Here is a 64,191-nt window from a genome sequence, read left to right as displayed (position 1 = left end):
CACAGAATTCATCCTCCTAGGATTCGGCAATTCCTTGGAGCTGCAGGTGCTTCTCTTCGTACCATTTCTAGTGATCTACCTGGTGACCATGGCTGGGAACATCCTCATCGCTGTGTTAGTGGTGGTTGATCGGCACCTTCACACCCCCATGTACTTCTTCCTGGGGAACCTGTCCTGCTTGGAGACCTGCTACAGCTCCACCCTCCTGCCCCGGCTGCTGGCCAGTCTCCTGACCGGGAACAGGACCATCTCTGTTCTAGACTGCATTGCGCAATATTATTTCTTCGGGTGCCTTACCGCGTCAGAATGCTACCTCCTAGCAGTGATGTCCTACGACCGGTATTTAGCGATCTGCAAGCCCCTTCACTACGCCGCTCTTATGAGTGGCAGACTCTGCCTCCTGCTAGCAGCGGTGTCCTGGATGGGTGGCTTTATGGCCACAACCGTAGTAACCTGTTTAATATCCCTGTTGCATTTCTGTGGCCCCAATAAAATCAACCATTTCCTGTGTGATTTCACCCCCATGATCAAACTCTCTTGCAGTGACACCCGCCTGGTCACACTGGTAACCTTTATCCTCTCTTCCATGTTCACCCTGCCCCCATTTCTCTTAACCTTGGCATCCTACATCTGCATCATCTCCACCATCCTGAGGATCTCGTCTACCAGTGAGCGGCAAAAGGCCTTTTCCACCTGCTCTTCCCACCTCATCATGGTGACCATCTACTATGGGACCCTGATCGTCGTCTACGTGCTCCCAGACACCGACTCCTTGAGAGACCTCAACAAAGTGTTCTCCCTCTTCTACACGGTCCTGACACCCCTGGCCAACCCGCTCATCTACAGCCTGAGGAACAAAGACGTGAAGGAGGCTGTGGGAAGAGTTATCGATAAATGGAAGAGGCTCACAGAAATCTGGAGTGATTGACTGAGGCATGAACCTGTCCGCCCTGACTAGCCAATCAGTTGACTTCTACCTGGCCCCTAGCTCACGGCAATGGGAGTTTTCTCGGGGACATGCTAAGTTTTAGGAGGGCTGCATTCCTAGTTGAGTAGAGTTGCTACTTACTCCTGCCCTTTCGGGAATTAGTAACGCTGGCAGAGTTGGGAAAACTCTCAAACCCTGGTGGCTCGTAGTGGGTTGGTAAAATATATTGTGTCTCACCTTGGCGTCAGGCCATCTTGTGACAGTTCATTTCTGTGTTGATTGTATCAGCCTTCATACACGTCTTAGTTCTGTGTGCTATTCTGGAAGGATGAGAAGGTTTGTAGGGCCGTAAATGGATTCCTGGATGTGGAAATAAAATAATTGGACACACGTGATTTCTGGTGAGACAGCGCTTTATCGTAAGAAGAGTTCAATGGCAGGTGGAAAAAGCCTACTATATAGTTGAGCGAGATTGTGCATCTGTCTGTATGTCTATCCACGCTTATGCGAGTCTGTTTGTCCAAGAGCTCCTTCCAAACAGTGAGAGCTAGGACCACCCAGTTAGGACCACCTAACTGAAAGCAAGGTCTGGCTTTGGTTGTGCCAGGAAAATGGGCCATGCCAGGAAGGGAACCGTGTTCCATCGCATGGAAAGGGAGGGGGCGGCGAGGAGGGACACTCGCACCACAGAATGGCCACAGTGGCCGTGCGCACCAGTAAGAAAGTGACCGGCTGAGGGAGGGGCTGTGAATGTTGCCAGCCGCCGGTCATGGATAAGGTTCCCGTACAGGTGCTGGGCATGGGGGCTGCCCCTTCCGTGCTGGTCCCACAGTCCCAGAGCGCAGAGCCGTCCTTACAAATTATGGGGTCCTACTCAACCGAGGGTCATTACCAGCTTCTGCTGGGGTCTGGGGATTCCTTCCTTCCCCTCCCCCCGCTTACCAGGACTCAGAGGGTTCTTGGGGGCAGGAGTGGAGCTGCAGAGGCTCCCAACAAACAAGTCTACACGGAGCCATGTAGTCTAGACGTACCCTAGCTGTTGACAAAACTTCTGTCAACGAAAGCCTGTCGTCCAGCCGTACATGGCCCTGACAATGGACTCAGCTCAGACAGTGGGGGAGTTTCCACTTCCCCCCAGCCTACACAAAGATCCTTCTTGGACTCCATCAATACAAACGAGTTCTGTATCACCCCTCCGGCGTGGTTAGTTAACACCCTTTTAACAGAAGAACGGCCAGGCTGGGTCAGACCAAGGTCCACCTAGCCCACTGTCCTGTCTTCCCACAATGGCCAGTGCCAGATACCCCCGAGGGAGAGAACAGAGCAGGGAATCCTCACGTGATCCCTCCCCTGTCGCCCATTCCCAGCCTCTGACAAACAGAAGCTAAGGACACCATCCCTACACATCCTGGCTAATAGCCAATGATGGACTTAACCTCCATGAATCTATCTGTTAAAGTCCTGGCCTTCACCACATCCTATGGCAAGGAGTTCCACAGGTTGACTGAAGAAAAACTTCCTGTTGTTTGTTTTAACTGCTGCCTATTCATTTCATTTGGTGGCCCCTAGTTCTTATGTTATGGGAACAAGTAAATAATTTTTCCTTGTTCACTTTCTCCACTCCAGTCATGATTTTATAGACCTTGATCCTATCCCCCCTTAGTCTCCTCTTTTCAAAGCCTGAAAAGTCCAAGTCTTTTTAAATTCTCTTCATAGAGGACCCATTCCAGACCCCTCAGCATTTGTGTTGCCATTTTCTGAACCTTTTCCAATGCCAAGAGATCTTTTTTGAGATGAGATGGCCACATCTATATGCAGTATTCAAGCTGTGGATGTCCCATGGTTTTATATAGCGGCAATAAGATATTTTCTGTCTTATTCTCTACTCCTTTGTTAATGATTCCTAACATCCTGTTTGTTTTGTGACTGCTGCTGCACACAGAGGGACTGTTTTCAGAGAACTAGCCACGACTCCAAGATCTCTCTTTTGAGAGGTAACACCTCATTTAACCTCTGCCATTTTGCACGTCGACTTTCTTTTACTATAACCTGAATTGCCAATCCAAGAATCGTATGCAACCGCAAAATGAAACATTTCCTTTTAGAAAGTGTCCAGAGGGAACGTTTGGAAAATTTGAAACTTTTTTTCTTTAGAAAAATGTATTGACCTGGGGGATTGGTCCTTACTGCCTCTTTCCCAGCGAGGTTTGGTTGGGATGACCCGGATCCTCATTAACGTGAGTGGCATTTGGAACGGGCTCCACCGTGTGCTCTGAAGGAAAGCAGAAACCAGGCAGATTTCCAAAGCCAGTGACGAGCTACCCAATCTTCATTCAAACTAACAGGACCTAGAAGTGCAAGTGCGTTAGGTGTCTTTGAAATGCTGCACCGATGAGTCACGTTTGCTCCACGGTGGCAGCGTGGGGTCATGCGGAAGATAGACAGTGCCCACGAATCCCAGAATCTAGCAACTACAAGAGCGTATTCTCCTTGGGGGGACTTCAAAGTTATGGAAGGGGTTGTTTATACTGAACTGACAGAAGGCAGATGTTGGTAACCCCTGGGGTGTTCATTAAGGAGGAAACACAAGCAGCAGATCGGGCATATTTGGCACTGAGACGTGCCGAGGATTTCTCTCGGTGTCGTTCTCCTGGATGGGAAAGCTGCAGGAGGTCTGAGGTATGAACTGTTTCCCTGAATTAGTTTGCTATGTATTGTCCCATTGTAAAATTCATCCCCCCGCTCAAGGAAGTGTTAAGGTTATTCTGTCTCTGATCCATTGTGAAATTCATTCCCCCACTCTAGGAAAAGTTAGGGTTACTCTGTTTCTGTCCTATTGCAAAATTCATCCCCCCCGCTCCCATTCTGGGAAGTGTTAAGGTTACTCCATTTCTGAATATTCCGAAATGTTGAAAGATGCCCAAGGCACATCATTATTGAAAGTCTCTGTCTGGTCCATCTCTTTTTGGACATCCATCCATCCATCCATCCATCCATCCATCCATCCCCATAGACATCCATCCGTCCATCCATCCATCCCCATAGACATCCATCCATCCATCCATCCATCCCCATAGACATCCATCCCCATAGACATCCATCTGTCCATCCATCCATCCCCATAGACATCCATCCGTCCATCTGGTCCATGCATCTGTCCGTCTACTTGTCCGTCCGGGAGTCTGCTTCTCTGGTCTCTCCATCCATCCACTTTCTGGTCTAGCTAATCAATCTGGCTACGTAGCTCTTATTGACACTCAGAATGTCCTAGGAACAGTCCACAACCAGAGAGCTAAACTGGGATTTTCCAAGGTGTTTGAGGGACCTAACTTACTCCCTTTGGCGGCTTTGAACATTCCAGCCTCCCGCTCCAACGTTGTCTCACTTTGGGTAACTTTCCTCCAGCGTCTCGCTCTCTCGTCTGGTTTTCTGTATCAGTTTTTGGCTCTCGGGTGCTGTGCCCACAGTGTGTGACTCTTGATGTATGTCTACGCTCCAGCCGCACAGACACGACTGCAGGTTTTCCCACCAGTGGACTTTCCACAGTTCTCCAAGGAGAGGTAGCCGGGTTCATAGAAGAGCTACCTGTGGCTTTCAGGGGGCAAAATTTTTCACAACCTTGAGTGACACAGATAGGTCCTTGGGGACTAGCACTGGTCAGACCATGGGATAAAAAAATGCCCTTTAAAAAAAAAGTAAAATGAATTGTAAGATGGAAAAAACCCACCTCCGGATTTTGAACTATGATAATGTCCCAGCTAGAGACTCTGTGGTTTTTACATTAAACTCAAACATTTTTTTAAACATTGCCCCCTCTTAATGGCCTGTTTGGTCATTTTTTGCCTTCTTCTAGACCCCCCTCTGCTAACCCGCTCTATTGAATTCTTGTCCTACCAGTCTCCTGTGGGTCTAGACCCCTCCTTCGAGGTGTCTGCTTTGAGATCCTTCTGGTCTCCTGCCCTACTCTCATTTCCCCTCCAAAACCCCTCGTCTAAAGAATTCTCCTTCTAGTCTAAGATTAATTCTTCCCCCTCAAAGCCATCATCTGACTTCTGCCCACACCTTTCTAGCCTCAGGTGCATAGACACTTCCCAGGTCTCACAGATACACTTTGTGGTTCCTTAAAATGATGGGAGACTTCTTCCTCCTTCCATAGTTCGTTAAGGGCTTCTGGAAAGGGCTCTGCAAATTGGGCAGCTATTTTCCCTTCTCCATTAGGCACAGTGCCTAGGGCCCACAATACTTTTAGGGGCCCACGAAAATGTTTTAATTTCTTTTAAAATCAGAAGAAAAAAAATGAACTTTTAGGGTCAAAGAAAATGTTTTAATTTTTTTCTCACATCAGAAAGAAATGAAACTTTTAGGGCCCACAAAAATCTATTAAATTTTGCCTAAAACAGAAAAAAAAAATGTTGAAGTATTTAAAGTTATATCAAAAATAATTTTTTATTTTTTTTTAATGGAGGAAGGGGCCATGAAGGCAAAAGTGCCCAGGGTCCACGAAAGTCATAATGCAGCCTTGGCCCCGACATAATTCCTAACGCAGGTTTTTTAGGGGGAAAAATGCAATCATGATTTAAAAATGGTCAGCGATGAACAATCCATTGGTCAGGTTCCCTTCCCCCCTTCTCCCCACTGCCAAATGCTTAATTATTCTCATTGTTAAAAATGTACCCGTTATTCCCAGTCTGAATTTGTCTAGCTGCAATGCCCAGTGACCGGATCATGTTCGACATTTCTCTGGTCATCAAAGAGCCTGTGTTTAATTATTAGTCCCGAGGTAGATCTGTCTAGACTGATCATATCACCGCTTTACCGTCGCTTGGTTAGACAAAATTGACTGAGCTCTTTGCATGTAACCCCACCTGGCAAGTTTTCTAATTTTTTCATCTTTTTTGTGGCTCTTCTCTGCCTCCTTCTGAAGCGGTGGACCCCAAATATGGACACAGTGTTGATGAAGAGCCGGATACAGCAAGGAAACGACTGCTCTCCGGCAACTTCAAATCCCTGTCCCAGACTGACATTAGCTCCGTTGGCCAGAGGATCTCACGGGGAGGTCATGTTCCCCTGATTGCCCGGTACAACTCCCAATGTTGGTCACTACATGCGGGGATCAGACCCCCATCCTGTAAGTACGGCCGGTGTTCTTTGGCTACGTCTACACTGCAATGCTCTTTTGGGATACCGGAGCATCCTGCGTCTTCTCAGCACTCCCGTTATTTCGGGCTTGCTATTCCGACGTCCCTGTAAACCTCATTTGACGGGGAGTAAGGGACGTTTCGGAAGAGCAGGTTCTTTCACAACGTGGCACTGTGTAGACAGCACCAAATGATGAAATAAGCGACTTTGAAATGGCATCGAAATAAGGTGTGCAATCTGTGCAACTCAAATTGCGTCACTTATTTTGAGTTACGGTGCAGTGGAGACGCACCCTTTGTTCCAAGAGGTGTGTGTGTGTGTGTGTGTGTGTGTGTGTGTGTGTGTGTGTGTGTCCCTCTTCTTAAGGGCTGTGTCTAAACTGGGCCACTTATTCCGGAAAAGCAGCTGCTTTTCCGGAATAACTTGCCAGCTGTCTACACTGGTGGCTTGCTTTTCCGGAAAAGCAATGACAATCTATTGTAAAATTGTCAGTGTTTTTCTGGAAAAACTATGCTGCTCCCGTTCGGGCAAAAGTCCTTTTCCGGAAAAACTGTTCCGGAAAAGGGCCAGTGTAGACAGCACAGTAGTCTTTTCTGCAAAAAAAGCCCTGATCGCGAAAATGACGATCGGGACTTTTTTCCGGAAAAGCGCGTCTACATTGGCCACGGACGCTTTTCCAGAAAAGCATCCTGCCAATGTAGATGCGCTTTTTCCAGAAATACTTATAACGGAATACTGTTCCGTTTTAAGCATTTCCGGAAAAGGGTGCCAGTGTAGACGTAGCCAAGGTGTGTTAGCTGGTTTTATGCCTCTTCCCCATTTTGGGGTCTCGTGTTTTACTTTATATACATTTATTTATTGGGTTTAAAAAAATGTAAACAGCCTCGAATATTTTAGATAGAGAGGCGGGGTAAAAATATTTTGAATAAATCAATAAATTGACATGTCTCTGAATTATAATCCTTAGTGTTTGCACGTGCCCAGCGTGGCATAGATCACTTTGCTACCTGCCCTCTGAATTATTTACAACGAGCAGATTTACCTGGGAAAGAAAATTTGTAATGGAATTTCTTATTCTGAGCCAGGAAGTTGCTTCGGTTCCGTTCCCGTGACTCAGGAGAGGAGCCCAGTTTAGCGGGCCGTCCAGGGAAGAGTAGAGGAGCCTAAGTGCACGTCCGTTCTAGTCTGAAAAGCCGTTTTGCTCCCACACTTCGCTCCGGCTGCTAAGCAACACGACTGTGTTTTAAGGAGGTTGCAGTGGCTGTATGATTAGTCGACGGTTCCTCAAAGAAGGAAAAGCAGGCTCCTAATACCCAGGCCCGCTGTGTGTAGACAAGGCACTAGGACCAGGTCCAGGTTTAAGAGTGAGTTGCAGCCTTGAGAAAGGAGTGGTCCTTAGCGTCCACAGATAAGGGGCAGAGGGGTAGTTAGCCCGTTGACCATGGCATGCCCATTTGGACATAACTGGATTGTGCTGATACCTTTCTCCGTGTCTTTTCCCTAGAGGTGAAGATGGCTGGTAGCGCCCAGGAGAACTTCACGGTCGGCATCACGGAATTCATCCTTCTGGGATTTGGTAACCTCCGTGACCTGCAGATCTTCCTTTTTGCCACGTGTCTGGTTATTTACCTTGTAACGGTGACTGGGAACCTCCTCATTCTCACAGTGGTGATAGCCGATGGGGGCCTCCACACCCCCATGTACTTTTTCCTGAGCAATTTGTCCCTACTGGAGATCTGCTATACCTCCACCGTTGCCCCCAAGATGCTCAGGATCTTCCTGACCCCCCGGGAAACGATTCCTTTTGCCGGGTGTCTGGCTCAGTTGTATATTTTTGGTTCAATGACTGTGACAGAGTGCTGTCTCCTATCAATCATGTCCTACGACCGGTACGTTGCCATCTGCCAGCCTTTGCGCTACGCTGCCATGATGAACATCAACGTTTGCCTCCAGCTAACAGCAGGGTGCTGGGTCACCGGGTTCCTGGCTCCCCTGGCCACAGTGGTTTGGACATCCCGGCTCCCGTTCTGTGCGTCCAATGACGTCGACCATTTCGTTTGTGACTTTGTGCCTCTGCACACGACAGCTTGAGCAGACACACATGCCGTCCAGTCGCTGTCTTTCATCATCTGTGCCTGTGTGGGCCTTCTCCCATTTCTACTGACCCTGACTTCTTATTACAAGATTATATTGACCGTCTCTAGGATCCCTTCCACCGTGGGGAAACAGAAAACCTTCTCTACCTGCTCCTCACACCTTCTGGTCGTTAGTATTTTCTATGGGACTGTCATTCTGGTCTACGGGGCCCCCGTTGGGAACCACTCACCAGAGATAAACAAAGTCTTCTCCATGCTCTATGCTGTGGTGTCTCCCATGTTCAACCCCATCATCTACAGCCTGAGAAACAAGGAGGTCCGAGACGCCTTGAGACGGGTCACCAGGAAAGCAGCGAGTCTCCTAAAAGGCGGGACTGTCCAATAAGGCGACGGGATGGATGGAAAGGGGGGAACAATGAAAATCAGCAAGGTTTTGAAGGCTGAGTGCATTATACGATTTCAGCGGATCCTTTGTACGTTAATGCGTCCTTGGTCGACGGTTGTCTCCTAACGGTGGTGTAACCGTGTGTATCTTCCTGTCACGTTCCAGTCAAACTTCCAAACTTCTAGAAATGCATTTGATAAATGATTAACACCCTGTGGCTCTTGGCCTCCTTTCCACTCCCTGGGGAGACAATGAAGTGAAGGTTTGGTTTGGTTTTAGCCTGCTGATTTACCTTTGCTATTAAGGGCACTTGCAGCCACTTAAAGCCTCCTGCTTGTACCTAATAAAGTCACTTTTATTTAATCTCAAGCTCTGTTCCTGGGCTGGAGAAGACCAGGAGATCTGGCCCAGCAAGACAACTGGCCAATATCTTAAAAGCCAACAGCAAGGGAAACAGAGAAACGATGCCCCAAAGATTTTTTCACTAGCAGCTGTGTCTTTACTAGGTAATGTATTCAAGGTGTGCGTGTCGCTGGACACTGATGACCTGGCACAGTGGTCCATATGACACCGAAGCTCTGCATTGATTTGATTCCTCTTCTTCTGATCTTAGAAGATTAGGGTTGGAAGAAGTTGCACTGCCTTAGACCTACTGAGGAATAAAGCCAGACAAGGGTGGATTGGAGCTGTATGGCTTTTGGGATTATTTATTGACACTGATTCTTAAGAGTAAGGTGAGCCACACACACACATCACAGTCACGCTGGCAGTATGGATGTGTAAGTGCGGTGTGGATTACTTTGGATTTTGCTGGTGGCGGGCGTCCGCTTCCCGAAGACTCGGCCATGAGGTTCCTTAGGAGATCCCTTCGGATCTTCAGGAGGCTTCACTTCCTCCGAGCTGGTCCCAGGCTTCTGCTGGGATGTTACATCTTGTCCAGGAGAGCGAGCGATTTTCTGGCCACTTCTCAGTGAATTTATCTGCTTCCAGGGTCTTTGTCTGCATTAAAACATCACAGAGCCTACACGGCCATTTTGGTTGGGTATTTCCCATTCAACCCCTGACACACACTCTCCACAGATCACACGCATATTCATGAGTAACGTGGTTTCTAGGTAAGTTACCAGACCCCTACAATAAACTGAATTTTTGACATGCGAAAAGGCCCCAATGTAAACACTAAGGGTGTGTCTAGACTACATGCCTCCTTCGACGGAGGCATGTAGATTAGCCAGATCGGAAGAGGGAAATGAAGCCGCGATTAAAATAATCGCGGCTTCATTTAAATTTAAATGGCTGCCCCGATCTGCCGATCAGCTGTTTGTCGGCAGATCGGGGGAGTCTGAACGCGATGCCCCGACAAAGAAGCCTTTCTTCATCGGCACAGGTAAACCTGGTTTCACGAGGCTTACCTGTGTCGATGAAGAAAGGCTTCTTTGTCGGGGCATCGCGTCCAGACTCCCCCGATCTGCCGACAAACAGCTGATCGGCAGATCGGGGCAGCCATTTAAATTTAAATGAAGCCGCGATTATTTTAATCGCGGCTTCATTTCCCTCTTCCGATCTGGCTAATCTACATGCCTCCGTCGAAGGAGGCATGTAGTCTAGACACACCCTAAGAGCTCAGGGGTCAAGCAAAAGGCGAAAACAGAGGGGTATGTCCAGCCAGTGGTGAGGAGGAGCGGGGGGTCATATCCGACTGGTTACAGAAGAGACCTCTGGAGGTCACCGAATCCAACCCTCCTCCCCCTCTTCTTCTAGAAATGTGCACCTCTCTTATCAGTCCGAATTTCCATCCATCTGTGCGGCTTTTTGTCCAAGAACTCCTCCTAAACTATAAGAGCGAGGGCCACCAAATACGGCAGAAAGCTTCCTCTTCTGCTCGCTTAAAGCCAGGCTAGGGTTTGGTTGTGCCAGGACAACAGGATACAGGCAGTCCCCAGGTTATGTACAAGATAGGGACAATAGGTTTGTTCTTAAGTTGAATTTGTATGTAAGTCGGAACTGGCTCCAGATTCAGCTGCTGCCACTGAAACTGACCAGGGGCTGACTACAGGAAGCGGGAGGCAGAGTTGCTCTGCCCCCAGCTTCCTGGAATCAGCCTGATCAGTTTCAACAGCTGCTGAATCTGGAGCCTGAACAGCTGGGGTGCTGCCCAGTAGGTTCCCACAGGACCAACCCGGCAGCACCCCAGCTGCTCTACCTGAGGCGTCCCGCAGCAAAAGCCTGGTCTGCTGGGGGGGGGGGCACACTAGCTGCGCCCCCTCCCCCCCCAGCAGACCAGGGAGACCTGAGCAAAGCCGCATAGGCGGAGGGACCCCGCCGCCCGTGTGGCTTTGCTCCTGTCTCCCTGGTCTGCTGGGGGGGTCCAGCGGCTTTGCTGGACCCCCCCAGCAGACCAGGGAGACCGGGAGAAGCTTTTCTCACCCCGGAGGACAGGGGTGGCGACCCGCCGCCCGTGAGCTCCGGGGCGAGAAAAGCCCCATTCGTAAGTGCGGAGTCGGATCCGCGTAAGTTGGGGACTGCCTGTATAAGGTTGCTAGCAGTCCCATATTATGATGGATGTTCCTTATTTAAATAAAATAATTGCCCAGCCCTAAGTCAGTCTGGGAAACCATTGGTTGTATATTTCAATCAGGAGTGGTTAGACCTGCAATCCAGGATGTAGAGGGGTGTGTGTGTGTTTTATTTATATATACATATAATACTGATCCTGGCAATTCCTATGTTCTTAGAAGCATATGCAACTAATGTTGAATTCTACATAACAGACTTTGCTATACAATTGGTGTAGAATACTCCAAGTGTGAGAGATGAAGATGGTGGTAGTATCACTTAAAATTATTACCTTGCTGTTTATTTAAAAAATGCATAATTCCAGATCAAAAGTATTGAATAAAAGTCCAGAGAGCTGCAATTTTCATGTAAAGAATTACTAACAGGATCATATTTGAGTAGCAAAGTTTGGATCTAGACTTAATCAAACTTGTCCAAATTTCATGGCAGTTGTTTTTTGTTCAGAACCCTAACTTATAAAATACATTATAATGGAAACTCTAAATCATTCAGGAAATGTTATTTTTTTAAGTTATCCCATAGTGTGGAAGAAATTGGCTAACTACAGGCAGTCCCCGGGTTACGTACAAGATAGGGACTGTAGGTTTGTTCTTAAGTTGAATCTGTATGTAATCTGTATGACTGGCTGATTCCAGGAAGCCCGGGGCAGAGCAACTCTGCCTGGGGCTTCCTGTAGTCAGCGCTGGTCAGTTTCAGCAGCGGCTGACTTGGGGACGCCTGGGGCAGAGCAGCTGGGGTGCTGCTGGGTTGCTCCAGTAGCGCCGCTCCTCGGCACTACTGGACCAACCCAGCAGCACCCAAGCTGCTCTGCCCCAGGCGTCCTGATTCAGCCGCTGCTGAAACTGACCAGCAGTGGCTGAATCAGGACGCCTGGGGCAGAGCAGCTGGGGTGCTGCCTGGTTGGTCCAGTAGCGCCCAGAGCGGCGCTACGGGACCAACTGGCAGCGCCCCAGCTGCTGTACCACAGGCGTCCAGAGCAAAGCCGCTGAGCACGGGGGCAGCGGGACAGCCCAGACGTGCCGTGGCTGTCCTGCTGCCCTCGGGCTCCGCGGCTTTGCTCTGCTTTGCTCCCCGTCTCCCTGGTCTGCAGACCAGGGGGACGGGGAGCAAAGCGGCGGAACACGCGGGCAGCGGACAGCCCTCCGCGGCTTTGCTCTGCTTTGCTCCCTGTCTCCTTGGGCTGTCCGCTGCCCGCGTGTTCCGCCGCTTTGCTCCCCGTCCCCCTGGTCTGCAGACCAGGGAGACGGGGAGCAAAGCAGAGCAAAGCCGCGGAGCCCGAGGACAGCAGGACAGCCACGGCACGTCTAGGCTGTCCCGCTGCCCCCGTGCTCCATGGCTTTGCTTCCTCTCCCTGGTCTGCTGGAGACCAGGGAAACGGCCCGGTTCGTAAGTGCGGATCCGACATAAGTTGGATCCGCGTAACTCGGGGACTGCCTGTATATCTGGAAGGGGTGTGATAGCTGAGATAGTAATACTCAGCTATGACCACAAGGGGGCAGCAAGTGGCCAGCTGCATGGTCCCTCCAACCCCAGCCTGCCCCAGGGTTGGCTACCGTACAGCCCCAGCCCGCCCAGGCCGTCCCTGGCCCACCATGCCATGCAGCCCCACCCGCACCCTGGTCTATCCCCATGGAGCAGCCACCAAACATGGTGCATGACCCCTCCGGGCTGACCCCAGGGAGAGGCCAATAGGAGGCCTGTGCCCCCCTTTCCCCGAGCCAGTCCCATGGAGAATCTTGTGGGTGGGCAGCACGTCCCCTACCATCCTGGGCTAGTCCCGGTGAGTGCCGGCCGGCATGCTGTGCAGCAAAAACCTCCACAGCCTGCCTCAGGGTTGATCTGCCAGCCTTATTCACTGTCTACCCTAAGCCCCTACCTCCTCCCCTGAGCCTCCTGCTCAATACCCTGAGCCACTCTTGCACTGATTCATGCACCCCTGCACACTGCTCAGAGCCCCCCATCCGCCAGTCCTGCACTCCTCCACACTCAAGGCCCCCTTCCTGAAGGACCTGGGCAATGCTGGATAAGTCTTCTGGTAGATACTATAACAAATTTCAAACTAATGTCAACTATTTCTTCACACAGCACTGTGTCAACCTGTGGAACTCCTTGCAAGAGGATTTTGAGAAGACCAGGACTTTAACAGGGTTCAAAAAAAGAACTAGATAAATGCATAGGTCCACCAATACTTAAAGCCAGGATGGGTAGGAATTGTATTCTCTAACCTGTTAGAAGGTAGGAATGAGGGACAGGAGAGGGATCACTTTCTGATTCCCTGTTCTGTTCCCTCCGTCTGGGGCACCTGCCATTGGCCATTGATGGAGGACAGGACTCTGGTCTAGATGGACCTTTAGTCTGATCCAGTTTGGCTGTTCTTATGGTTCCATCTGCTTTCACCTCTGTGGGTTAATTGGCCCATAAACAATGGTGACCCAAATCTAAACTCAGTAGCTTTGGTAAAATACAACATGTGCTAATCAGGGTTTTATTGATTGAAACTGGGAATGTGAGTTGGGCACCTAACTCCCTTAGGGCCCCAGCTGTGTTTGCTTTTCCTACAGCTCTGGTCTACACATTCCAGTTTGCCGTTGATCTCCAGGGGGTGCGCTCGGCTTGTTTGTGCGCACACCAGACACACTCCTGTGTTTCTCAGCATCCTCCCCCGCGGGATCCACCAGCAGGACTGAAATTGGGCTTCACCAGGGAGTCCGAGTGGCAACGTGATAAAAAGGCCCCTTCGTGCCAGGGGCTCAGAACAACCGCCCCGATTTTCAAGCCCTGCAGAATGCGCGCTCCCTGTCTCGTTTGAATGGACGGCGTTCCCGGGTACGTCACTTCAGTGTGCATCCATGTCAGTCACTGCCACCTGCTTCCTGCTGTGAGGGCAAACGCCACCCATGTTTGAGCTGGGATGGAACAGGAGCAGAGCGTCAACCCAGGTGAGATATTCCAGTTCCCTTAGGTGCCTACGGAAACCCCAGTTTTCACCCTCTGAGCCCTCGAATGCACGGCGGCAGAGTAGAGTCACAGAATCACAGACCACTAGGACTGGAAGAGACCTCGGGAGGTCATCAGGTCCCATCCCCCACCCTCACGGCAGGACCAAGCACCGTTTAGACCATCCCTGACAGGTGTCCAACCTGCTCTTCAATTTATTCCAGTGCTTCACCACCCTGACAGTTAGGAACTTCTTCCTAATGTCCAACCTAAACCTCCCTTTCTGCAGTTTAAGCCCATTGCTTCTTGTCCTGTCCTCAGAGGCCAAGGAGAAAAAATTTTCTCCCTCGTCCTTGTCACACCCTTGTAACAGCCAGAGCATGTCACATTTGCAAGACAGCACTGCCCAGGGAGTAGGATACTGGCGTCATGGTGAGCCCTTCTATTTCCAGCTCTGCCACCGATGGCTACAAAACCACCGTCATCTCCTTGTTCCTTTGTCTGCCTCCTTCCGGTCAGTCTGTTCTTCTGTTCAGGGCTTGTTTCATTCTCTCTGTGCGTGAAGTTCCTAGAGGAACAGGGCCTGAGGTAGGACAAATAATGGTTTAACTTTTCTTTCTTTTCTTTTTTCTTTCAAGACGACCCCCTTGATCCGAGTAAGCTCATTCATTAGTCCATCGTCTTATCCAATGTGCTGGCCTTTGTAACTCATGTAGACTCCCTTAATGTCCATCAAAAACGTGTTGCCTTCGATAAATCATTAAAATACTTTTACTGGCCAAAGAAAACTGGATTTTAAGTGAGTTTAAGTGGCGTCCACGTAGAGGTTCAGAATTGGGTACCATTGGAAATGCAAGGTATTGCATAGACTTTAACCGGCTAAATCAAATTTGACACAATGTGGCTTCCCCTACCCCAACGCCTACAGCAGCCCATGGGAATCTCTTCCAGCTAGAACCATTTCTCCCGGTGCAAACGGTTCTCCATCTCCCACGTAATCTTGCAGCCGCAGCATAGTTGGGGGAGGGGAGGTGGCCAGATGGGTGTCCTTGTTTTAGATTCTCTTCCAGGCACTAGAACAAACCTTGCTGGGCTATGGGGTTCGGGATCCCCACTGCCCATGTGGCCTGCATCTGCCCCTTCCTATTCATCACACAGTTTTGCTAACGCCTCTTATCCCCAAAGACAAGAGGAAGCCATTGATTGCTCTTAACGATTTAGACCTCTGCTTCCTCGCTCTGTGGGTCAATGGGACCATGAATCATAGTGCAGCACATTCAAAGTCCGGTGTCCCAGACTCAGGGGCTTTAGCAAAATACAAGAATGGCTAATCAGGGTTTTATTGATTTACGCTGGGCGTGTCCAATGAATGCGATGTGAGCTGGGCTCCCAACTCCCTTAGTGCCCCAGGGGGGTGGATAGAGATGTGTTGATCCAACCAATATATACAAGGTAAAAGTAACCATTCTAGAGACCGGTAACTGACCAGGCGGCAGTGTTATTGGCAAGGGGAAGCAATACCTCCCCTGCGTCTTAGTGCCCAACCTTTGACCTCTTCCTATCTCTATTCCGACTTTTCTTTCAGGCTCCCACAGTGACTTTTCCTCCCAAGCGGTTCTAGTAACTTAAAAGTGAAAACCCTCCCAGCCTGCCAGAGCTACCAGGCTAACACCGAAACTGTCCAAAGAGCCACAAGGAAGTGATTCCCAAGCATCCGCAACCCCCGAGCTGCTGAGTGTGCCAACTGAAATAGTTGTGCATTCATGCAATTTGTCTGCAGAGCCTGCATTTAAATTTTGCTTTAAATAGCTCAGTAGTTTGTTGCTGAAGTTTTGCAGCGCGTAGCCTCAAATGCTGGGATCTTCAGCCATACAGGTTTTTATTTAAATAAAGCCTTCAAACTCTAACCTACCAGACACATTTTCATTTGAATTAGTGTCGTACAAAACCCCTTGCTTTTAAAGTCTTCTGTCCATCTTTTCTGTCCAGTCCTGCTGTGATATTTCTCCCTTCATGCCCCTGGTGAAGAGAGAGAGAGCACACCCTTTTCTTCCAGCTAGCCGGAAGTTCCCTTTTCTTTACTGCTGACTATTTGCCAAACTAGTTTTCAGACATCCCTTCCCCCCAAATCAATAGCTTAACCAAACCCGCTTCTCAATCTTCCTCAAATCTTTGGAGGCCTAGTTTGAACAGAAACATGTGGCAACACGCCATGAACACGTCTCTTTCCATGGAGATCGCCCAACCTACGTTAGCGTTCTCTTTTGTTAAAAGAGGTGGACGTTGTCATGAATGCACCAAACCGCTCTGGCTGATAGACTCCCAAAATCCTAGCGCGGGCAGAGACCTCAGGAGGTCATTGAGTCCTGCCACATTCCCAAAGACGTTTTTGTTTGAATATGTAGCAATCTGGAATGGTGAATTTATCAAGGCTTCAGTGTGGATTTAAAATAGAACATCAGCTTAGGAACACTACACAAGAGAATGTAAACCCGAGAAGGGCTGCATCGTGTATCCCATAATATTAACCATTGACTTTTCCTCAGGACCAAGTTTTTGCAAAGGGAATCTCGGACCCACTTGAGGGTACGTCCGGAAACCTGTGACTGGGGAGTTTTGTTTCCCAAATGCAGTGCTTTCAACTGGCTGCCTTCTGCAGGTCCAGTCCTCATGCGGTGGAACATGCTCCAGTTTCTTTAGGAAGGAATTTTAGAAGAGGGGGGGTTAAAATGTCATTTCCTCCATTTGGTTGAGGGATTTGGCTGGAAGGGATGAGCAGGGAGGGGGAGGGAAGAGAGGAGGGAGACAGCGGGGAGGGGTGGGGGCTGAGCAGTACAGAGGCGGCGTATGGATGTGGCTCCAGGCAGACGACTTTTGTCAGAAAAGGCCCCGGGGATTCCAGTGGAAGAGAAGCTGGAGATGAGTCAACAGGGCGCCTTGTAGCCAAGAAGGCTAACAGCGTATTGAGGTGGATTAGGAGGAGCATTGCCAGCAGATCTAGTGATTATTCCCCTTTATTCGGCTCTGGGGAGGCCACGTCTGGAGTGTTGCGTCCAGTTCTGGGCCCCCCACTACAGAAAGGACGTGGACGCATTGGAGAGGGGCCAGCGGGGGGGGGGGGGCAATGAAAATGATTCGGGGGCTGGAGCACATGGCCTACGAGGAGAGGCTGAGGGACTGGGGCTTGTTCAGTCTGCAGAAGAGAAGAGTGAGGGGGGATTTGAGAGCAGCCTGCACCTCCCTGGAGGGGGGTCCAGAGAGGATGGAGAGAGGCTGGTCTCAGTGCTGACGGCTGGCAGAACGATGATTAATGGTCTCTATTTGCAGTGGGGGAGATCTAAGTTGGATATTAAGAAAAACGATTTCCCTAGTAGGGTGGGGAAGCCCTGGGCTGCGTTCCCTGGAGGGGGGGAGGGAAATCCCCATTCCTAGAGGTGTTGAAGTCCCGGCTGGACAAAGCTCTGGCTGGGATGGTTGAATTGGGGTTGGTCCTGCTTTGGGCAGGGGGCTGGACTTGATGCGTCCTCAGGGCCTTGGGACTCCATGAGCTCTGGAATTATTCCCCTCCCTGGGACTGCGCTGGCTGCCTTTACGGGAGCAGCCAGAAAACACGCCTGGACGGTATCCCGGCCTGTGGCACCGGGAACGGGACCTTTGCTGTGGCGGTGGATGCTACCGTCAGCCAGGACCTGCTTTGTCTCTTCTCCCCACAGCCATGGAGAACCAGACAGAGGTGAGGGAATTTGTCCTGCTGGGCCTGACCCATGACCTGGGGCTACAGCGGCCTCTCTTCGTTCTCTTCCTGCTGCTCTACGTGGCCAGCCTGCTGGGGAACGGGGCCATCGTGACCGTGGTGATGGCTGAGCCCCGGCTCCACACGCCCATGTACTTCTTCCTGGGCAACCTCTCCAGCCTGGACATCTGCTACTGCACCGTCACCGTGCCCAAGATGCTGGCTGGCTTCCTCTCCGGGCCCCAGGCCATCTCCTTCGCCGGCTGCCTGGCCCAGCTCCACTTCTTCCAGTTCCTGGGCAGCAGCGAGGCCGTGCTGCTGGCCGTCATGGCCTACGACCGCTATGTGGCCATCTGCAACCCGCTGCGCTACAGGCTGGTCATGAGCCCGCAGGCCTGCCTGCTCCTGGCCGTGGCCAGCTGGGCCAGCGGCTTCCTTCATGCCCTGATAACCACGGTCATGACCTCCCGGCTGCGTTTCTGTGGCCCCAACCGTGTCCACCATTTCTTCTGCGACATCAAACCCCTGCTCAGCCTGGCGTGTGACAGCATCCGCCTCAACCTCATTCTGCTCAACATCGATGCCACGGTCCTCGGTCTGATTTCTTTCCTCCTCACACTCTTCTCCTACCGCTACATCATCTCCTTCCTCCTCCTGAAGGTCCAGTCGCGGGAAAGCCGGCGAAAGGCCTTTTCCACCTGCACCTCCCACCTCACCGTGGTGTGTCTGTTCTATCTGCCGGTCCTCGGCAACTACATGATTTCCTCGCCGGGTCTTCCCACTGAAAGGGACATGATCCCCACCCTCATGTACAGCATTGTCACCCCCGTCCTCAATCCTCTCATCTACACTCTGAGAAACGAGGAGGTGAAATCCGCCCTGAAGAAATTGCTGCGTAGAAACCTTTTCCCTAAAAGAATCTGAGTTAACGGAAGGCCCCCTTTAAATACTGCTCTGTGAGAAAGTCCGGTTACAATGAAAGCATTTCTGTCTTTTTGACTCCACAGATTTTTTACAAACCCTTTGCATTTCTTTTCAAATTCCCCCGTGTCCGGTGTCACTCCAGGGCAGTTAAGGTTGTTTGGGTTGCATAGCCCCATTTCTCATCAGCTGTTTGGATTTTCTTTAACCGTGAGGGGAAGTAGAACATCCCTGTCTTATGTTTATCCCCTTGGCAGGGTGGATTAGGTCCAAAGACCCCTGCTGGAGGTTGGTGACCTTGCCATGCTCTGCCACAGGGAAAAGAGCAGAAGAGCAGTCCTCCAGGCAAGCTAGAGTGGCTGCTTCTGCTGCAGCCAATCAAGGCCCAGCAAGTGGGTATAAAGGAGATGCTGGGCTAGGCTCTGACAATTCTTCCCTGGAGCTCAAGTCAACCCGACCAAGGGTGCATCTACCCTACAGCGTTTCTCTGGAAAATCAATACTTGCGGCCACACTGCAATTGAGTTTTTTCGACATAAAGTCGAGAGAACGGAGGGGGTTTTCCGATGGCGGTCACCCTCTTTCTATGAGGAAGAAGCCTTTTTCTGGAAAAGCTTATTCAAATACAATTATTGGGTCGTTGCTTCTGCATAATGGTTGAATGTGTTGTGATGCCGAGTGTCACTTTTATTTACTCTCAAGCCCAGTGCAAATAATTGTTACCTGGGGGGGCAACTAGTGATGGAAGCCTCCTTCCATCGTTACAGGGGGCTTGGCTGGATGAATTATCTGGGGTTCGTTCCGGTTTGGGGAGTGGATTCCATAGAAGCCGGGCTTGAAACTGCATTCTCCTTGGACCTGAAGAGGTTCAGTGTCCGTACTGGTCTTTGGGGAGGCAGCAGTGGGGGGGCAGAGGGGAGCAGGGAGAGGAGGAAGATTTCAGCTCTGTTCCTGGGCTGGAGAAGACCAAGAGATCTGGCCCAGCAAGACAACTGGCCAATATCTCAAAAGCCAACAGCAAGGAAACCAGAGAGACGATGCCCCAAAGTTTTTTCACCAGCAGTTGTGTCTTTACTAGCTTGTCACTGGATGCGGATGAGTTAGCACAGAGGTCCATATGACACCGAAGCTCTGCGTTGCTTTGGCTCCTCTTCTTCTTGTCTTTGAAGATTAGGGTTGGAAGAAGTTGCACTTCTTCAGACCTGCTGAGGACCAAACCCGGACAAAGGTGGGCTGGAGCTGTATGGCTTTCGGGATTATTTATTGACACCGATTCTTAAGAGTAAGGTGATCCACACACACAGACACACACTACGGTCATGCTGGCAGTTTGGATGGGTCAGTGTGGTGTAGACTACTGAGTTCACTGGGGGTTGCAATGCTGGTCAGATGTCCGCTTCCTCGAGACTTGGCAATGAGGTTCCTTGGGAGATCCCTTCGGATCTTCAGGCGGCTTCACTTCCTCCAGGCTGGTCTCAGGCCTCTTCTGGGATGTGACATCTTGTCCAGGACAGAGAGAGATTTTCTGGCTGCTTCTCGGTGAACGTATCTGCTTCCAGGGTCTTTGTCTGCATTAAAACATCACGGAGCCTACACGGCCATTTTGGTTGGGTATTTCCCATTCAACCCCCGACACACATTCCACAGGTCACACGCATATTCATGAGCAACGTGGTTTCTAGGTACGTTACCAAACCCCTACAATAAATTGAATTTTTGACATGCGAAAAGGCCCCAATATAAATACTATGGGTTAAGATACCAAAGGCATGATAAGGACTTCACATAAATCGTGACTAAGAGCTCAGGGGTCAAGCAAAAGGCGAAAACAGAGGGGTATGTCCAGCCAGTGGGGAGGAGGAGTGGGGGGTCGTGTCCTACTGGTTACAGAAGAGACCTCTGGAGGTCACCGAATCCAACCCTCCTCCCCCTCTTCTTCTAGAAATGTGCACCTCTCTGTCTGTCCGATTGTCCATCCATCTGTGCGGCTGTTTGTCCAAGAACTCCTCCTAAGCTATAAGAGCGAGGGCCACCAAATACGGCAGGAAATTTCCTCTTCTGCTCGCTTAAAGCCAGGCCAGGGTTCGGTTGTGCCACGACAAGGGGATATATCTGGAAGGGGTGTGATAGCCGGGACAGTGATACTCAGCTATGACCACAAGGGGGCAGAAAGTGGCCAGCTGCACGGTCCCTCGAACTCCCGCCTGCCCCAGGGAACATCTGCTGGCCACCGTACAGCCCCTGCCAGCCCAGGCTGCCCTGGCCCACCATGCCATGCAGCCCCACCCACACCTTGGTCTATCCCCATGGTGCATGACCCCTCCGGGCTGACTCCAGGGAGAGGCCAATAGGATGCCTGTGCCACTCTTTACCCAAGCCAGCCCCATGGAGAATCTGATGGGAGGGCAGCACGTCCCCTACCATCCCGGGCCAGCCCCATGGAGAATCTGATGGGTGGGCAGCACGTCCCCTACCACGCTGGGCCAGCCCCAGTGAGTGCCGGCCGGCACGCTGTGCAGCAAAAACCTTCCCAGCCTGTCCCAGGGACGCTCTGCCAGCCTTCTTCACTGTCTACCTTGAGCCCCCACCTTCTCCCCGAGCCTCCTGCTACTACCCTGAGCCCTCTCCCACCTCTCTGCACTGACTCCTGCACCCTCACACACTGCTCAGAGCCCCCCATCCCTCAGTCCTGCACTCCTCCACACCCACGGCCTCCTTCCTGAAGGACCTGAGCAATGCTGGATAAGTCTTCTGGTAGATACTATAACAAATTTCAAACTAATGTCAACTATTTCTTCAGACAGCTCTACCAACCTGTGGAAAAACTCCTTGCAAGAGGATTTTGTGAAGACCAGGACTTTAACAGAGTTAAAAAAAACTAAATATATGCATAGGTCCACCAATACTTAAAGCCAGTATGAGTAGGAATGGTACCCCCAACCTGTGTTTGCTAGAAGCTGGGAATGGGTGAGGGGAGATGGATTGCTTGAAGATTCCCTGTTCTGTTCACTCCCTCTGGGCACCTGGCGTTGGCCACTGTCGGCAGACAGGACACTGGGCTGGATGGACCTTTGGTCTGATCCAGTCTGGCCGTTCTTATGGTCCCATCTGCTTTCACCATCTGTGGGTTAATTGGACCATAAATAATGGTGAACCTAATTAAAGGTCAGGGTGCCCCAAACTCAGTAGCTTTGGTAAAATACAACATGTGCTAATCAGGGTTTTATTGATTGAAACTGGGAATGTGAGTTGGGTGCCTAACTCCCTTAGGGCCCCAGCTGTGTTTGCTTTTCCTACAGCTCTCGGCTACACATTCCAGTTTGCCGTTGATCTCCAGGGGGTGCTCTGGGCTTGTTTGTGCGCACATCAGACACACTCCTGTGTTTCTCAGCATCCTCCCCCGCGGGATCCACCAGGGAGTCCGAGTGGCAACGTGATAAAAAGGCCCCTTCGTGCCAGGGGCTCAGAACAACCGTCCCAATTTTCAAGCCCCGCAGAACGCGGTCTCCCTGTCCGGTTTGAATGGACGGCGTTCCCGGGTACGTCACTTCAGCGTGCATCCATGTCAGTCACTGCCACCGGCTTCCTGCTGTGAGGGCAAACGCCACCCATGTTTGAGCTGGGATGGAACAGGAGGAGAGCGTCAACCCAGGTGAGATATTCCAGCTCCCTTAGGTGCCTACGGAAACCCCAGTTTTCACCCTCTGAGCCCTCAAATGCACGGCAGCAGAGTAGAGTCACAGACTCATAGACCACTAGGACTGGAAGAGACCTCGGGAGGTCATCAGGCCCCATCCCCCGCCCTCACGGCAGGACCAAGCCCTGTCTAGACCATCCCGGACAGGTGTCCAACCTGCTCTTCAATTTATTCCAGTGCTTCACCACCTGACAGGTAGGAAGTTTTTCCTCATGTCCAACCTAAACCTCCCTTGCTGCAGTTTAAGCCCATTGCTTCTTGTTCTATCCTCAGAGGCAAAGGAGAACAAGTTTTCTCCCTCATTCTTGTCACAGCCAGAGCATATCACGTTTGCAAGACAGCACTGTGCAGGGAGTAGGATACTGGGGTCATGGAGAGCCCTTCTATTTCCAGCTCTGCCACCGATGGCTACAAAACCACCGTCATCTCCTTGTTCCTTTGTCTGCCTCCTTCCGGTCAGTCTGTTCTTCTGTTCAGGGCTTTTTTCATTCTCTTTGTGCGTGAAGTTCCTAGACGAACAGGGCCTGAGGTAGGACAAATAATGGTTTAACTTCCCTTCCCTTTCCTTCCTTCCTTCCTTTCCGACCCCCTTGATCCGAGTAAGCTCATTCATTAGTCCATCGTCTTATCCAATGTGCTGGCCTTTGTAACCCATGTAGACTCCCTTAATGTCCATCAAAAACGTGTTGCCTTCGATAAATCATTAAAATACTTTTACTGGCCAAAGAAAACTGGATTTTAAGTGAGTTTAAGTGGCGTCAACGTAGAGGTTCAGAATCGGGTACCATTGGAAATGCAAGGTATTGCATAGACTTTAACCGGCTAAATAAAACGTGGCGCAATGTGGCTTCCCCTACCCCAATGCCTACAGCAGCCCATGGGAATCTCTTCCAGCTAGAACCATTTCTCCCAGTGCAAATGGTTCTCCATCTCCCACGTAATCTTGCAGCCGCAGCATAGTTGGGGGAGGGAAGGTGGCCAGATGGGTGTCCTTGTTTTAGATTCTCTTCCAGGCTCTGGAACAAACCTTGCTGGGCTATGGGGTTCGGGATCCGCACTGCCCATGTGGCCTGCATCTGCCCCTTCCTATTCATCACGCATTTTTGCGAACGCCTCTTATCCCCAAAGACAAGAGGAAGCCATTGATCGCTCTTAACGATTTAGACCTCTGCTTCCCCGCTCTGTGGGTCAATGGGACCATGAATCATAGCGCAGCAAAGTCAAAGTCCAGGTGCCCCCGTCTCAGCGGCTTTAGCAAAATACAAGAATGGCTAATCAGGGTTTTATTGATTTGCGCTGGGCGTGTCCAATGAATGCGATGTGAGCTGGGCTCCCAACTCCCTTAGGGCCCCAGGGGGGTGGATAGAGATGTGTAGATCCAACCAACATATACAAGGTAAAAGTAACCATTCTAGAGTCCGGTAACTGACCAGGCGGCAGTGTTATTGGCATGGGGAAGCAATACCTCCCCTGCGTCTTAGTGCCCAACCTTTGACCTCTTCCTATCTCTATTCCGACTTTTCTTTCAGGCTCCCACAGTGACTTTTCCTCCCAAGCGGTTCTAGTAACTTAAAAGTGAAAACCCTCCCAGCCTGCCAGAGCTACCAGGCTAACACCGAAACTGTCCAAAGAGCCACAAGGAAGTGATTCCCAAGCATCCGCAACCCCCGAGCTGCTGAGTGTGCCAACTGAAATAGTTGTGCATTCATGCAATTTGTCTGCAGGGCCTGCATTTAAATTTTGCTTTAAATAGCTCAGTAGTTTGTTGCTGAAGTTTTGCAGCGCGTAGCCTCAAACGCTGGGATCTTGACAGCCATACAGGTTTTTATTTAAATAAAGCCTTCAAACTCTAACCTACCAGACACATTTTCATTTGAATTAGTGTCGTACAAAACCCCTTGCTTTTAAAGTCTTCTGTCCATCTTTTCTGTCCAGTCCCGCTGTGATATTTCTCCCTTCATGCCCCTGGTGAAGAGAGAGAGAGCACACCCTTTTCTTCCAGCTAGCCGGAAGTTCCCTTTTCTTTACTGCTGACTATTTGCCAAACTAGTTTTCAGACATCCCTTCCCCCCAAATCAATAGCTTAACCAAACCCGCTTCTCAATCTTCCTCAAATCTTTGGAGGCCTAGTTTGAACAGAAACATGTGGCAACACGCCATGAACACGTCTCTTTCCATGGAGATCGCCCAACCTACGTTAGCGTTCCCTTTTGTTAAAAGAGGTGGACGTTGTTATGAATGCACCAAACCGCTCTGGCTGATAGACTCCCAAAATCCTAGGGCGGGCAGAGACCTCAGGAGGTCATTGAGTCCTGCCACATTCCCAAAGACGTTTTTGTTTGAATATGTAGCAATCTGGAATGGTGAATTTATCAAGGCTTCAGTGTGGATTTAAAATAGAACATCAGCTTAGGAACACTACACAAGAGAATGTAAACCCGAGAAGGGCTGCATCGTGTATCCCATAATATTAACCATTGACTTTTCCTCAGGACCAAGTTTTTGCAAAGGGAATCTCGGACCCACTTGAGGGTACGTCCGGAAACCTGTGACTGGGGATTTTTGTTTCCCAAATGCAGTGCTTTCAACTGGCTGCCTTCTGCAGGTCCAGTCCTCATGCGGTGGAACATGCTCCAGTTTCTTTAGGAAGGAACTTTAGAAGAGGGGGGGTTAAAATGTCATTTCCTCCATTTGGTTGAGGGATTTGGCTGGAAGGGATGAGCAGGGAGGGGGAGGGAAGAGAGGAGGGAGACAGCGGGGAGGGGTGGGGGCTGAGCAGTGAGGAGGAGGGGGGCCTGAGCAGAACAGAGGCGGCGTATGGATGTGGCTCCAGGCAGACGACTTTTGTCAGAAAAGTCCCTGGGGATTCCAGTGGAAGAGAAGCTGGAGATAAGTCAACAGGGCGCCCTTGCAGCCAAGAAGGCCAACGGCGTATTGAGGTGAATTAGGAGGAGCGTTGCCAGCAGATCCAGAGAAGTGATTATTCCCCTTTATTCGGCTCTGGGGAGGCCACGTCTGGAGTATTGTGTCCAGTTCTGGGCCCCCCACTACAGAAAGGACGTGGATGCATTGGAGAGGGTCCAGCGGAGGGGCAACGAAAATGATTCAGGGGCTGGAGCACATGACCTACGAGGAGAGGCTGAGGGATTGGGGCTTGTTCAGTCTGCAGAAGAGCAGAGTGAGGGGGGATTTGAGAGCAGCCTGCACCTCCCTGCAGGGGGGTCCAGAGAGGATGGAGAGAGGCTGGTCTCAGTGCTGACGGGTGGCAGAACGATGATTAATGGTCTCTATTTGCAGTGGGGGAGATCTAAGTTGGATATTAAGAAAAACGATTTCCCTAGGAGGGTGGGGAAGCGCTGGGCTGGGTTCCCTGGAGGGGGGGAGGGAAATCCCCATTCCTAGAGGTGTTGAAGTCCCGGCTGGACAAAGCCCTGGCTGGGATGGTTGAATTGGGGTTGGTCCTGCTCTGGGCAGGGGGCTGGACTTGATGCGTCCTCAGGGCTCTGCTTGCCTTGGGACTCCATGAGCTCTGGAATTATTCCCCTCCCTGGGACTGCACTATCTGCCTTTACGGGAGCAGCCAGAAAACACGCCTGGGCGGTATCCCGGCCTGTGGCATCGGGAACGGGACCTTTGCTGTGGCGGTGGATGCTACCGTCAGCCAGGACCTGCTTTGTCTCTTCTCCCCACAGCCATGGAGAACCAGACAGAGGTGAGGGAATTCGTCCTGCTGGGCCTGACCCATGACCTGGGGCTTCAGCGGCCTCTCTTCGGTCTCTTCCTGCTGCTCTACATGGCCAGCCTGCTGGGGAACGGGGCCATCGTGACCGTGGTGATGGCTGAGCCCCGGCTCTACACCCCCATGTACTTCTTCCTGGGCAACCTCTCCAGCCTGGACATCTGCTACTGCACCGTCACCATGCCCAAGATGCTGGCTGGCTTCCTCTCCGGGCCCCAGGCCATCTCCTTTGCTGGCTGCCTGGCCCAGCTGCACTTCTTCCACCTCCTGGGCAGCAGCGAGGGTGTGCTGCTGGCCGTCATGGCCTACGACCGCTACGTGGCCATCTGCAACCCGCTGCGCTACACAGTGGTCATGAGCCCGCGGGCCTGCCTGCTCCTGGCCGCGGCCACCTGGGCCAGCGGCTTCCTTCACGCCCTCTTGACCACAGTCATGACCTCCCGGCTGCGTTTCTGCCGCTCCAACCGCGTCCACCATTTCTGCTGCGACGTCAAACCCTTGCTAGACCTGGCCTGCGGCAGCACCCGCCTCAACCTAACCCTGCTCAACGTGGATGCCGCGGTCCTCGGTCTGAGCTCCTTCCTCCTCACGCTCCTCTCCTACCTCTACATCATCTCCTTCCTCCTCCTGAAGGTCCAGTTGCGGGAAAGCCGGAGAAAGGCCTTTTCCACCTGCACCTCCCACCTCACCGTGGTGTGTCTGTTGTACCTGCCGGTCCTCAGGAACTACATGATTTCCTCGCCGGGTCTTCCCACTGAAAGGGACATGATCCCCACCCTCATGTACAGCGTCGTCACCCCCGTCCTCAACCCCCTGATCTACACTCTGAGAAACGAGGAGGTGAAATCCGCCCTGAAGAAATTGCTGCGTAGAAACCTTTTCCCTAAAAGAATCTGAGTTAATGGAAGGCCCCCTTTAAATACTGCTCTGTGAGGGTATGTCTACACTACCCCGCTAGTTCGAACTAGCGGGGTAATGTATGCATACCGCACTTGCTAATGAAGCCCGGGATTTGAATTTCCCGGGCTTCATTAGCATAAGCGGGGAGCCGCCATTTTTAAATCCCCGCTGCTTCGAACCCCGTGTAGCGCGGCTACACGGGGCTCGAACTAGGTAGTTCGGACTAGGGTCCTATTCCGAACTACCGGTACTCCTCGTGAAACGAGGTGTACCGGTAGTTCGGAATAGGCACCCTAGTCCGAACTACCTAGTTCGAGCCCCGTGTAGCCGCGCTACACGGGGTTCGAAGCAGCGGGGATTTAAAAATGGCGGCTCCCCGCTTATGCTAATGAAGCCCGGGAAATTCAAATCCCGGGCTTCATTAGCAAGTGCGGTATGCATACATTACCCTCCTAGTTCGAACTAGGAGGGTAGTGTAGACATACCCTGAGAAAGTCCGGTTACAATGAAAGCATTTCTGTCTTTTTGACTCCACAGATTTTTTACAAACCCTTTGCATTTCTTTTCAAATTCCCCCGTGTCCGGTGTCACTCCAGGGCAGTTAAGGTTGTTTGGGTTGCATAGCCCCATTTCTCATCAGCTGTTTGGATTTTCTTTAACCGTGAGGGGAAGTAGAACATCCCTGTCTTATGTTTATCCCCTTGGCAGGGTGGATTAGGTCCAAAGACCCCTGCTGGAGGTTGGTGACCTTGCCATGCTCTGCCACAGGGAAAAGAGCAGAAGAGCAGTCCTCCAGGCAAGCTAGAGTGGCTGCTTCTGCTGCAGCCAATCAAGGCCCAGCAAGTGGGTATAAAGGAGATGCTGGGCTAGGCTCTGACAATTCTTCCCTGGAGCTCAAGTCAACCCGACCAAGGGTGCATCTACCCTACAGCGTTTCTCTGGAAAATCAATACTTGCGGCCACACTGCCATTGAGTTTTTTCGACAGAAAGTCGAGAGAACGGAGGGGGTTTTCCGATGGCGGTCACCCTCTTTCTATGAGGAAGAAGCCTTTTTCTGGAAAAGCTTATTCAAATACAATTATTGGGTCGTTGCTTCTGCATAATGGTTGAATGTGTTGTGATGCCGAGTGTCACTTTTATTTACTCTCAAGCCCAGTGCAAATAATTGTTACCTGGGGGGGCAACTAGTGATGGAAGCCTCCTTCCATCGTTACAGGGGGCTTGGCTGGATGAATTATCTGGGGTTCGTTCCCGTTTGGGGAGTGGATTCCATAGAAGCCGGGCTTGAAACTGCATTCTCCTTGGACCTGAAGAGGTTCAGTGTCCGTACTGGTCTTTGGGGAGGCAGCAGTGGGGGGGCAGAGGGGAGCAGGGAGAGGAGGAAGATTTGAGCTCTGTTCCTGGGCTGGAGAAGACCAAGAGATCTGGCCCAGCAAGACAACTGGCCAATATCTCAAAAGCCAACAGCAAGGAAACCAGAGAGACGATGCCCCAAAGTTTTTTCACCAGCAGTTGTGTCTTTACTAGCTTGTCACTGGATGCGGATGAGTTAGCACAGAGGTCCACATGACACCGAAGCTCTGCTTTGCTTTGGCTCCTCTTCTTCTTGTCTTTGAAGATTAGGGTTGGAAGAAGTTCCACTTCTTCAGACCTGCTGAGGACCAAACCCGGACAAAGGTGGGCTGGAGCTGTATGGCTTTCGGGATTATTTATTGACACCGATTCTTAAGAGTAAGGTGAGCCACACACACAGACACACACTACGGTCATGCTGGCAGTTTGGATGGGTCAGTGTGGTGTAGACTACTGAGTTCACTGGGGGTTGCAATGCTGGTCAGATGTCCGCTTCCTCGAGACTTGGCAATGAGGTTCCTTGGGAGATCCCTTCGGATCTTCAGGCGGCTTCACTTCCTCCGGGCTGGTCTCAGGCCTCTTCTGGGATGTGACATCTTGTCCAGGACAGAGAGAGATTTTCTGGCTGCTTCTCGGTGAACGTATCTGCTTCCAGGGTCTTTGTCTGCATTAAAACATCACGGAGCCTACACGGCCATTTTGGTTGGGTATTTCCCATTCAACCCCCGACACACATTCCACAGGTCACACGCATATTCATGAGCAACGTGGTTTCTAGGTACGTTACCAAACCCCTACAATAAATTGAATTTTTGACATGCGAAAAGGCCCCAATATAAATACGATGGGTTAAGATACCAAAGGCATGATAAGGACTTCACATAAATCGTGACTAAGAGCTCAGGGGTCAAGCAAAAGGCGAAAACAGAGGGGTATGTCCAGCCAGTGGGGAAGACGAGCGGGGGGTCGTGTCCGACTGGTTACAGAAGAGACCTCTGGAGGTCACCGAATCCAACCCTCCTCCCCCTCTTCTTCTGGAAATGTGCACCTCTCTGTCTGTCCGATTGTCCATCCATCTGTGCGGCTGTTTGTCCAAGAACTCCTCCTAAACTATAAGAGCGAGGGCCACCAAATACGGCAGAAAGCTTCCTCTTCTGCTCACTTTAAGCCAGGCCAGGGTTCGGTTGTGCCAGGACAAGGGGATATATCTGGAAGGGGTGTGATAGCCGGGACAGTGATACTCAGCTATGACCACAAGGGGGCAGAAAGTGGCCAGCTGCACGGTCCCTCGAACTCCCGCCTGCCCCAGGGAACATCTGCTGGCCACCGTACAGCCCCTGCCAGCCCAGGCCGCCCTGGCCCACCATGCCATGCAGCCCCACCCGCACCCTGGTCTATCCCCATGGTGCATGACCCCTCCGGGCTGACTGCAGGGAGAGGCCAATAGGATGCCTGTGCCACTCTTTACCCAAGCCAGCCCCATGGAGAATCTGATGGGAGGGCAGCACGTCCCCTACCACGCTGGGCCAGCCCCAGTGAGTGCCGGCCGGCATGCTTTGCAGCAAAAGCCTTCCCAGCCTGTCCCAGGGATGCTCTGCCAGCCTTGTTCACCATCTACCCTGAGCCCCCACCTTCTCCCTGAGCCTCCTGCTACTACCCTGAGCCCTCTCCCACCTCTCTGCACTGACTCCTGCACCCTCACACACTGCTCAGAGCCCCCCATCCCTCAGTCCTGCACTCCTCCACACCCAAGGCCCCCTTCCTGAAGGACCTGAGCAATGCTGGATAAGTCTTCTGGTAGATACTATAACAAATTTCAAACTAATGTCAACTATTTCTTCACACAGCACTGTGTCAACCTGTGGAAAAACTCCTTGCAAGAGGATTTTGTGAAGACCAGGACTTTAACAGAGTTAAAAAAAACTAAATATATGCATAAGTCCACCAATACTTAAAGCCAGTATGAGTAGGAATGGTACCCCCAACCTGTGTTTGCTAGAAGCTAGGAATGGGTGAGGGGAGATGGATTGCTTGAAGATTCCCTGTTCTGTTCACTCCCTCTGGGCACCTGGCATTGGCCACTGTCGGCAGACAGGACACTGGGCTGGATGGACCTTTGGTCTGATCCAGTCTGGCCGTTCTTATGGTCCCATCTGCTTTCACCATCTGTGGGTTAATTGGACCATAAATAATGGTGAACCTAATTAAAGGTCAGGGTGCCCCAAACTCAGTAGCTTTGGTAAAATACAACATGTGCTAATCAGGGTTTTATTGATTGAAACTGGGAATGTGAGTTGGGCGCCTAACTCCCTTAGGGCCCCAGCTGTGTTTGCTTTTCCTACAGCTCTGGTCTACACATTCCAGTTTGCCGTTGATCTCCAGGGGGTGCTCTGGGCTTGTTTGTGCGCACATCAGACACACTCCTGTGTTTCTCAGCATCCTCCCCCGCGGGATCCACCAGGGAGTCCGAGTGGCAACGTGATAAAAAGGCCCCTTCGTGCCAGGGGCTCAGAACAACCGTCCCAATTTTCAAGCCCCGCAGAACGCGCTCTCCCTGTCCGGTTTGAATGGACGGCGTTCCCGGGTACGTCACTTCAGCGTGCATCCATGTCAATCACTGCCACCAGCTTCCTGCTGTGAGGGCAAACGCCACCCATGTTTGAGCTGGGATGGAACAGGAGGAGAGCGTCAACCCAGGTGAGATATTCCAGCTCCCTTAGGTGCCTACGGAAACCCCAGTTTTCACCCTCTGAGCCCTCAAATGCACGGCAGCAGAGTAGAGTCACAGACTCATAGACCACTAGGACTGGAAGAGACCTCGGGAGGTCATCAGGCCCCATCCCCCGCCCTCACGGCAGGACCAAGCCCTGTCTAGACCATCCCGGACAGGTGTCCAACCTGCTCTTCAATTTATTCCAGTGCTTCACCACCTGACAGGTAGGAAGTTTTTCCTCATGTCCAACCTAAACCTCCCTTGCTGCAGTTTAAGCCCATTGCTTCTTGTTCTATCCTCAGAGGCAAAGGAGAACAAGTTTTCTCCCTCATTCTTGTCACAGCCAGAGCATATCACGTTTGCAAGACAGCACTGTGCAGGGAGTAGGATACTGGGGTCATGGAGAGCCCTTCTATTTCCAGCTCTGCCACCGATGGCTACAAAACCACCGTCATCTCCTTGTTCCTTTGTCTGCCTCCTTCCGGTCAGTCTGTTCTTCTGTTCAGGGCTTTTTTCATTCTCTTTGTGCGTGAAGTTCCTAGACGAACAGGGCCTGAGGTAGGACAAATAATGGTTTAACTTCCCTTCCCTTTCCTTCCTTCCTTCCTTTCCGACCCCCTTGATCCGAGTAAGCTCATTCATTAGTCCATCGTCTTATCCAATGTGCTGGCCTTTGTAACCCATGTAGACTCCCTTAATGTCCATCAAAAACGTGTTGCCTTCGATAAATCATTAAAATACTTTTACTGGCCAAAGAAAACTGGATTTTAAGTGAGTTTAAGTGGCGTCAACGTAGAGGTTCAGAATCGGGTACCATTGGAAATGCAAGGTATTGCATAGACTTTAACCGGCTAAATAAAACGTGGCGCAATGTGGCTTCCCCTACCCCAATGCCTACAGCAGCCCATGGGAATCTCTTCCAGCTAGAACCATTTCTCCCAGTGCAAATGGTTCTCCATCTCCCACGTAATCTTGCAGCCGCAGCATAGTTGGGGGAGGGAAGGTGGCCAGATGGGTGTCCTTGTTTTAGATTCTCTTCCAGGCTCTGGAACAAACCTTGCTGGGCTATGGGGTTCGGGATCCGCACTGCCCATGTGGCCTGCATCTGCCCCTTCCTATTCATCACGCATTTTTGCGAACGCCTCTTATCCCCAAAGACAAGAGGAAGCCATTGATCGCTCTTAACGATTTAGACCTCTGCTTCCCCGCTCTGTGGGTCAATGGGACCATGAATCATAGCGCAGCAAAGTCAAAGTCCAGGTGCCCCCGTCTCAGCGGCTTTAGCAAAATACAAGAATGGCTAATCAGGGTTTTATTGATTTGCGCTGGGCGTGTCCAATGAATGCGATGTGAGCTGGGCTCCCAACTCCCTTAGGGCCCCAGGGGGGTGGATAGAGATGTGTAGATCCAACCAACATATACAAGGTAAAAGTAACCATTCTAGAGTCCGGTAACTGACCAGTCGGCAGTCTTAGAGGCAAGGGGAGGCATTGCCGTCTCTGGGTCTTAGTGCCCAACCTTTGAACTCTTCCTATTCCGACTCTTCTTGCAGGCTCTTGCAGCCGACTGCAGCCCGGTGACTCTTCCTCCCAAGCGGTTCTAGTAACTTAAAAGTGAAAACCCTCCCAGTCTGCCAGAGCTACCTGTCTAACACTGAAACTGTCCAAAGTAGCTCAGTAGTTTGTTGCCGAAGATTTGCAGTGTGAGCCTCAAATGCTGGGATCGTCAGCCATATAGGTTTTTATTTAAATAAATCCTTCAAAGGACCTCACTAAGCTACCAGACACATTTTCATTTCAATTACTGTCATACAAAACCCCTTGCTTTTAAAGTCATCCTGTCCTTTTTGTCCTTCCCCACTGTAATATTTCTCCCTTCATCGCCATGGTGAAGAGAGAGAGCACCCCCTTTTCTTCCAGATAGCTGGACAAGGGAGTTTACCGATTATTTTTCTACCGATTTAGATATTGGCATAGAGAGGATGCTTCTTAAGTTTGCAGATGATCCCAAGCCGGGAGGGGTTGCAAGTGTTTGGAGGATAGGGTCATAATTCAAAATGATCTGGAGAAATTGGAGAAATGGTCTGAGGTCAACAGGATGAAGTTTAATAAGGACAAATGCAAAGTGCTCCGTTTAGGAAGCAACAATCAGTTTCAAACATACAGAATGGGAAGAGACTGTCTAGGCAGGAGTACGGCAGAAAGGGATCTAGGGGTTATAGTGGACCACAAGCTAAGTATGAGCCAACAGTGTGATGCTGTTACAAAAAAAGCAAACATGATTCTGGGTGTGGTGAGCAAGTCACGAGAAGCCATTCTTGTACTCTACTCTGCGCTGGTTAGGCCTCAGTTGGAGTATTGTGTCCAGTTCTGGGCACCGCATTTCAAGAAGGATGTGGAGAAACTGGAGAGGGTCTAGAGAAGAGCAACAAGAATGATGAAAGGTCTAGAGAACCTGAGCTATGAAGGAAGACTGAACAAATTGGGTTTGTTTAGTTTAGAAAAGAGAAGAGTGAGGGGGGACATGAAGCAGTTTTCAGGTATCTAAAAGGGTGTCATAAGGAGGAGGAAGAAAACTTGTTTTTCCTTTCTCTGAGGATAGAACAAGAAACAGTAAGGGAGGTTGAGGTTGGACATTAGGAAAAAGTTCCTAACTGTCAGGGTGGTCAAACACTGGAATAAATTGCCCAGGGAGGTTGTGGAATCCCCATCCCTGGAGCTATTTAAGAGTAGGTTAGATAAATGTCTATCAGGGATGGTCTAGACAGTATTTGGTCCTGCCGCGAGGGCAGGGCCTGGTCTTGATGACCTCTCGAGGTCCCTTCCAGTCCTAGTGTTCTATGAAGTAGTGAAATCTACCATCACTAGGATGTAGCTCTTCCCCGACCATGTGACTTAACTGAAGGGCCCTGCTATTTCCCTAGCCACCTTCCAGAAAGGCTCTTCTGTTATTGTTAGCCGCCTCAAGGTGGCTTTCCTCTGCAGGACCTGCCCGTACCATTGGACAGCATGCTATGATTCTATAACTATTTGCAGAACTAGTTTTCAGTGGCCCCTTGCTTCAAGTCAATAGCTTAACCAAACCCGTTCTTCTTCTTCAAATCTTTGGAAGCCTAGTTTGAACATAAACATGGGGCAACATGCCATGAACACGTCTCTTTTCATGGAGATCAGCCAATCAACGTTAGCGTTCCCTTTTGCTAAAAGCTGTGGACATTATGAATGCATGAAACCACTCTGGCTCATAGACGCCCAGAATCCTAGGGCGGGCAGAGACCTCAGGAGGTCATCGAGTCCTGCTCTCTGTCCAAAGATGTTTTTGTTTCACCGAGATTAAATATGTAGCAATCCAGAACGGTGACTTTATCAAGGCTTCAGTGTTGAATTAAAATATAAAATCAGCGTAGGAACACTGCTTAGGAAAATGTAAACCCTAGAAGGGCTGCATCGTGACTCTCATAATATTATCCATTGTATTCAGCAGAAACGCTGACTTGCCCTCAGGACCAAGTTGCTGCAAAGGGAATCTCTGGCCTTCGTGAAGGAACGGCCATTAACCTGGGACTGGTGATTTTTGATTCTCAAATGCAGTGCTTTCGAATTGGTGCCTTCTGCAGGTCCAGTCCTCATGCAGTGGGGAACACGCTCCATTTTCTTTAAGAAAGAATTTTAGAAGAGGGGGGCATTTAAAATGTCATCGGCTCAATTTGGGTGAAGGATCTGGCCACAAGGGGTGAGCAGGGAGGGGGACGGAAAGGAGGAGGGAGACAGATGGGATGTCGGGGACTGGGCAGAGGCGGAGTAAGGGGGAGAGGCCTGAGCAGAACAGAGGAGGAGGACTTTGCCTCTCCTAGTAACAAGAGGCTGGGGACCACTGGCTAAGCAGCAATTTGGAAGAATAGGCCCCTGGGGATTTCAGTGGGCAAGAAGCTAGAGAGGAGCCAACAGGCTCCCTTGTAGCCAAGAAGGCAAATAGCACGTTAGTGCGCATTAGGAGGAGCATTGCCAGCAGATCCAGAGAAGTGATTATTCCCCTTTATTCGGCTCTGGGGAGGCCACATCTGGAGTGTTGTGTCCAGTTCTGGGCCCCACTACAGAAAGGATGTGGGCGCATTGGAGAGGGTCCAGCGGAGGGCAACCAAAATAATTTGGAGGCTGGAGCACAAGACCTACGAGGAGAGGCTGAGGGATTTGGGCTTGTTTAGTCTGCAGAAGAGAAGAGTGAGGGGGGATTTGAGAACAGCCTGCAACTTCCTTCAGGGGGGTCCAAAGAGGCTGGAGAGAGGCTGGTCTCAGTGGGGGCAGATGGCAGAATGAGGAGCAAGTTGCAGTGGGGGAGGTCTACGTTGGATATTAGGAAAAACTCTTTCCCTAGGCTGATGGGGAAGCCCTGGGCTCGGTTCCCTAGGGAGGGGCTGGAATCTCCATCCCTAGAGGTGTTTATGTCTCAGCTGGACCAAGCCCTGGCTGAGTTGGTTGAGTTGGGTTGGTCCTGCCTTGGGCAGGGGGCTGGACTCAGTGACTCCTGAGGTCTTTTCCCATCCTGGGACTCTATGAGCTCTGTAATTATTCCCTTCCCTGGGACTGTGCTGATTGCTCTTACAGAAGCAGCCAGAAAACACTCCTGGGCAGCATCCCGGCCTGTTGCATCAGCCCTTGAGTGGCAGCGGATTCCACCTGCACCAGGATCTGCTTTTCACCTGCTTTGTCTCTTCTCCCCACAGCCATGGAGAACCAGACAGAGGTGAGGGAATTTGTCCTGCTGGGCCTGACCCATGACCTGGGGCTTCAGCGGCCTCTCTTCGGTCTCTTCCTGCTGCTCTACATGGCCAGCCTGCTGGGGAACGGGGCCATCGTGACCGTGGTGATGGCTGAGCCCCGGCTCCACACCCCCATGTACTTCTTCCTGGGCAACCTCTCCAGCCTGGACATCTGCTTCTCCACCATCACCGTGCCCAAGATGCTGGCTGGCTTCCTCTCCGGGCCCCAGGCCATCTCCTTCACCGGCTGCCTGGTCCAGCTCCACTTCTTTCACTTCCTCGGCAGCAGCGAGGGTGTGCTGCTGGCCATCATGGCCTACGACCGCTATGTGGCCATCTGCAACCCACTGCGCTACAGGCTGGTCATGAGCCCGCGGGCCTGCCTGCTCCTGGCCGTGGCCAGCTGGGCCAGTGGCTTCCTTCACGCCCTGATAACCACGGTCATGACCTCCCGGCTGCGCTTCTGTGGCTCCAACCGTATCCACCTCTTCTGGTGCGACATCAAACCCCTGCTCAGCCTGGCGTGTGACAGCATCCGCCTCAACCTCATTCTGCTCAACATCGATGCCGCGGTCCTCGGTCTGATTTCTTTCCTCCTCACGCTCTTCTCCTACCGCTACATCATCTCCTTCCTCCTCCTGAAGGTCCAGTCGCGGGAAAGCCGGCGAAAGGCCTTTTCCACCTGCACCTCCCACCTCACCGTGGTGTGTCTGTTGTACCTGCCGGTCCTCGGGAACTACATGATTGCCTCGCCAGGTCTCACCTCTGAAAGAGACATGATCCCCACCCTCATGCACAGCATCGTCACCCCCGTCCTCAACCCCCTGATCTACACTCTGAGAAACGAGGAGGTGAAATCCGCCCTGAAGAAATTGCTGCGTAGAAACCTTTTCCCTAAAAGAATTTGAATTAACTGAAGGCCCCTTTTAGGTACCGCTCTGTGAGAAAGTTCAATTACAATGAAAGCGTTTCCGCAGTTAAGGTTGTTTGGGTAGCATAGCCCCATTTCTCATCAGCTGTTTGGATTTTCTTTAACTGCGAGGATGAATATCCTGTGTGTAGTTTGGGGGAAGTACAATATCTTTGTAGCCCCAGGGAAAAGAGCAGAAGAGAAGTCCTCCAGGCAAGCTAGAGTGGACAGAGACCAGCAAGCCAAGTATAAAGAAGTTGCTGAGATAGGCAACTTCCAGCTGGTTTTTTTTTTTTTTTTTGGAAAAACCATACTTGTGGCCACACTGCCATTGAATTTTTTGACAGAAAGTCGAAAGAACGGAGGGGGTTTTCTGATGGCGCTTAACCTCCTTCTATGAGGAAGAAGCCTTTTTCCAAAAAGCTTATTCAAATACAATTATTCAGTTGTTGCCTCTGCATAATATTTGAGGCTACAGCTAGACTGCACGCCTGTTTCGAAAGATACTGTTGAAAAAACCTCTTTTGAAAAACAACGTCTAGACAATATGAAGATTTTTCGAAAAAGCCCTCTTTTCATGCCATAGCGCCTGTTTTCGAAAGATGACTTAAGAAAAAAGGCATTCTTCCTTGTAAAACGAGGCTTACCACTGTCGACAAAACCGCCCCATTCTGTCAATTTACTGTCAACAGAACGTGGTGGGTAGTCTAGACGCAGGTACCGTTTTTTCGAAAAAAGTCCTGTAGTCTAGACACACCCAGTATGTGTTGTGATGCTTTGGGGAGTGACAGATCTCTGTGAGAGGACACAGCGAAGGCGTAATGGGAGCCCTATTTATGTCATTTCAGAAATTAAAATATGATCTCGATTTCTTTAACACGAATAAGGAATTTCTTCGGCGTCAGTGCATCTTTCCTGTGTAACTAAAAAAGACATCAAATCTCAGTGATACGTAACAGCCAACACAGGTCTGTCATGAACACATCATCTCCAACCACTCTACAGGTCTTCTTTGTCGGGGTTGGTGGCCTAAGGGATATGGGGCATGAGCGGCAGGTGGATTATGGCTGTAGGAGGCAAGCCCCGCCCCCAGCCCTGCCCCTTCTGCTCAGGCCCCGCCCCCAGTGGAACCCTATTGTCCCTCATCCTAGCACCATGGGGAGGAAGAAGGGCAGGTGGTCTCTGAGGGTGGAGTCTGGGGCGGGGCCAGGCTGGTGGTTGGGAAGGCTGTACCTTCCCCTGCCTACACCTACCGCCCCTGATATGGGGGGAGCGGTAGCTCTGACAAATCTTGATTTAATTACGACTTTTGAAATAGTCTTTTGGGACAGTCTCAAATGGGGGAAATAGCTTCTAGATGAAATTCCTGGAAGGAAAGCGTGTGCAGATGAAATTACTGCAGAAGTGGTGAAAGCAATTGCTGTCAGACTGGGCAGACATTCACAGTCGTCCCACAGGGGACAGACACGGGTCTGGCGTCATTCAATGTTTCCCTTCACGACGGGGGGAAGGCCGGTTATAAAAGGTGCCGGTGATTCTGCACTAGCGGAGGTCGCCAACCCTTTGCAGGGCTGTTGGTAAGCGGGATCAAGAGCTGAAATCTGAAAGATAAAACACAATAAACAAAAGTGCAAGAACTGCTCTTCGGAGGGAAGAATTGCCAACTCAGGTCCAAAGCCGGGACCGGCTGGGTAGGCCGCGGCATGGCAGTAAGGACGCTCCATGCTTATACCGCACCGCAAATGGAATTAAATCAAGATATGTCAGAGCTACAGCTCCCCCCAGATCAGGAGCCGAGTGGGTAACACTATGGCAACAACAGGCAAATGTTGTGGTACAGGGCCATGCAAGACGAGGCAGCACTGGTGTGTTACAGCCAGCGCCATGTGCTAAGAGAGGTCGGATCAAAGGTGAGACAATCCAGAGGAGCGCGACCTTGCTGGCTTCTTGCACCGGAAAAGCGAGTCGCGATTTGCGGCATGACACATCTGCGTGAGGAATCCAAGCGAGGCTCGGAAAGCCGAACCGGCTAGGGCCTGGGCTCAGCTTTCTGCTGAATAAGGCCACCTGGATACACCTTCTCTGGGCGGCCGGGTTCCCATCAAGGGGGCGGAAGTGACGTTAGGTGCCTAAGACACCTAACGTAGGAGTAAATTCCACTGGCTCTCTTTGTCCTTAGGCATCTAAGACCAGGACTGTAACGGGGCTTAAGGAAGAGCTGGGCTGTGTCCAGACTCAGGGGTTTTTTTCGGGAAAAGTAGCCTTTTTCCGAAAAAACTTCCCCTGCGTCCAGACTCAAGCCGTGTTCCTTCAAAATTAAATCGAAAGAACGCGGCTTTTCTTTCGATGGCGGTAAACCTCATTTCACGAGGAAGAACGCCTTCTTTTGAAAGTTCCTCTTTCGAAAGAAGGCGTTCTTCAGTGTAAATAGGGCTTCTTCGAAAGAGAGCATCCAGACTCACTGGATGCTTTCTTTCGAAAAAGCAAGCCGCTTTTTCGAAAGTTCAACGTGCAGTCTAGACGCTCTCTTTCGGAAGAGGCTTGCAGTCTAGACATAGCCCTAGAGAAATCCATAGAGGTTAGGTTCATTGATAGGCAGGGTTGGGGTCCCTCAGAACTAGACTCAGAAGTTTGTCTGAGGCTGGGAATGGGCGAGGGGGAGGGGTCACTGGATGGTTCCCTGTTCTGTTCCCTCCCTCTGGGGCACCTGGCACTGGCCACAGTTGGCCGACAGGACCCTGAGCTGGATGGACCTTTGCTCTGACCCAGCCTGGCCGTTCTTATGTTCTTAAGAATGTCGTTCTGAGTATAGCTGTCTGGGATTGGTGGGGGCCTGCACACCCAACTCCCAATGAATGTCGTTCGTTTTAAAGAGGCCTGGCCATTAACAGCCCTCCCGAAATATTGATGGTCTCAGCTTACAGGCTTGGCTTCTACAACCGCTCCACAACAGACCCATGCCGGGTGGTTCTCCTCCTCTCGTAGGGAACCCCTACGCTACCCACAATGCTGAGCAGCTTGGCTAGTGGAAACCTGGGCAAATCCTAGAACCCCAGGGCAGGCAGAGACCTCAGGAGACACCGAGTCCAGCCCCCTGCCCAAAACAGGACCAACCCAACTCAACCATCCCAGCCAGGGCTTGGTTAAACCAGGACTGAAACACCCCTAGGGATGGAGATTCCACCCCCTCCCTAGGGAACCCAGCCCAGCGCTTCCCCACCCGCCTAGGGAAATCGATTTTCCAACTGTCCAACCTAGACCTCCCCCGCTGCAACTTGAGCCCATTGCTCCTTGTTCTGCCCCCTCTGAGAACAGCCTCTCTCCAGCCTCTCTGGACCCCCTGCAGGGAGGTGCAGGCTGCTCTCAAATCCCCCCTCACTCTGCCCTTCTGCAGACTGAACAAGCCCCAATCCCTCAGCCTCTCCTCGTAGGTCGTGTGTCCAGCCCCCGAATCAGTTTGGTCGCCTCCGCTGGATCCTCTCCAATGCGTCCACATCCTTTTTGTAATGGGGGGGCCAGAACTGGACACAACACTGCAGATGTGGCCTCACCAGCGCCGAATAAAGGGGAATAATCACTTCTCTGGATCGGCTGGCAATTCACCTCGATACGTCATTAGCCTTCTTGGCTACAAGGGCGCCCTGGTGACTCATCTCCAGCTTCTCATCCGCTGTAACCCCCAGGTCTTTTCCTGCCCAACTGCTGCTTAGCCAGTCGGTCCCCAGCCTGTACCAATGTTTGGGATTCTTCCGTCCCAAGGGCAGGACTCTGCACTTGTCCTTGTTGAACCTCATCAGATTTCTTGTGGCCTAATCCTCCAATTTGTCTAGGTCAAATCAGTTGACCGTCTTTATGCTTTTCAAATAATTCTACTGCTCACAGCCTTGCCCATTGCAACCTTTCCAGGAAGCCTTAATGATTTGTATTCTAGCTCCAAATTCTCAGAGGGTAGGAGGATTCTGTCCCAGATGGGAGGCTCTTTTCCTGCTGACAAGGTGAGTGGCTTTGATATAGTGCCCATGATAAAAAGATAGTTCAGTTGTACAATCATCCCAGTTTGCAGAGAGAACTCCCTTCCCCTTCCCTCCCCTCCCAAATACTTTCTCCCAGCGTTAGACTATTTCAGCTTGGAGAAGGATTCACTGTACTCAGGTATGTTGTGAAACTGAATAGCTTATAACAATTGACGCTTCTTTATCCAGAGATGCAAAACATCAGAATGTTCTGCTTTTATTATCCCTTTCTTTCTTTCTTTCTTTCTTTCTTTCTTTCTTTCTTTCTTTCTTTCTTTCTTTCTTTCCCCCTCACTCAATTTCCTCACGCAAAATACAGGACTATGTAGCACTTTAAAGACTAACAAGATGGTTTATTAGATGATGAGCTTTTTGATCTGAGGAAGTGGGTCTGGCCCACGAAAGCTCATCTAATAAACCATCTTGTTAGTCTTTAAAGTGCTACATAGTCCTGTATTTTGCTTCAGCTACACCAGACTAACACGGCTACATTTCTATCTCAATTTCCTCATTTTCTCTTTCTTGTTCCGTTTTCGGTCGGTTCATTTACAGAGGACCCAGGCTGACTCCTGACTCTTGGAAGCAGCAGCAAGAACACACAAGGTACTGGACTACCTGGGAGCCAGAGTGGTGAGGATGGAAGGGGTGGAAAGAAAGAGAAACCGACCACTATGTTTGGGATTAAGAAGGAATTTTCCCACACAGCAGACTGGTAGAGACGAGGACAATTTTTTCACCTACCTCAGCAGCCTGGGATACGGGTCGTTTGCAGTTTAAGCTAGCGTCGGTGGAGAATTTCTCAGTAACTTCAAGTCTTTAAACCATGATTTGAGGGTGTCAGAAACTCAGCCAGAGGGTAGCGGTGTAACAGGAGTACGTGAATGAGAGTCAGTAGCCTTCAATGCACAGGAGGTGAGATCCAATTATTTTCGTCATCCTTTCTGGTCCAAAAGGTTGATGACACTAGATTTAAACCCCACAACTACCCTATGCCAGCTAATGCAGTATCACCAGGCTCGGGCTGCCGGGTTGTTGAACTGCGGTGTAGCCGTTCCAGTTTGGGCTGTAACCTGATCTCTGGGACGCTTCCCCCTCCAGCTCGAATCCCGACAGCTACGTTTCAATAAACCGGCATGTTGGCCCCGGACCCGCAAACCCAAGCCAGCTCGCACAGGCTGGCCACTTCTTTTTAGCCACAGCGTGGCCGTATCCAGAGTCCATGACATGTAACAGAACGGAGGCCAAAACCCAAACCCAACCAAATCGCTTGTGGGACTGGACATTTTTCAAGCTGCCGAGTGAAACACTGAACTCAGCAGTGGGAAAACACCACCAGGCTATGTCTACACTCATGGCTTCTTGCAGCAGTAATATGCAAATAAGGCTAAGCATGGAATATTGCTGAGGCTATTTGCATACCTAACGAGCCACCATTTTTGCAAAAGAGGCTGTTGCACCAGAAGGAGCTGTCTACATGGCCCCTTCTTGCGCAAGAAAACCCCTCTTGCGCAACGCCGTTCTTCCTGAAAAGTAATCGGCGTAACGGCATTGCACAAGAGGGGTTCTGTTGCGCGAGAAGGGGCAGTGTAGACAGCACCTTCTGGCGCACGAGCCTCTTCTGCAAAAATCGTGGCTCATTTGGTATGCAAATGAGGCTCAGCGATAGTCCACACTTAGCCTCATTTGCATATTTCTGGCGTAAGAACCCGCAAGAATAGACATAGCCCTGGTGTCCTGGGACCCCGAATGCCGGCTCTTTGGGGCGTTTGCATCAGGACTGAGTTTGGACCACGCAGGCCCCGTCCACATTTGGAGAGGGGAGCGTGGTTCCCAGGTGGAAAGAGTCGGGCAGCCAGGGGGGTCAAGGAGCACATGGGCCGGCTGCCACATATGGAAACTGTCCCAGATCCCATTGTGGGGACCGGATGATGCCTCTGCTCCCCACGGCCTCGCGTGGCTACAGCCACACCAGTAGGGACTGGCGCCTGCCGTTCCAGGGGTAGCTTAACACACGAGGGAGGGGGGCACGTGGTCTTGGGGAGAGCCCCCACAGACCACAAAATCCGAGCAGGATCGAAGGCACCAGCCAGGTGTCTTGTAAACGAACCACGGCCCGAGTTTCGCGGGGCCAGACGTCTCCTCAGCCCCACTGAATACCCACACTTCACTTGGCAAGTTTGGGTTTCGTCTCTTTCCCCCCCGTCTCCCCTCTTTCTCTGCTGTGTAGTCCTACCTCTGAAGAAGCGGGTTGTGCCCACGGGAGCTCATGGTGCCAGCCCCTAGGTTTTTTTATGAGTCTCTAAGGGGCTGCAGGGCCATTGGCTGTTTTTTTAGGTTTTTCCAGGTGTCTACATTTCGGCTCACACAGGTGCGCTTGTCACGACGGACTCGTTCCATTGTAAGGGGCAGCCAGGGAGGTCTGGGTTGGACATTGGGAAAAACGTCCTGCCGGTCCGGGTGGTGAAACACGGGAATACGTTGCCGAGGGGGGTTGTGGAATCTCCATCCCTGGAGACATTGAAGAGCAGGTTGGACACACCTGGCAGGGATGGGCTAGATGGTGCTGGGTCCTGTCGTGAGGGCAGGGGACTGGACTCGATGCCTCTCGAGGTCCCTTCTGGTTCTAGGGCTCTAGGGTCCTGTGACTCAGTCAGTCAGTAACATGGGATTTGTACAGCCCCCTTGGCCGGACCAAGACAGCTCCCCTGGGTTGCCGCCCACTGACGTTACCTGGGTACCACCCATAACCTTTACATGCTGTCGGTTTAAACCCTCTCCTGAGCTCGGTGGGTGTGTCTGTTACCTGTGGGGGGTGTCTGTTATCTGGGGTGTGTCTTTCACCTGTGCAGTGTGTCTGTTACTTGTGGGGTTTCTCTTTCACCTGTGGGTGTGTCTGCAATCTGTGAGGTGTGTCGGTTACCCGTGGGGTGTGTCTGTTACCTGTGGGGTTGTGTCTGCTATCTGTGGGGTTGTGTCTGCTACCTGTGGGGTTGTGTCTGTTACCTGTGGGGTGTCTCTGCTATCTGTGGGGTGTCTCTGTTACCTGTGGGGTGTGTCTGCTATCTGTGGGGTGTCTCTGTTACCTGTGGGGTGTGTCTGTTACCTGTGGGTGTGCCTGTGGGGTGCGTTGGTACAGAGATGTTTCCTCACAAGCTGCTCTGTCCCGTCCCCTCTGGAACATGCGCCCATCCTGGACCTGGTCCCAATTGGTGTGTGATCCCATCAGCCCTGCTCCTGCTGGAGCCTGTGAGCAGGCCTTGCCTCTCGCTCAGCCTCCCTGTGCTTTTTAGGGGCAAAGTCTTGGCCCCTGCGGCCTAAGCCTCAGGCCACGCACCCGGCCGTGGTACGTGGGTGTCTGTTTCAGGCCTCCTCTCCCCCCAGACACTTGCCTTGTTCAGGGCAGAGGCTGGAGACGCAAGGGGCCGCCTCACAGGTGTCTGGGCCGTTGTGCGTGGCTGGCGTTCTCTTACTTGCAAGGGCTCCAGTAAAACATTGCAGCTGCAGCTGGAGAGAAAACACTTCACTGCCTCTAGCTCCGTTCCCACAACTGCAGAGTGAGGGCACCAAGCCTTAGCAGCCCTCGGAACATAGCAACACAAGAACCGCCAGACGGGGTCAGACCAAAGGTCCACCCGGCCCAGTGTCCTCTCTGACCACAGCGGCCAATGCCAGGTGTCCCCGAGGGAGGGAGCAGAACAGGGAACCATCCAGTGACTCCTCCCCTGTCGCCCATTCCAGAGGCTAGGGACCCATCCCTGCCTATCCTGGCTAATGTCCATTGATGGACCTAACCTCCAGGAATTTATCTAGATCTTTATTGAACCTTGTTAAATTCCTGCTCTTCCGAATATCCTCTGGCAAGGAGTTCCACAGGTTAACGCTGCGTTTTGTTTTACTTTTTTGTGTGTGTGAAGAAAAACTTCCTTTGGTTTTGAACCTGCTGCCCATTATCATTGAACACTAGAATTGGAAGAGACCTCGAGAGGTCATGGAGTCCAGTGCCCTGCCCTTACGGCAAGACCCAGTGAGTGACCTATTTCCCTGGGAAGATTTATCCAATGACGGGGAGGTCCCCTGCAACCTTTGGGAACAAGGTGCCGCTAGAAATGCAAACTGCAAGGGTTGTTGTGTTTCCTTCCCCTACAGCACATCTCCCTCCCGTCCTCGGCGATGGAGAACCAGACGGAGGTGAGCGATTTCGTCCTCCTCGGACTCACCGATCTCCAGGAGCTCCAGATTTTCCTCTTCCCCCTTTTCCTCCTGCTGTACATGGCCAATGTGTTGGAAAATGGGGCCATCATAGCGGTGGTTTTAGCCGAGCCCCGGCTCCACAAACCCATGTACTTTCTCCTGGGCAACCTCTCCTTCCTGGACATCTGCTTCTCCACCGTCGCCGTGCCCAAGCTGCTGGCTGGTTTCCTCTCTGAGCACCAGGCCATCTCCTTCGCTGGCTGCCTGGTCCAACTCTACTTCTTCCACCTCCTGGGCAGCAGCGAGACCGTTCTATTGGCCGTCATGGCCTACGACCGCTACGTGGCCATCTGCAACCCGCTGCGCTACACAGTGGTCATGAGCCCGCGGGCCTGCCTGCTCCTGGCCGCGGCCACCTGGGCCAGCGGCTTCCTTCACGCCCTCTTGACCACGGTCATGACGTCCCGGCTGCGTTTCTGCCGCTCCAACCGCGTCCACCATTTCTGCTGCGACGTCAAACCCTTGCTAGACCTGGCCTGCGGCAGCACCCGCCTCAACCTGACCCTGCTCAACGTGGATGCCGCGGTCCTCGGTCTGAGCTCCTTCCTCCTCACGCTCCTCTCCTACCTCTACATCATCTCCTTCCTCCTCCTGAAGGTCCAGTCACAGGAAAGCCGGAAAAAGGCCTTTTCCACCTGCACCTCCCACCTCACTGTGGTGTCTCTGTTCTACCTGCCGGCCATTAGTAACTACATGATTTCCTTTCCAGGTCTCCCCTCCGAAAGAGACATGATCCCCACCCTCATGTACAGCATCATCACCCCCGTCCTCAACCCTCTGATCTATACCCTGAGGAACGAGGAGGTAAAATCCGCCCTGAAGACATTCCTGAACAGAAAACCTTTTCCCTGAGGGGATATGAGTTAAATGAAGAGAAACCACATTCAGTTACAAGTGAAGCTCTTCCATCTTTGATTACCACAGGTTTTTAAAACCATCCCACCATTTAAAAAATACGTCTCCTTCCTCATCTAAGGGCAACTAAAATGATGAGGGGTTTGGAACGGGTCCCATATGAAGAGAGGTTAAAGCGACTGGGACTTTTCAGTTTAGAAAAGAGGAGACTGAGGGGGGATATGATAGAGGTCTATAAAATCATGAATTGTGTGGAGAGGGCGGATAAAGAAAAGTTATTTATTAGTTCCCATAATAGAAGAACTAGCGGACACCAAATGAAATTAATGGGTAGCAGGTTTAAAAATAATAAAAGAAAGTTCTTCACACAGCGCATAGTCAACCTGTGGAACTCCTTGCTAGAGGAGGCTGTGAAGGCTGGGACTATAACATAATTTAAAGAGAAGCTAGATAATTTCATGGAGGTTAGGCCCATAAAGGCAAGTAGCCAGGGGATAGAATTGGTGTCCCTGGCCTCTGTCTGTCAGAGGCTGGAGAGGGATGGCAGGAAACAAATCGCTTGATCATTGTTTTTGGTCCACCCTCTCTGGGGCACCTGGTGTTGGCCACTGTCAGCAGACTGGGCTAGATGGACCTTTGGTCTGACCCAGTACAGCCATTCTTATGTTCTCATGTTCATCTGTTTAAGGGGCAGAGTTAAGGTTATGTGTGTACTTTAATATCACTTATTTCTTATCATAAACTATTCCGATTTTGTTTAACATTAATGATTGATAATCTATCAGTATTTTGGAGAAATAAAAAAAATATTTGACTGTATCCTACGCCACATTACTGACATATATCCGACACATTAACTCCATCTTAGTTTCTGTGATGGCAAAACGTTAAGTTCGAAGCACAATGGCGGGGAAGAGAGAACGCCCATTAATCACAGACATTAATACAATCATCGAAATATAGTCCATGCACAATATGTTGGTGAGTTTGGAAAATTCTGCCACAGAGCAGGATTAACATTGTTTTGATTCATTATTTATGTATTTCTAGAAATGAACACATCGGGATTTCGCAAACCTGAATTAAGCTTCTGGGATTTAGACACTTACTTTATTTTGGATCATTCAAACCTGTCTGAAGAGGTTTCCCCCCCCCCGTCTCCCCCCCATACTTACGCAATCCAAACTGAAACAGCATCTATGGGAGGGGTTGAGATACCCCCTACGCCCAGTGAACCCGTGGTTACATCATGCCCCAGAGCGGCGAGGAACGCTGCTGTTTATACCCCTTCTCCTGCTTAGTTGGTTGAGGACTTGAACCTTGGTCTCTCATGTCCCAATTGAGTGCTGTTACCACTGGTCTAAAAGTCACGAGGGAGGTTCCCAGACACCCCGGCTGTGTCTAGACTGGCAAGTTTTTCCACAAAAGCAGCTGCTTTTGCGGAAAAACTTGCCAGTTGTCTACACTGGCCGCTTGAATTTCCGCAAGAACATTGACTTCCTACTGTCTGAAATCAGTGCTTCTTGCAGAAATGCTATGCTGCTCCCGTTCGGGCAAAAGTCCCGTTTGTAGACAGCTCAGATTTGTTTTGTGCAAAAAAGCCCCGATTGCGAAAATGGCGATCGAGGCTTTCTTGCGCAAAAGCGCGTCTAGACTGGCACAGATGCTTTTCCGCAAAACGTGCTTTCGTGGAAAAGCGTCCGTGCCAATCTAGACGCTCTTTTCCGCAAATGCTTTTAACGGAAAAGGGATCTTTCGAAAAAGGGTTGTATTTCCGCAAGATCCTTGTCTAGACTGCCGGATTATTTTTCGAAAAAGCTCCGTTTCGAAAAAAAAAGCGGTAGCCATGTTTATGCAAATGAAGCATGGGATATTTAAATCCCGGCTTCATTTGCACTTTTGAAGTGCTTGATTTGCATCCCTCTGCCGAGAGAGGGCTGCCGTCTAGAATCATAGAATCATAGAATAATAGGACTGGAAGGGACCTCAAGAGGTCATCGAGTCCAGCCCCCCGCCCTCAAGGCAGGACCAAGCTCCGTCTACACCATCCCTGACAGATGTCTATCTAACCTGTTCTTAAATATCTCCAGAGAGGGAGATTCTACCACCTCCCTTGGCAATTTATTCCAATATTTGACCACCCTGACAGTTAGGAATTTTTTCCTAATGTCCAATCTAAACCTCCCCTGCTGCACTTTAAGCCCATTACTCCTTGTCCTGTCCTCAGAAACCAAGAGGAACAAATTTTCTCCTTCCTCCTTGTGACACCCTTTTAGATATTTGAAAACCGCTATCATGTCCCCCCTTAATCTTCTTTTTTCCAAACTAAACAAGCCCAGTTCATGAAGCCTGGCTTCATAGGTCATGTTCTCTAAACCTTTAATCATTCTTGTCGCTCTTCTCTGTACCCTTTCCAATTTCTCCACATCTTTCTTGAAATGTGGCGCCCAGAACTGGACACAGTACTCCAGCTGAGGCCTAACTAGTGCAGAATAGAGCGGCAGAATGACTTCACGAGTTTTGCTTACAACACACCTGTTGATACAACCTAGAATCATATTTGCTTTTTTTGCAACAGCATCACACTGTTGACTCATATTCAACTTGTGGTCCACTATGACCCCTAGATCCCTTTCCGCCATGCTCCTTCCTAGACAGTCGCTTCCCATCTTGTATGTATGGAACTGATTGTTCCTTGTATGTATGGAACTGATTGTCTAGACATAGCCTAAGGCTGCAGTTTGCCTGCCCAAAGGAAGAAACTTTAGATGCCCGGGGAACTTAGGTGCCCAAGTTTTTTGCACTCAAATTTAGGCATCTCCTGTTTTTGCCCACTGCTGGGAGGGGGTTTCACAGACCTGACCAGGCCAGATTCTGGGATTTAGGTGCTGAAAGTGTCAGGTGGGTGCCTAAAGCCCCTTGGTATGTCTAGCCACTGAGGCGTCACACAATTAGAGCGCATCTACACCGTAAACAAGATGCGCAATTTGTGCTATGCAAATTGCATAGCTTTTTTTGAGTCTATTCTGAAATAGCTTTTTTCGTCATTTGGCTGTCACGACGCTCTACACAGCGCCAAATTTCGAAATACTGCACTCTTTCAAGCCATCCCGCGCTCCTCGTCCAACGAGGTTTACAGGGATGGCGGAATAACGCTTCCGCTATATTTCGAAATTGTGAACGTGTACAAAAGACGCGGGGTCACTATTTCGGGACACCTCTGGTCTCGTGAAAGAACTTTGCGGTGTAGACATCCCCTTAGTGTTAGCAACAAAGGGGAAGGATCTCCATCCAATGCAGAAGAGGAGGTTAGATAATAGAAGTCGGCAAGGACTCATGGACGCCATCCTAGAATACATCGAGAACGAACTGGAGCCGTTTCAGTACCATGAGTGGTTATCTATGAGAGCTGTCCGAAGATGGTGAGATCCTAGAGAAACAAAGAAGGGCAATTATATAGCCAAATTAGGGAGTGGGGGGAAAGTCCCAGGGCTCCAGGCCTTGCCGGGGTAGACCACTGTCTCTACTCTCCACCAAGACACTCTAGTCCAGCGATGTCCATGATCCTACTGGACCATGGAAGTTGCTGGACATCCCGGCCGAGAGAGATGTTACCCTGTCAGTCTGACAACTTCGTCCTCCACAAATCCAGACGAGATGCCTCCAAATTGACGGTTTGATCATTTGCTCCATTATGTTTCCAGGTACCAACGTTAGGTGAGCACAAACGGGGCCAGGTGCCTAACTCACTTAGGACCTTGTGGAAAGCCCAGTGGGTGTTCAGCTGCATCAGTAGGTGCCTAAATATTTTTGGAAATATGTTGTAACCCATGAGCTCTGGAGATGGAGTTTACCAAATTTAGTTCTGTTCGGGTGCTTTGACCTCAGTTCTGGTTTCTGTCGATCTCAGTGTATCTGGAATTTTCAAGGAGGCCCGTGGATCTACCTGTCAATGGGAGTCAGCAATTTTAATAAGACCTGGGCATTAATATTTCTTCAGTACTTTGATACTTTCAATCATATCCCTTGCTTTTAATAGGAGCAGGGGGCATTTCCCAATCTCTCACCCCCAATAACAGCAGGGCTCAAATGCTGGGTAGAGAAATTGGGGCTAATTCCGCTCATGAAATTATTTGCAAATCAGTTGCTCTTCTTTCTGTGTTTCAACCGACTCCGGTCCTCACGCTATTGCCGATCTCCAGTGTCTCCAGCAAGAACCGGTCTTGTTTTGTTTTCAAAACACCCAATCCTCTGCTGACTCGAGAACGGGGTCCCAGAAGAGCTGCCGGAGGGGAGCAATTTCCCGGCTGGGAAGGTGGCACTTCAGACCGTGCCGATGATAAAAAGGAGGCTTGGTCACATAAGCTTTCTGTGCAGAGTCTGAGCCGCTTTTAATTTTCACATTTCAACCCTCCTTGTTGTTATATTTTTTTCTTCAAGAGGAATCCAGTTGACTTGGGTACGTGACGGGACTGAAGAGCTTATAACAATCCCACTCTTCTTTCTCCAGAGAAGCAAAACAGCAGCGTGCACTCAGACGCTGCAATTCTCCGTCTTCCTTCCCTGTCGTATCGTTCTTTGGGAGAGTTCTTTTTTTTCCACTCCTCTCTCGCTCCATCCGGTTTCTCGGTTTCGTTCGATAATCAGCCGCATGGTGCGCAGACGATATGAGCGGGTTTCTGGATTTTGGAAGCAGCGGTGCCTGAGGTAATGGACTTTCTTCTTGCTGCCTGAGCATTGGGGGTGGAAGGGCAGGAAGAAAGAGAATCGCTCTGGTCTTTCCCCAGCTGTCTCTATGCCCCTGCCCCAGGCCTCATCCCGCATGCCCCGTCCTCTTCCGTTAGAGTCTTCTCCTGACACCAGCTACTGATCAAGCAGCAGGAGTCTTGGCTGCAGAACACAAGGCTAAGCCAGAACTCCACTGGATCTGTGTATCTGCTGTAGGAGACTCTTTGAGTTAGAAACACAATCGGGAGAGCCAAAGGCAAATGATCAATAATCACAGAAAATCAATACAATTACTCAAATCATCAGAACATTGGGTCAGACCAATGGTCCATCCAGTCCAACGTCCTGTCTGTCCACAGTGGCCAATGCCAGGTGCCCCAAAGAGAGCGACCAGAACCTCTCTACCCATCGTGACTAATAGCCATAGGTGGACCTCTCCTTCCTGAATGTATCTAGCTCTTTTTTGAACCCTGTTAAAGTCCTGGCCTCCACCATCTCCTTATTCATAATATTTCATGGAGCTTTGACTCTCTGGGCAGTGGGAAAATTCGGTGTGAGGCAGAGTTAAGGCGAAATAGAGTCCTTGTTTATGTAATTCCAGAAATGAAAGTTTGCGTGTCTTTCATATCTTCATTAGAGCGGCACATCATAGAATTCATGCCAAAAAAAAGTTCCAACCTACGTACAGAAGTGTCAATTAGGCGTCAAAGTCTCCTCCACCGTAGGTGGTTAGGACATGCCAGGTGTATAGTTGCTATTGCATTCAGCCCCTTTGGTCCTACGCGTGATATTACAGGATTTCATGCCATTGACAGATACTGTTTTCTTGCCTTCCTCGGGGCATGGGATGGATGCAGAAGGGGACGCGGTTGCATGGGGAGTAGCAGTTGTTCTGACATGTCCTTACTTTCAAGTGCGTAACTTTACACTCAAAAAATCAATGGAGACGTGTGTCTAATACCTGGCTTCTCTCTGCCGCCCTTTCCTGCTTGTGGAAGGAAATACGAACTCATCACAACACTGGGAGGGGACGTAATAACCGCCAGATCCACTGAGACTGTGGGTAGAAAGTGCGTGTTGGAATACGAATTGGAACGATTCTTGTGTCTCTCTCCGTTCCAGCCCCCCGCGATGGAGAACCAGACAGAGGTGCGGGAGTTTGTTCTCCTTGGCCTGACCAATGTCCTGGAGCTACAGTACTTCCTCTTCCCTCTCTTCCTCCTGCTCTACACAACCAGTCTGCTGGGGAACGGGGCCATCATAGCGGTGGTCTTAGCCGAGCCCCGGCTCCACACCCCCATGTACTTCTTCCTGGGCAACCTCTCCAGCCTGGACATCTGCTTCTCCACCGTGACTGTGCCCAAGATGCTGGCTGGCTTCCTCTCCCAGCATCAGGCCATCTCCTTGGCCGGCTGCCTGGTCCAACTCTACTTCTTCCACCTCCTGGGCAGCAGCGAGGCCATCCTGTTGGCCGTCATGGCCTACGACCGCTACGTGGCCATCTGCAACCCGCTGCGCTACACAGTGGTCATGAGCCCGCGGGCCTGCCTGCTCCTGGCCGCGGCCAGCTGGGCCACTGGTTTTCTCCATGCCTTGATGACCACGGTCATGGCCTCCCGGCTGCGCTTCTGCAGCTCCAACCGCGTCCACCACTTCTTCTGCGACATCAAACCCCTGCTCAGCCTGGCCTGCGGCAGCACCCACCTCAACCTGGCCCTGCTCAACGTGGATGCCGCGGTCCTCGGCCTGAGCTCCTTCATCCTCACGCTCCTCTCCTACCTCTGCATCATCTCCTTCCTCCTTGTGAAGGTCCAGTCGCGGGAAAGCCGGAGAAAGGCCTTTTCCACCTGCACCTCCCACCTTACCGTGGTGTCTCTGTTCTACGTGCCGGTCCTTGGCAACTACATGATTTCCTCGCCGGGTTTCCCCTCCGAAAGAGACATGATCCCCACCCTCATGTACAGCATCGTCACGCCCGTCCTCAACCCTCTGATCTACACTCTGAGGAACGAGGAGGTGAAATCAGCACTCAAAAAATTCCTAAAGCGAAAACTCTTCCCTAGAAGGACATGAATTAAATGAAGGGGAAAAACAATTACAATATTTTAATGTTTGTGGACACAGAGATTTATTTAAACACAATATGACTTTACTTTTTTCACCTAATTTTCCCTTATTGGCGTCACTGCAGGGCAGAAATAAGATTACATAGGAACACAAATGCCATTTCTTGTTAAATATTTGGATTTTGTTTCATTATAATGGTGATTACCCTCTGATCCTTTGGGGAGAAATTATAATGTCTTTGTAATATGTTTATTCCTAAGTTACTGACATATACTGTTAACCTTAACTTCATTTTACTGTCCGCTGTTGGAGTAACTTGGAGTTAAAGACATAATGTGGGGGAGATGAAGGGGAATTGATTGTTAATGACATAAAATAAATACAATTGTTCAAATGGTACCCATGCATAATATTTCACTCAGCTTTGACTCTCTGGGAAGTTGGAAAACTCTGTGATAGGGCAGAGTTAAGGTTAAATGGATGCCCTGTTTATGTAATTCCAGAAATTAAAGTTTGGATGTGAAATTCTTCGATTTATTTTCTCTATAATTATAATAGTCATCAAATTGAGGTTAGAGCCAGCACGGATGGTCAAGAACAAGAAGCCATTGGCAACACATTGGGGAAGAGTTTTCGGGAGGGGGGTGGGGTGAAACCTTTACATTCTGACCCGGCACCACCTCAGTGTCAAAGCAAGCTCATTTCCTTCTTTGATGAAGTTCCTGGCTTAGTGGAGGGGACACAGTAGATGTGAAATATTCTGTCTTCATTAAGGTATTTGACACAGTCTTTCTTGGTGGCCACATCCCCAAACCATGGACTAGGGACCACAGGGAATGACTGTAAGATGTGAGCATAACTGGTTGAAAGTTAGTTTTCAAAGAATACTTAAGAACTGCCAGACTGGGTCAGACCAAAGGTCCATCTAGCCCAGTAGCCTGTCTGCTGACAGTGGCCAGTGCCAGCTGCCCCGGATGGGGTGGAACGGAGACAATGATCAAGTGATTTGTCTCCTGCCATCCCTCTCCAGCCTCTGATGAACAGAGGCCAGGGACACCATTTTATCCCCTGGCTAATAGCCTTTTATGGACCTAACCTCCATGAATGTATCTAGCTTCCCTTTAAACTCTGTTATAATTCTAGCCTTCTCAGCCTCTTGTGGCAAGGAGTTCCATAGGCTGACTATGTGCTGTGTGAAGAAGAACTTTCTTTTATTAGTTTTAAACCTGCTGCCCATTAATTTCATTTGGTGTCCTCTAGTTCTTCTGTTATGGGAACTAATAAATAACTTTTCTTTATTCACCCTCTCCACACCACTCACAATGGGTGAAGATCCCTCCCCGTCACCCATTCCCAGCCTCTGACAAACAGAGGCCGGGGACCCCATCCCTGCCCATCTTGGCTAACAGCCATTGATGGTCCCAACCTCCATGAATCTATCTAGCTCTTTTTTGAGCCCTATTACAGTCCTGTTCTTCACAGTTTGTCAGAGAATCACTGTCAGCCTGGCCGGACGACTCCTGGAGAGTCGCACAGGGGTCTGGCCTACAGTGTTTCTACTACTGACTTAGAAGAAGGAGTGACCTTCCAATTTGCAGCTGGCATCGAGAGGGGAGGCTCCAGGAACGTGGGAGGACAGAGTTAGAATGCAGAATGGTTTGTTCAATGGGGCAGAAGGTCTGGAGTCCAGAGAGGCCGACGTGCAGCGAAGTGGAAGGGCGTATCTGCCTCTTCCATTGCCGAAATAGCCGTGGAAATACGCTGTGAGCCCCGAACGTCAGAGCCAGATTTACTCCTAGTCAGTTCTCTTCAGATGCTCATCCATCAGTTATCTTGTATGGCAAATGCCCACTGAAAGTCATTGATTGTCATGCGACCTGATAGCTTCATTCTCACCTCATGCCCCTTCCATCTGCAACCGCTACTAGAATAGGATCAAAGAACATTAGAACTGGAAGGGACCTCAGAGGTCATCTAGTCCCATCCCCTGCCCTCACAGCAGGACCAAACACCATCTAGAGCATCCCTGACAAGTGTCTGTCCAACCTGCTCTTCAATATCTCCAGTGATGGAGATTCCACAACATCCCTGGGCAATTTATTCCAGTGCTTAACTACCCCAATAGTTAGGAAGTTTTTCCTAATGTCCAACCAAAACCTCCCTTGCAATTTAAGCCCATTGCTGCTTTTTCCATCCTCAGAGGTCACCAAGAGCAATTTTTCTCCCTCCTCCTTGTAATAGCCTTTCAGGTACTTGAAAGCTGCTATCACGTTCCCTTTCAGTCTTCTCCTTTCCAAACTAAACAAACCCAATTCTTTCAGTCTTCCCTCACAACTCATTTCTTCTAAACCTTTAATAATTTTTGTTGCTTTTTTTCTGGACCTTCTCCAATGTCTCCACCTCTTTCCTGAAACATGGTGTCCAGAACTGGACAGAATACTGTAAGTGTACATCAACACTGCACAGCTATTTTGAAATAAGCTATTCCAGAATAGTTATTCCAAAATACCACATCTACGTTGCAGGGAAGCCTCAAAATTATTCTGAGGCCAGCTTACCTAATGTAGACGCCCAGGCAGCACTGGGGAGGAAGAACTTAGAATGGCCCTGATGAGGAGTTATTCCGAAATATCAGCGATGGAGCATCTACACATGCCTTATTTTGAAATAGGGATTTCAGAATAGGTGTTATTCCTCGTAGAATGAGGTTTACAGATTTGGGAATAAGCCGTCGGTTATTTCAAAATAATTTCGAAATAATGGAATGGTCGTGTAGACACGTGCATTGTTATTTTTAAATAACGCTAGTTCTCTCGAAATAACGGTGCAGTGTAGACACACCCTCACTGAGGCTAATCAGTGCAGATAGAGGTGTTTCTTACTTTTTAAAAAAAGGAACTTTTGGTTAATGAAATTGACAAGGTTGGCAAGTGAAAAATAGTAGCAAAATATTTGCCATTCTTCATGCTTTTCCATCAGTTCTTGTCCTCCCAAATTGGTAGACTCCATCTTTCCAGGAAATGTTGGTCTTGTTTGCTTTCCAGCTGGAAATTCTCCAGTGAGGCCACGATTCGGTCCCAGAAGAAGTGTCAGATGGAAGGAAATTTCTCTGCTCACAATGTGGGTGTGACTAATAAAAACCTGTCTCACCTCCACGGCCATCAAGGTTTGCGGAGCAAGCAGTTTACTCATCTCTGAAATTTCCCCCCAGCGGACTTCGTCCTACACCGTTTTTCTATTTCAGCTTGAAGCGGCATTCCCGTGTACTCAGGTATGATACAGAACAAAGAGCTTATAACAATTCCCGTGTCTTTATCTGCAGAGGGAAAATCTCAGAGAGTTCTTAGGCTTGGAAATCAGCATTTCTCCTTCCTTCCTTCCTAGCTTCCTTTCTTCTCCTTTTTTCCATGCCTTTCTCAGTCTCTCCAACTTTGCTTTTCATTCTGGTTGCCGTTGGACGGTGTCCACAGGAGATGACTCCTGATTTTTGGACCAGCAGCAGCAACACGAGAGATATTGGAACAGTGGAGAAAGGGGCAAAAATATCATTGTACCTGGTGCAGGAAAAATTTCTCTCCCAATCAAATTGGCAGAGACTCTGGGTCTTTTTGGCTCTCTCGTGTACTGTGGGGTGGCTTGTTTAAACTAGAGCAAGTAGCAGATTCTCTGTTAGTCTCAGTCATTTTAAGCCGTTCAACCAGGACACGTGTAAATCATGGGTCTATTACAAGAGTGGGTAGGTAACGTTTGGTGGTGAGCTACAGGAGGTTAGGCAAGGACCCTAATGGTCCTTTTTGGCCTTAAAGTCTATGAACTAAAATGTTTGCAAAGGAAAATTAAAATGCAAAAGATCACAGAGGAGCTGTTGAGCGAGAGGTTGGGGGAATGTGGACGGGTCCTTTGGAGCAGACAGTTTGGACAGAGACGTCTCGTAGTAGAGGGTTAATTAACGGGGCGTCTCGGTACTCTAGTGATGAAGAGAGGCGAGATGCTGATAAAGTCGTGGTAAGAGCTGAAAGGGAAACAGTCAAATGAAAGGGTCCCATCCGGCAGACAACTAAATATTGTCCCACCCTTAAGTGCTTGTATCAAAATTCGAGTGGTCCAAATACTAGGCTGAGTGAATTTGAGTGGCTGGTCTTTAAGGAGATCATAGAACCATAGCACACTAGAACTAGCAGGGACTGCGAGAGTCATCAAGTCCAGTCCCCCGTCCTCATGGCAGGACCAAGCATCATCTAGACCAGTGTTTCTTAAATTGTGTTCAAAATAACAGAGTTCAAAATGGCTGCCCTTAAAGGGGCAGGTGAACTTTTTTTTTTTTTTTTTTTTGCTCAACAAAGAAATCCATGGTGTTCCTTGTCTTAAAAAGTTTAAGAAGCACTGGTCTAGCCCATCCCTGACAGGCGTCTGTCCAACCTGCTCTTCAATATCTCCAGAGATGGAGATTCCACAACCTCCCTGGGCAATGTAGGAGCTGGCGATGCTCCTACTAATTCATGGTTAGCCCTGTTGGCTGCAAGGGCACCCTGTTGCCTCACAGGAACCACGCTTGGAGCTTGGGGTGCAAATCTCAGTTCACATAGACATCCCCACACTAGCTCTAAAATAACAGCATCACTGCAGTAGCCTGGGCAGGAGGCTAGTCACCAACTGTACAATCCTACTCAGACTCCAAATATTTGGGGTCATTTAGCTCCTCCTGCTGTTTGCCCTCGCCTGTGGTAGCATAGTTCCTGTGCTATTGGCAACATGCTGGCTGAAGCCAAGTTAGCATGGAGATGTGGATGCAAGGTGGGAATGAATGTAGCTGCACCATTTTCTCCCACACAATCCTTGCTTTTTTGGAGTGAACTAGATGGCTGCACAAGGGGCAGAGTTAAGGTTACCAGGGTAGAGTTAAGGTTGCCAAGGCATCTGGCATCTCCTTCTTTTCAAATGTTCACCAATGCAGCCACACACCCAATCGCTCTAGATAGGTAGATATAAGGTGACCCTATTTCCCTTGGCTGAATGGGGACCCGGCAGCTTTTTCCTCCCTCTCCCCACTAGCATAAGTGACAACAGTAAATCCACAGCGGAGGACAAACAGACGAGAACTGCACCTAGGGTCAGATTGGTGACGGTATTTAGGCAGCTAGTGTGGGGTGACCCAATGTCCCTCGGCTGAATACGGGACACCTGCTAAAATTTCTGTAATCAAGCGAGTTCCATGGCAATCAATCAGAACCATGCAGCACCAATATGCAAATTAACCTCTGATGGACTGAGCCCTGGTTAAAAGGAATTACTGGGCAGGTGGAGTCTTTTTAGTCACCTCCTATTCGTTAAGGTTTGCATGGGGAGAGGTTACACGTGCGCACACACACACACACACACACACACACACACACACACACACACACACACACACACTCCTGTCCTACACAAGCATGGGGGTGGGCGACGAATATAATCCAAATCTCCCTGTCCAGAGCTTTCCAGTCTAGAAGACAGACCCATCTCTCCTGGTACCTTGAGCTGTGTCTCCTTCAGGCAACATGCAGGGAGCCCGTCCCCCAAAATTCTGTGGGGTTCCCCCCAGAGCATGGCCAGCAGCAGCTGGTGGGAGGGGCGGCTTGGGAGCGGGTGAGGGTAGGGACAACCCAGCCCATGTCTTTGCACAGGTCAGCTCGTCCCTCCTCCCCTCGCCCTGTGGCTAGAAGCCCACAGAAAGGCAGCTGACACCTCCAGGTTTCTGCTGGCCACCGACACAACCCAGCCATGGCTGTCCCCTGGCAATAGTGCGGGCAGGAAGGGGTTAAGTCCGAAGGGTGCCTTGCGCCCCGGGGAACTGGCTGCAGGGGCTCCAGCAAACCTGGCCAGAGAGGGGACTCAGCCGGGGTGGGTGAAAACAGCCCCACACCCCAGGGGGCAGGACCTAGGGCAGAAACCGTGTGGGAAGGGAACCTGCAGGTTTCGGACACAAACAAGCTGGAAATAGCTTCCCTCCCCCCACAGCACTGCTCAGCTGGGGAGGGGGCAGAGACTCTTCCCCAGGCAAGCACAGTCTGGGGCTTTGACACATGCCAGTTTCCTGAGCCAAGGGGTCTGGATCTTTCCTTGGGGGGCAGCCCAGCTAGAAGCAGTGGGGGAGGAAGGAGCTGGCCAGCGAGGATGCTGAGCCGAAAGACCCGACCCGGGGCTGGTTCTCCGCACAGCGCTGGGAGCGGGACACACCCTGCGGGGGGCCATGGTGGAGCAGGAGGATTGAGGGGGTGAGGGGGCACTGCAGAGAGAGGATTGTGTGCAGGGGGGGGTCATGGACAGGGCTAATGGAGGGGGGAGCAGAGGTGATGCGTGACCAGCCCCCACAACCAGTGTTGGCTGGAAACAGGCCGAGTGGGGGGCACGCAGCACTGATGAGCCAGCGGAGGGCTGGGGGGATTGGCCCACCAGCCTTGCACGCCCACCCCCATGGTCAACCCCGGGACCCCCCCCCACTCAGGGGTGGGCGGGCGGCTGGCGAGCAAGGATCTGGCCAGCAGCAGGACTCAAGAGTAGTGACGGGAGGAGGCTGACAAAAACGTGGGACCATTGGCTAATTTTCAAGATAGAAGTCGGGACAGCAGCTGGGAGGTGTCCATATGGGGCTGTGCTTTGGAAACCGGGACGTCTGGGGAGATAACAGAGAACCACCCTCTTTCTCCTCTCTCACCTCCCCAGCGATGGAGAACCACACAGAAGTGAGCCATTTCATCCTCCTCGGCCTGACCAGCCTCCAGGGGCAACAGCTTTTCCTCTTCCCTCTCTTCCTCCTGCTCTACGTGGCCAGCCTGCTGGGGAATGGAACCATCTTAGCGGTGGTCTTAGCCGAGCCCCGGCTCCACAAACCCATGTACTTCTTCCTGGGCAACCTCTCCTGCTTGGACATCTGCTACTGCACCGTCACCGTGCCCAAGATGCTGGCTGGCTTCCTCTCCGGGCACCAGGCCATCTCCTTCGCCGGCTGCCTGGCCCAACTCCACTTCTTCCACCTCCTGGGCAGCAGCGAGGCCATCCTGTTGGCCGTCATGTCCTATGACCGCTACGTGGCCATCTGCAACCCGCTGCGCTACAGGCTGGTCATGAGCCCGTGGGCCTGCCTGCTCCTGGCCGTGGCCAGCTGGGCCACCGGCTGCATGCACGCCCTGATAACCACGGTCTTGGCATCCCGACTGCCGTTTTGTGGCCACAATCGTCTCCACCACTTCTTCTGTGACATCAAGCCCCTGCTGGACCTGGCCTGCGGCAGCACCCGCCTCAACCTGATCCTTGTGAACGTGGATGCCGCGGTCCTCGGTCTGAGCTCCTTCATCCTCACGCTCCTCTCCTACCTCTACATCATCTCCTTCCTCCTCCTGAAGGTCCAGTCGCGGGAAAGCCGGAAAAAGGCCTTTTCCACCTGCACCTCCCACCTCACCGTGGTGTCGCTGTTCTACCTGCCGGTCCTCGGGAACTACATTGCTGCCTCTCCCGGGGTCTCCTCCGAAAGAGACATGATCCCCACCCTCATGTACAGCATCGTCACCCCCGTCCTCAACCCTCTGATCTACACCCTGAGGAACGAGGAGGTGAAATCCGCCCTGAAGAAATCCCTGAACAGAAAGGGCTTTCCCTTTAAAGGAAGGCAGGATGTAGAACCCAAAGCCCTGCAGTTATGTTTTAGGCCTTGCCCTTTTTGTCAATCCACCAACTTTTAGAACCATTTATTTATCCTTTCTGGTGTCACACTAGGACAGGCCTGGGCAAAACATGGCCCGCAGGCCGGATCTGGCTCACCAAGCCACCGGATCCGGCTCACGGAGGCAGTGGGGAGCCCCAGGCAGGCTCATTGCTTGCCTTGATGCCCCACACACCGCTCAGACATGCAGCTGAGGGGCGCTTTCTAGTGGAGTCCGGAGGGGAGGAGGGAAGATTCAGACACTGCTCCCACCCCAGCACAATCCCAGTGGCCGGTTTTTGGACAGACACTAGCCAATGGAGGCTGCTTATTTGAATAACAGGCAGCCATGAAACAGGCTGCTCACTCACTCATGCACATGGCCAAGCAGGCAGAAACATTTTAAGCTCTGCAACTCTTCAGCTCTACAGGAAGGTGACCTTCTGCCCCACACTCCTGCCCCACTACTTGACATACACTCGTACTCCCTCCCTGACACCTCGATCTCCTACCCCAGATCTCAATCCCCATCTACCCTAGGTCACATTCCAAAACCCTGAGCCCCAGTCACAGCCACTTCCTTCACCCAAACTCCCTCCCAGACTCCAGTCTACCTCCTGAACCCCAGTCCCTTATCCCAAGCTGCCCTCTGCACTCCTACACCCCGCATTTCCTGCATTCATACCATGGAAGAGAGCGGCCCTCAACCGCTTACCAAAATCTTGGGAGTGGCCCCCCCATCAAAAATTATTGCCCAAGCCTTCATCGTGTGCCACTGTCCCCAAGGGCCAGGCCTGTTTTTATCTGCCCCCTTTGGTTCCATGCCACCAACCATGGAAAAATCTCTAAGGGTATGTCTACACTAGCCCCCTAGTTCGAACTAGGGAGGCTAAAGTAGGCATTCGAAGTTGCAAATCAAGCCCGGGATTTAAATATCCTGCGCTTGATTTGCATCTTCCCAGACGGTCGCTGGGCTTTATTTTGAACTACCGGGTCCCTGCCGCGTGAAGACGTGGGCAGTTAGTCCGGACTTGTAAATTTCAAAAATAGCAACCGGACAGAAAGATGCAAATCAAGAGCAGGATATTTAAATCCCAGGCTTGATTTGCAACTTTGAATGCCTACATTAGCCTCCCTAGTTCGAACTAGGGGGCTAGTGTAGACATACTCTAAGAGGCAGATAGTCCTCTTCATGCGTAGCTTCTTTATAGATTCACAGAATCCTACTCTTGGAAGAGACCTCAGGCGTCATCGAGTCCAGCCCCCTGCCAAAGCAGGACTAACCCAACTCAACCATCCCAGCCAGGGCTTTGTCCAGCCAGGACTTAAACACCTCTAGGGATGGAGATTCCACCCCCTCCCTCGGGAACCCATCCCAGCGCTTCCCCACCCTCCTAGGGAAATCATTTTTCCTAATGTCCAACCTAGACCTCCCCCCCACAACTTGAGACCATTGCTCCATGTTCTACCATCTGTCACCACTGTGAATAGTCTCTCTCCAACCACTTTGCAACCCTGTCCAGGGCGTTAAGCCTTCAAACTGTTTTCCCTAAAGGGCCAGGTCTGACAAACTTCCCACATATGATGCATTCTGATCTTTTTTGAAGTGCACAGAAAAAAAAAAGATCAGAATTTCCAGTTGGAAACTGAATTTGGAAATAGGGGTGAACATCGCATTGAGTAGATACCGACTTGGAGCAAAATAAACAAGCCAAATTCCCCACAACGGCTTTAATTGCCAGCAGCACACCAAGAATTCATAGACTCGTATCTTCCTAGAAATGGAAGGGACCTTGCGAGGTCATCGAGTCCAGTCCCCTGCCCTCACGGCAGGACCAAGCACCATCTAGACCATCCCTGACAGGCGTCTGTCCAACCTGCTCTGAAATATCTCAGAGATGGGGATTTCACAACCCCCCTGGGCAATTTATTCCAGTGTTTCACCACCCGGACAGGTAGGAAGTTTTTCCGAATGTCCAACCCCAACCTCCCATTGGAAAAAATTTTTATTTCCTCTATTGATTCCTTTTGTCTAATGCCTGTATTGGATCACACGCTGGAGGAAATTCATCCAGACTGGGATTTTCAGCTAAGACACCATTTCGGATCCTAATGACTAACAGTAAGAGTAGAGTGCCTAACTCCCTTAGGAACGTAGAACCTCTGCAGAGACTGGCACAATTCCAATACATCCCACACATTCTTCTTGTGTGGTCAAAATAGTAGTAAGGACTTATATAGGCCTATACATAAATAATAATAAAAATAATAATAATAATAATAATAATAATAATGTGTTGTCACAGCTAATAGTGTGTATTTGTGGTTTTGTTTGTTATTCTCCGATAGATTAGGGATGGGTTTTTGTTCTGTCTTTCTCACAAGGATCCCTATAATAACAATGCAAGGTAAGAAGGTGACCGTATGATAATTTCCTGTGCTCCTCCGAGGTAACAAACGGGAGGTGAATAAGAACTGGAGCCAAGACTAGAATTGTAGGGAGGTTGTCTGAGCTGTAATGATTGAATTAAAATCCTTGTCCGTACCCTCGTATTCACCCCATGTATTACACAGGGACTCATTGCTCTGAGCTCCGCTGTTCTGGGGCCGCTGAGGCCCGATGGACAGGAAACCAAACACAAATCCGAGGGCCGTGTGTGTTTGGCTGTTCACGGAGGCAGAGGTTTTCCTGGCGTCTAAGGCTGTGGGAACGCAGCCAGGTCATTAGGCTAATTGCCTGCCTGCCTGCCAAAGACAGAAAGCAGCAGCGCACATCCGGAGGGATCTCATTAGACAAAATGAGCCGGCTGGTTCCCAGCTGGGAACACCAGAGACAAAGCTGGTGGATCAATGGCGGATCCCCCCATCGCTGGTCAGTTCGGAGCTAATCGGCCAGTTGCTGCAGGGCTCCTGGCCCGTAACTGAATCCAGTGTGAAACCATGACCCCTCCCCTGCATTTCGCACTGAGCCCAAAGAACTGGGGTTTGTTTGTAGTGGGGGCACCACTCACCCCCTGCCGCCCCATTACCCTGGGCACTGCATCAGGGTGCAGGAAACGTACGTTCAACGAGTGAAACGTCCACCAGTGCCCACAGGACCGCGGAGCCCAAAGGAAAGATGTTATAAGCACGCAGGCTCCTGACTCCCCTTGGCTTCAGATTCCCAGGGCCAAGTGCCTGAAGGGGTTCTACTCCTATTGAATGTTTGGGGGATAGGCGCCTAAATCACTTGCAGGATCTGGACCCTAAGCCCTTTAAAAATGCCAAGAGGCGCTTAGCTGCATCTTTAGGCCCCTGAATACCTGTGATCATCTGGTCAGTTGGTGGCTGGCTCAGGATCCTAGGTGCCCAAGTCACTTAGGTCCAGATACGTAAAAGCATTTAGGAGCCGATGTCACATTTATTTCCATGGGCTTTAGAAGTCTAAATACCTCAAGCTCCAGCGAGCCCAGTCAGAGGGCTACAGCTCAGCTAACGCTTGCGGGCTCGTTACGAGGGACTCAGCTCAGTCAGTAGCAAGGGTGACGGTCACTCTGCTTGATGCCGGGAGCGTGGGGACGAGTCTGCCCCTCCCCCGGAGCTGCACAGCCTGGGGAACAGACTCTCTGGGGCCTCCTCGGCTGGGGGAAGAGGTGGGGTGTGGCGAAAGAAGGGCCTGGGAGTTTCTCTTAGTTATCCCGGCCCATCCCTGGGAAGGACCCCCCGACCCACCACCTCTGCCTAAGGCGGCTGCGGAAGCTCCCTCCTCGGAGATTTTGGAGAGCGGGTTAGACGGACGCCCATCGTCTAGATGATCACTAGCCCCCGCA

General features: G+C 50.8%; 7 protein-coding genes and 1 pseudogene across 7 annotated transcripts in view; all 8 read left to right on the top strand.

The window, feature by feature from the left end:
• LOC102456382 (olfactory receptor 11L1-like) overlaps window positions 1–928 on the top strand; it is a 963-nt gene extending 35 nt beyond the window's left edge. Inside the window, exon 1 of the mRNA XM_006122753.3 lies at window positions 1–928. This exon is cut by the window's left edge and continues 35 nt beyond it. Within this exon, the coding sequence (XP_006122815.3) occupies window positions 89–928 (840 nt within the window). The 5' untranslated portion in view covers window positions 1–88.
• A 6,651-nt stretch (window positions 929–7,579) lies between these two features.
• LOC102456126 (olfactory receptor 6N1-like) lies at window positions 7,580–8,548 on the top strand (annotated as a pseudogene).
• A 9,229-nt stretch (window positions 8,549–17,777) lies between these two features.
• LOC149521274 (olfactory receptor 12D1-like) lies at window positions 17,778–18,719 on the top strand. Its single transcript, XM_089774453.1, has one exon. It carries the CDS (start codon window positions 17,778–17,780, stop codon window positions 18,717–18,719), a length of 942 nt encoding a protein of 313 aa, XP_089630579.1.
• Window positions 18,720–26,106: 7,387 nt separating this feature from the next.
• LOC102455874 (olfactory receptor 12D1-like) lies at window positions 26,107–27,048 on the top strand. Its single transcript, XM_075912077.2, has one exon. It carries the CDS (start codon window positions 26,107–26,109, stop codon window positions 27,046–27,048), a length of 942 nt encoding a protein of 313 aa, XP_075768192.2.
• Window positions 27,049–35,843: 8,795 nt separating this feature from the next.
• On the top strand, window positions 35,844–36,785 carry LOC102455632 (olfactory receptor 12D1-like). Its single transcript, XM_006122751.3, has one exon. The coding sequence runs from the start codon at window positions 35,844–35,846 to the stop codon at window positions 36,783–36,785; it is 942 nt and encodes a 313-aa protein (XP_006122813.3).
• Window positions 36,786–44,961: 8,176 nt separating this feature from the next.
• Window positions 44,962–45,903, top strand: LOC102455388 (olfactory receptor 12D1-like). The gene has a single exon (XM_006122750.3). The coding sequence runs from the start codon at window positions 44,971–44,973 to the stop codon at window positions 45,901–45,903; it is 933 nt and encodes a 310-aa protein (XP_006122812.3). The 5' UTR covers window positions 44,962–44,970.
• Window positions 45,904–51,765: 5,862 nt separating this feature from the next.
• On the top strand, window positions 51,766–52,707 carry LOC102455142 (olfactory receptor 12D1-like). Its single transcript, XM_006122749.3, has one exon. The coding sequence runs from the start codon at window positions 51,766–51,768 to the stop codon at window positions 52,705–52,707; it is 942 nt and encodes a 313-aa protein (XP_006122811.3).
• Window positions 52,708–59,408: 6,701 nt separating this feature from the next.
• On the top strand, window positions 59,409–60,422 carry LOC102454884 (olfactory receptor 12D1-like). Its single transcript, XM_075912191.2, has one exon. The coding sequence runs from the start codon at window positions 59,409–59,411 to the stop codon at window positions 60,420–60,422; it is 1,014 nt and encodes a 337-aa protein (XP_075768306.2).
• Window positions 60,423–64,191: the final 3,769 nt, after the last annotated feature.

This window comes from Pelodiscus sinensis, chromosome 30 (assembly GCF_052426305.1).
Source record: "Pelodiscus sinensis isolate ZL-2025 chromosome 30, ASM5242630v1, whole genome shotgun sequence".
NCBI lineage: Eukaryota > Metazoa > Chordata > Testudines > Trionychidae > Pelodiscus > Pelodiscus sinensis.
The sequence above is the reverse complement of the archived record's forward strand: the minus strand, read 5'-3'. Positions and strand labels throughout refer to the sequence as shown.

Excerpts from the sequence above, each read along its gene's own strand:
- LOC149521274 (XM_089774453.1), top strand. The coding sequence starts at position 17,778 with ATGGAGAACCAGACAGAGGTGAGGGAATTTGTCCTGCTGGGCCTGACC.
- LOC102455874 (XM_075912077.2), top strand. The coding sequence starts at position 26,107 with ATGGAGAACCAGACAGAGGTGAGGGAATTCGTCCTGCTGGGCCTGACC.
- LOC102455632 (XM_006122751.3), top strand. The coding sequence starts at position 35,844 with ATGGAGAACCAGACAGAGGTGAGGGAATTTGTCCTGCTGGGCCTGACC.
- LOC102455388 (XM_006122750.3), top strand. The coding sequence starts at position 44,971 with ATGGAGAACCAGACGGAGGTGAGCGATTTCGTCCTCCTCGGACTCACC.
- LOC102455142 (XM_006122749.3), top strand. The coding sequence starts at position 51,766 with ATGGAGAACCAGACAGAGGTGCGGGAGTTTGTTCTCCTTGGCCTGACC.
- LOC102454884 (XM_075912191.2), top strand. The coding sequence starts at position 59,409 with ATGGAGAACCACACAGAAGTGAGCCATTTCATCCTCCTCGGCCTGACC.